This window comes from Peromyscus californicus, unplaced genomic scaffold (assembly GCF_007827085.1).
Source record: "Peromyscus californicus insignis strain IS unplaced genomic scaffold, ASM782708v3 Scaffold_4__1_contigs__length_199733344, whole genome shotgun sequence".
Taxonomy (NCBI): domain Eukaryota; kingdom Metazoa; phylum Chordata; class Mammalia; order Rodentia; family Cricetidae; genus Peromyscus; species Peromyscus californicus.
This window is the reverse complement of record NW_026294562.1, coordinates 178527273-178598148: the sequence shown is the minus strand read 5'-3', so window position 1 is coordinate 178598148 and position 70876 is coordinate 178527273. Positions and strand designations below refer to the sequence as shown.

Below are 70876 nucleotides of genomic sequence, written 5' to 3'. Positions count from 1 at the left end.
AGCCCCCAGCTGTCAGGACAGGAGACAAGGGTGCATTGCCCTGGCTCTGGCATGGCCTGGTCCAAGGGGAGGGGAGCCTGGCCTGCCGGGTATGGGGTGCTGCCTGGCCTCTGCATCCCATGACCCACTGTTCCCCATTTGGGCTGACCTTCCTTCCTGCCTCTCTTGTCTTGAGTCCCTGCTCTCCACCCCTCTGTCCTGTTGTGGGGCAGGAGGAAATGACCCTGCTGCCGGGACTGAGCCCCTCACCCAGGATCTGGGCTGGGCGTGGGTGGGGACAGAGCGGGAGGAAAGATGGAGGCAGAGAAGAGGGAACAAGCACAGAACCAGCTTTATTCAGGAAAGAACACAGGGCCTGGGCCCCAGCAAAGAGAGACCTGAAAATAGGAGATTGGAAGGAAGGGGTAGGGAACAAGCAGGCAGAGATAGAGAGGGAGAATCAGAGAGAGGCAGAGAGATGGAGAGAGCGAGAGAAAGGCAAAGACGAGAGAGACAAAGACAGACATGGAAAGAGAAATACAGAGAGAGGGAAAATCAGGTCAAGAGAGAGACAGACACATATGGGAACATCAGAGATAGAGGGAGTATTGGGTTGAGAGACGGAGAGAGGCAGAGATGAAGGGAGATAGAAAATCAGAGAGAGAGATAGAGATACACAGAAGCAGAGAGAGAGGGAGGGAGGGAGACAGGGAAAATCAGGCACAGCGATGGAGGGAGGGAGGGAGAGGGAGAGGAAGAGGGAGAGAGAGAGAGAGAGGGAGAGGGAGAGAGAGAGAGGAGAGGAGAGAAGAGAGGAGAGGGAAGCACAGACAGAGAGAGGTACAGAAGGATGAGGCTGGAGGCCTTGGAAGGTAGAAGGGGCTCAGTCAGGAGAGGCAAGCTGACAGGTGGAGAGACACCAGAGGCCTTGTGGGCCACCACGGCAGCAGGACCTCTCACCTGGCCTCGGTGTCTGCGTCCCCAACCCCAGCTCAAGCCCTCCAATTTAAGGGGCACCAAGGGGCGGGTCCTGTCCCTATCCACACCTTATCTGGCCAGACCCTGGCCTTGCAGCTAAATTGAGCCTCAGCTGTCAGCACAGCCAGCAACAGCTGCACAGTCAGCCATACCACCAACCCTCCCCCATGGCCTGTGCCTCAGGCCCCTGGAGGTCAGCACGGAGCCCCACACCCATGGGCGTCAGGGAACCCACCAGCTTCAGGACAGGCCTGGTCAGGCATGTTAGGGCCAAGGTGCTCTCCTCAGAAGTGAGGTGTCAGTGGGGCACCAAGTCAGCACTAAGGGCAAACAGAAGGCATTGAGTCGGTGCAGGCCTGCACCCTTCCCTCCACAGGTTCCTCATTTAGGACCTTATATGGTCACAGCTGAGGGTGCACCTGGGATGTCACAGGCCAAGAATAGAAACACTCAGGGAGTCCTGGCAGCTGTCCCCTACCCGGGACTGGACAGGCGACAGGTGGGGGAGGGGTGGGCAGGAAGCAGGGAGATGGAGGCATAGAGAAGGTAAGCAGCCCAGAGACCCAGAGGGACTTCAGAGCCATGGGAAGAGATGGGGTAGTGGGGTGTGGTGGCTTACACCTGTAATTCCAGCACTTGGGTACCTGAGGCAGGAAGATCATGGCAAGTTTGAGACCAATTTGGGCTATACAGCGAGACTGTGTCTCCAAAGGGGGAAGAAGGCACACACACACACACACACACACACACACACACACACACACACACACACACGCACACACAGGTGGGGGAATGGAAGAGTTAACTTGGACACATATGGAGAAGGACAGGCAGACAAAAGAGACCCAGGGAGGGGCTAGAAGGCCGGGAAAAGACAGAGGCCAGGAGGCAGCAAAGGTCCCAAGCTCCAGGGCTGAGTACTCTGGCAATCCAGTATGTGTCCTCCACATGCTGCCTTGGTTTTTACTTTGCAACTTGCCCTTTGACCTCAGAAGTCTTGAGAACCAGATGGCAGCAGCTTGAGCCCCTGCCTTTTACTAGCATGGTGCCAGGATGTGGCCTTCAACTCCAGAACAATTCACTACCAGTGTAGATCCTGGCCAAGGCTAGGTGTCATACCCCAATCTGGGCCCCTCCTCACCCATAGGCTCTCCTGGGTCCCTGTTGCCCAGGCCTGTCCCTTCAGCTGAGGACAATCTCTCCCTTGTTTCCTACAGGCACTAGGGCTCAGGGCCAGATCCTGGCCCCCTCCTTCCCCTCTTGGGGCTCATGCCATCACCTCCACTGTTTCTTCAGGGCTCCTCCTGGCTCCAGTCCTCCTTCCACTCTGTCCCAGATAGGTCTGTCTGTCAACACCTCCCCAAATAACTGTGGTGGTGACAGCAGGGCCACAGCACTCTGGGTACATCAGCAACTTCCAATTCTGGGGCCCCTCGAGTTTCACAGCCTCTTGAGGATGTCTGGCTGGCGACGGATGGAGGCACTTCTCTTTTGCTCCAGTCTGGTGCCCTAGGAAAATATTCCTTCAACAGCCCTTCAGTCTGTTCCTCACCTCCTGCAGGGCTGAGCCCAACTGCTCCTTCTCAGGTGGCCCAGCACACCTGAGAAAATGGCAGCAGCTGTGCCAGTTTCCTGCCCTCATCACAGCTTCAGATCTTGCACACTGGCTGTCCCTGTGGGGGTCAGAAATTCTAAATGGGCTCTCCTGGGCTGGCCTCCTGCTTTAAAGGACCCTGTGACTTCATCCAGCCACCCACCAAGTCCATTGTTTCTGACTGAGACTGGATATAACCAGTCCTATCTGCTGGCCAGCTACCCTGCACTTGGGAAGTCAAAGTCCATGGTCAGAGACTGCTGGACCCATGGCCATCTTTGGGGACTACTGTCCAGCCTGCTTCCTCACTGATGGTCTAAACCTTAGAGAGGAATGGTCCCTGCTTCATCTTATGTTACCCTACTGATTTGGGGAGACAGCATGTTGGTCTCTGGCTTCTGTCTCCCTCTGGGCACCAGTTTGTGACCAAGAGTCGTCCCCAGGAGCTCAGGTGCAGATAGCAAAAGAGCAGACTTATTGAGACAGCAGTGGTTAGGAGGAGTGGGGACCCTAGGGCAGGGCACAAGCCTCCTGGACCCTGTAACCTACAAACCCCACTCCACCCCACAAACCCCCCCATCCTCCAAGACTACAGCTGCTCCCTGAGACATAGACTCCAAGAGCCCCAAGTGGACCAAGAGCTCCCATTGGAATAAGAGCTCCGATTGGACCAAGAGCTCAAATTGGAGCAAGAGTGCCAACTGGACCAAGAGTGGCTCCCTGAGACACAGACACCATTTGTACTGATTGGAGAAAGAGATAGGTAGACACCAGTGCAAGATTACATTCAACAACATAAAGAGCAGTATGGCACCATCAGAAACTAGTAGTTCTAAATCAGCAACACCTGAACATCCCAACATAAAAGAAGCAGAAGAAAATGGCCTTAAAAATGACTTTAAGAAGATGATAAAGTACTTTAAAGAGGAAATGAAAAAAAATCCCTAAAAGAAATCAAGGAAAAGACAAAAAATTGGAAGAAATCAATATCCCTTTTTTAAAAAAGCCAAGAAAACCAAAAAAAGGAATCAAACATGTGAAGAAAACAGTTCAAGACTTAAAAACTGAAATAAAGGCAATAAAGGAGACACAAACCAAAGGAAAACTAGAAATGGAAAATCTGAGTAAACAAACAGGAACTACAAATGCAAGCATAGCCAACAGAACGCAAGAGATGGAAGAGAGAATCTCTGGCATTGAAGATACATAGAGGAAGTAGATTCGTCAGTCAAAGAAAACATTAAAGCCAACAAAGTCATAACACAAAATAATCAGGAAATCTGGGGCACCATGAAAAACCAATCTAAGAATAAAGCACCCCATGGAAATTTCTCTAAAATTGACCACATACTCAGTCATGAAGCAAATCTCAATATATACAAAAAAATTGGAATAACTTCCTGTATCTTATCGGATCACCATGCCTTAAAATTAGATTTCAACAACAACACAAATTGCAGAAAGCCTATAAACTCATGGAAACTGAATAATGCTCCACTTAATCACCACTGGGTCAAGGAGGAAATAAAGAAAAAATTAAAGACTTCCTAGAATTCAATGAAAAAGAGTTACAACATACCCAAGCTTATAGGACACTATGAAAGCAGTACTAAGAGGAAAATTCATAGCACTAAATGCCTACATAAGGAAGTTGGAGAAATCTCACACTAGAGACTTAACAGCACAACTGAAAGCTCTAGAACAAAAGAAGCAAACTCACCCAGAAGGAATAGATGCGAGGAAATAATCAAATTGAGCGCTGAAATCAATAAAATAGAAACAAAGAGAACAATACAAAGAATCAATGAAAGAGTTGGTTCTTTGAGAAAATCAAAAAGACAAACTGTTATCCAAACTAACCAAAAATCAGAGAGAGAATATTCAAATTAACAAAATCATAAATGAAAAGAATAGACAATGAGGAAATCTAGAGAATCACCAGGTCATACTTCAAAAACCTGTACTCCACAAAATTGAAAAATCTAAAAGAAATGGACAATTCCATATATTAAAATTAAGTCAAGACCAGATAAATAATTTAAATAGACCTATAACCCATAAGGAAACAGAAGCAGCTATTAAAAGTCTCCCAACCAAAAAAAAAAAAAAAAAAAAAAAGGCCAAGGGCCAGATAGTTTCAGCAAAGAATTCTACCAGAATTTCAAAGAAGAGCTAATTCCAATATTCTTCAAATTGTTCCACACAACAGAAACAGAAGGAACATTACTAAACTCTTTTAATGAGGCTACAGTCACCCTGATAACACAAACTCACAAAGATGCAACAAAGAAAGATACACCAATCTCCCTCATGAACATTGATGTAAAAATACTCAATAAAATACAGGCAAACCGAATCCAAGAAGACATCAAAAAATCATCCATCATGATCAAGTAGACTTCATCCCAGAGATGCAGGGATGGTTCAACATATGAAAATCTGTCAATGTAATACACCATATAAAAAAACTGAAGGGAAAAAAACACATGATTATCTCATTAGATGTTGAAAAAGCCTTTGACACAATCCAATATACCTTCATAATAAAGGTCTTGGAGAGATCAGGGATACAAGGAACATACCTAAACATAATAAAGGCAATTTACAGCAAGCCAACAGCCAACATCAAATTAAATGGAGAGAAACACAAAGCAATTCCACTAAAATCAGGAACAAGACAAGGCTGTCCCCTCTCCCCATATCTATTCAATATAGTACTCGAAGTTATAGCCAGAGCAATAAGACAACAAAAGGAGATCAAGGGGTACAGATTGGAAAGGAAGAAGTCAAACGTTTGTTATCTGCAGATAAAATGACAGTAAATATAAGGTAGTCCGAAGGGGGAGCTTGCTCAGAACTAAAGAACTGTGCTTTTCTGAGACCCTGGCGACATCTCTTTCAACTCTGCTTGAAAGTGACCCCAAAAATTCTACCAGGAAACTCCTACAACTGATAAGTATCTTCAGCAATGTGGCAGGATACAAGATTAACTCAAAAAAATCAGTAGCCCTCCTATATACAAATGATAAATGGGCTGAGGAAGAAATCAGAGAAACATCACCCTTTACAATAGCCACAAATAATATAAAATACCTTGGGGTAACTCTAACTAAGCAAGTGAAGGACCTGTATGATAAGAACTTTAAGTCTCTGAAGAAAGAAATTGAAGAAGATCTCAGAAAATGGAAAGATCTCCCATGCTCATGGATAGGTAGAATTAACATAGTAAAAATGGCAATCTTACCAAAAACAATCTACAGATTCAATGCAATCATCATCAAAATCCCAACACAATTCTTCATAGACCTGGAAAGAACAATACTCAACTTCATATGGAAAAACAAAAACCCCAGGATAGCTAAAAGAATCCTGTAAAATAAAGCAACCTCTGGAGGCATCACCATCCCTGACTTCAAGTTCTACTATAGAGAGCTACAGTAATAAAAACATCTTAGTATTGGCATAAAAAACCAATATGTGGACCAATGAAATCAAATTGAAGACCCTGACATTAATCCACACACCTATGAGCACCTGATTTTTGACAAAGAGCAAAAACTATACAATGAGAAAAAGAAAGCATCTTCAAAAAATGGTGCTGGCATAATTGGGTGTCAATATGTAGAAGATTGCAAATAGATCCATATCTGTCGCCATGCACAAAACTCAAGTCCAAGTGGATCAAAGACCTCAACATAAATCCAGCTACTGAACCTAATAGAAGAGAAAGTAGAAAGTAACCTTGAATGCATTGGCACAGGAGACCACTTCCTAAATATAACACCAGTAGCACATACACTGAGAGCAACCATTAATAAATGGGACCTCCTAAAACTGAGAAGCTTCTGCAAGGCAAAAGACACAGTAAATAAGACAAAACAACAGCCTACAGAATGGGAAAAGATTTTCACCAACCCCACATCTGATAGAGGGCTGATCTTCAAAATATATAAAGAATTCAAGAAACTAAACATCAAAATATTGAACAATCCAATTAAAAAATGGGCTACAGAGCTAAACAGAGAAATCTCAACAGAAGAATCTCAAATGGCTGAACATTTAAGGAATTGCTCAACATCCTTAGTCATCAGGGAAATACAAATCAAAACGACTCTGAGATACCATCTTATGCCTGTCAGAATGGTTAAGATCAAAAACAGTGAGGAAAGCTTATGTTGGAAAAGATGTGGTGCAAGGGAAACACTCTTCCCCTGTTGGTGGGAGTGCAAACTTATACAGCAACTTTTGAAACCAGCATGGTGGTTTCTTAGAAATTTGGGAATCAATCTTCCTCAAGATAAAGCTATAGCACTCTTGGGCATATACCCAAGGAATGCTCAATCATACCACAAAGACATATATATGCTCAACTATGTTCATAGCAGCATTATTCATAATAACCAGAACCTGGAAATAACCTAGATGCCCCTCAACTGAAGAATGGATAAAGAAAATGTGGTACACATACACAATGGAGTACTACTCAGCAGAGAAAAATAATGACATCATGAAATTTGCAGGCAAATGGATGGAACTAGAAAATATCATCCTGAGTGAGGTAACCCAGACTCAGAAGGACAAACATGGCATGTACTCACTCATAAGTGGATACTAGATGTAAAGCAAAGAATGACCAGGCAACAACCCAGAGCTCCAGAGAAGCTAGGTAACAAGGAGGACCCTAAGAGAAATGCATTGTTCGCCCTGAGAAGGGGAAATAGATGAGATCTCCATGAGTAAATTGGGGATGAGGGGGGCAATGGAGGGTAATGGATGGGGAATGAGAACATAACGGAATGGGATGGTTGATCTGGAACAGGGATGGAGTGGGAGAGCAATGAAAGAGATACCATAATAGAGAGAGAGATATCATAGGGATAGAGAGAAACCAGGTACAAGGGAAGTTCCCAGGAGTCCACAAAGATGACTCCAGCTTAGACTGCTAGCAATAGTGGAGAGGGTGCCTGAACTAGCCTACCCGAGTAATCAGATTGGTGAATACTTTAACTCTCATTATAAAGCCTTCATCCAGTAACTGATGGAAACAGATGCAAAGATCCAGAGCAAAGCACCACGCTGAACTCCAGGATTCCAGTGGAAGAGAGATAAGAGGGAGTTTATGAGCAAGTACATGAAGATCATGCTGGGGAAACCTACAGAGACAACCAAACCAAACTAGTGGGAACACATGAATGTGGACCAATAGCTGTGGAGCCTCCTTGGACTGGACTAGGCCTGTGCATAAGCCAGACAGTTGTGTAGCTCGATCTACTTAAGGGGCCCCTTAGCAGTAGGATCAGGATCCATCCCTGGTGCATGAGCTTGATACAGGGGGAACCACTACCTGGTACAGTCTTGATGAGGGGGGAGCTGGCTTGGACCTGCCACTACTGAATGTACCAGGTTCTGCTGACTCCCCATGGGAGGCCATACCATGTTGGAGGTGGGAATGGGGAGTGGGTTGGGGGCAGAAGGCGGGAGGGGTGGGAGGAGGGACATTGGTATATAAAATGAATAAAAATTCCTTAATAAAAAATAGATTTTTAAATTCATATTAAAACAAAGAGCTAGTTGGACAAGCCTAAGCTAAAGGCCAAGCTTTCATAATTAATAAGAAATCTTCCTGTCATTGTTTAGGGGCTGGCGATCCAAAGATAGTCCCACAAGAAAGCTTGCTACAGGAGGCTGTACAAGGGAAGCTGCACCTGCCACACAGCATCAAGAGGGAAAAGCTGATTGTAGCCTGCCAGCAGAAGATCCTTTAGGTTCACTGGCAGGCAGCCAGGACTGTTGTCAACCAAGTGGTGCCCTTAGTACATGCCCAATACTGCTGGACTCCATCTACACCAAGCCTCTGGAAAGCCAAGATGATTAAAACAAATTGGTGAGAGAGCATTTCAATGTTGCCACGTTACTTCCTGGTGGACAATAAGTATATCACATGAAGATGTGCATGCAGATGCTGCAGCCATTCCAAACGTGGAGTGGCAGACCAGAAGCTGGACCCTGCATGCCACAAGGTCCTGTGTGTGAATAGTACACCATTATTCTTCAAGCAATGGTTGGTATCAGCAACAACTTTTTGTTATAGTCAAAATGACAGCCATAGGAAGGCTACAGGACACAAACAAGAGCCACAAGAGTTGGTAAGCTAATGAGTCCCAGAAAAGGAAAAAAGAAAAAGCGCTTGCCAATCAGGAGGAGGGAGCCCAAAGACTACACATAGCCAGAGCCCTGCCAGCCCTGGGACACAGAGTCCAAAGCAGAGGACACTGCAGCTTGTGGTTCTGAAGGCTCTCATTCCAGGTCACATGGCCCCACTGCTTTGGTTTATGGCAGGTGTGCTGAGTGGCAGAGACAGAAAGCACTGCTCATCTCATAAGTCACAAAGTAAGGCAAGTCAGGAAGGGCCAGGGTCTTACACTTCTCTTTATAACCTAACTTCTCCCATGTCCCCACATCCTAATGGTTCCATTGCTTCCCCTTAGAGCCCTCCCGACAAGGAACAAGCCTTTAAGACATGGGCCTTAGAGGGACATTCAAGATCCAGACCATTGCACCTGAGTAATAGGCCTTCCCCATCTACTTCCTGACCAGCTGACAAAACATCCCACATCTGCCTTCAGGCCATAAGTGTTCATCATGAAGGTGACAGTTATGAAACCCTCTCTCAGACGACACACACGCACACACACACACACACACACACACACACACACACACACACACACATACCCATGGTTGGTCAGCAATCTGACTAAAACCCTGATGCTGCCTTTGATGTTGAACTATTTCTGCTATTTCTGACTTGCTAGACATGACACCTCAATTGTCACCTTTCAACTTAAAGTTTCCTCTCAATGATGACAAAATATATGGATTGGGAAAAAAAAGTTACACTGGGTGCAAAGAGGGGGTGGCTCCCATCTGGATCAGAAGGGACAGAGTCTCCTGCAAGCTCTTCACTGTCATTTTCTTGTCACTGGAACCCAGAGCACATAAATGGTCATACATGTGACATTGTGGGGCAGCTTTTAAACATTTATCTTCAGGACTCAGCTACCAGGGATGATTTCCCACTCCATTATCTGTTAACTAATGGGTAAAAGAAAATCTCCTGGGCACACTTTGAGTGTCTGTCTGTCCTAGATCTCATACTGTGATCCATCACACAGCTTTATCCCTTCTAATTAATGTCTAGTCCAGAACTCATGTACTGAAAATTAACATCATTGATTACCATCCAGGAATATGGTCAACAGGCATAATTTTTTATCAATGTTACTGATCAATTTTCTAATTAAAGAGAAGGAAGGACTTCTCTGGCCATCAGAGTGAATTTATGTGCAGATCTCATATCCCTTAGTGATGGCTCTCTGCTGAGGATTCAGCATTGACTGGGATTACTTTGCAAGAACAGTGAGAAATGCCTGTGTGCTCTGTGGCTCCGGAAGAGAGGCCATCTCCAGAGAAAGGGGTAGCACTTTAACAAGTACAGTGCTTGGGACAGACAGAACTCAGCTTAGAACAGACAGAACTTAGCAGGCCTGCTTCAGCCAGGCAAAGCAAAGAGGTCAGTTCAGGGAAGTGGCAAGCAAGAGTGAGCTTCTCACACTGTGTCCCCTCAAGTACGGCCTTCCTGAAACCCTTTATAGGGATCCTTGGTGGGTAGGGTCCAGGGGATAATGAAAGGAAACAAGCTACTTGTCCCTAGTTACATCCACCAGAGATAAGTAAGATCCCAGAGGCTCTGTCCTAGTCAGATGGAATCTTATTGTCGTTAGGAAGGAAAATGGAACCAGTGTATGTAGTCTGATGCTCAAACCAGTCTACCTCCAATTTTGACCTCTACCTGCTCCCTTGCTCCCCTTCAAATCATGACTCTTTCAGAGACACAGGCTACAGATGTACCTTTAGAGATGGCAGGGTTGACTTAGTACCCTTTCCAGGGGCATTTGCATTCCAGAATATGACCCTTAAGAAAGCTGGTACCTCTGCTGATGGAAGGACTCTCCTCTCTACTGTTGGGATCTGGTGCCCTGCAGTTCCCTGGGACAAGAGCTTGCTTGTTACTCCACATCCACTGACAGTGACAGGGAATATGGCATGTTACAGTGTTTCCTGGAATCACACCACTTAGGAAGCATGGACCAGCTGCTCAGTCATTGCTGCACTCCTTGACAAATGCTGTCTGCACCCCACATACACACCTCAGCACTGTGGGACCCTGCCATCCCACCTGCTTTAAGCCTCTCTCACAAGAACTTTTCTCCCGTGTTGATGAAGAGGGAAAATTGAAATCCCAATGAGATAGCACCAATAAATGTCATCATACACACGCTAAGTGCCAAAACAGATCAATAATCATAATTAGTAACAATTTCCCTAAGTGACTTCAGCTCCCTGTCTGATTTCTACCTGATACAGGAAAATGACACTGGCACCTTAAATTTGTGAGCTCGTGATCATATACAATGCAAAAGGGTTGACACATAAATGCTGTTCAATGCACACACACTCTGCAGATACGACCATCCTTCCAAAGCCATAACAAGGTCACTGGGCAGAAAATCCTTTTATGGAAAAAGCAGAAAGAGCACCTTCAAAAATAAATAAATAATAGACATAAAGTCCGAGTGACAAGTCAAACCCCTTGCATTCATCAGAGCAGCCCTGTATGGACTCACTAAAATCTACCTGTGCATCTTGTCCTCTGGGATGGCCGGCCTCCTGCCTTTCCACCCTCTTCAGCAGCCACCAATTCAGGAATGCCATCTGCAACCACACCTCTTCTTTCTCTCTCCCTTTAACCTCTGTATCATGGAAGCCCCCTGGCTCTGTTGAGATATTAAATCAAAATCCAGCTACAGTGTTTACAGAGAAATAACTCTAATCCTGAATGTCCCCAGCTCCTTCTTACAAGAACCAGCTGTGATCCCCAGAAGTAGTGGGTAATCCTGACTTTTAACAGGCATGGATGGAATCACTCCCTTACTCAGGAAGAAGGGGCCAGCCCTGTTTCATTACTGATCCTACACTGACATCTAGTGGGAATCTAAAGTATCATTCTGAAGACCCCCTGCAGCTTTGATGATCAGTTCTTCTCCAACCCCGCCTTCAAGGAAAGATCTCAGAGCTGGCAGAAGATGAGTGTTGCTAGGCCTAGTGGTGCAAACTTGTTATCCCACCTACTTGAGAGGCTGAGGCAGGGAGATCTCAATTTCAAGGCTAGCCTGGGCACCCTACCCTGGGCTCAAAATAAAATGCAAAAAGAAGGGTAGGGATTGGGCTCAGTGACAGAACACTTGCCTAGTACACATCAGCTGCTAAGGTCATCTCATATGTAATTTTTTACTAGACAACTAAGTAGGAAGTGTGTCTGGGACCTTGAGGTAGATTGATGTTCAGTAATTATCCGTGTGCTTACTTTATACATGAAGATGCCAGTGAGAACCATGAGCATGGTCTTTATGGCTCTTATTGCGATCATTTGGTCACTTACTGAGTCCTTTCCTCTAAACTGTTTGATGTGTCTGTCATAGTATCTTATGGGTCTTTTCTTCCAGTTCAGGCAGCTAGGACGTCCACAGCTCTGTCCTCTCCTGGTCTAGCCTGCAGTTTCCTGCTTCTGATAGCAATATCCACTCTTGGTCTAACCTGCAGTTTGCTGCATCTGCATATTTTTCTTGTACATTGCTTTTGCATATTCTTCTATACTGCTTTTTATAGTTTAAGCTACATGTTGCACATTAAAGAACAGAAGAGACATTAGAATCTAAAGGTATTTCCGCCTTTCACAAAGCATGTGCCTTTTAAACTGTGGCAAGCAGCTGTACTGAGGGGCTCTCTTCTTCACAGAACTAGGCTAACCTCACTCCAGGTCTGCTGTGGCCTGAAGGGGAGGTAGGTCTCTTCCTTCCAGCTAGGTGTTAGGACATAAGCAACACAGCCAAACTTCAATATTTGCTTGCACTCCTTTCTCTCTCTCACTTCCCAATATTAGGAATCACTGTGGAGGCATGCACAGGGGAAAATGAGGCCTGCAGACAGCATCTACTTCTCTGAGACTGAACATGTCAGAAAGGAGAGTACAATTAAGAACAGAGTGCGTGCCCTTGAAGCCTACAGTGAGGGTCCTTGAAACTCCTCCAGGGTCTCAGGAATAACTCCCAAATCCAAAGCCTCAACTTCATGTGAGCCCCTCATATAAACCAAACGGAGTTGTAATCGATGGAATCAGCTAACAGCAACTTAATCTACTGAAAACCTGATATAGTGGTTCACACCTTTAATCCCTATGGTAATATTTTATTTGTACTAAAATGTGATTTTATTTGTATGTTAATAAATAAAGTTGCCTGAGGGTCAGAGCTAATAGCAAGCCATAGCAGAGCTGGGCGTTCCTGGCACACGCCTTTAATCCCAGCACTTGGTAGGCAGAGCTAGGTAGATTTTTATGTGGTCAAGGATACAGCCAGCATTGGAGACACACACCTTTAATCTCAATACTAATCATAGAAGATCTGGAGGTCTGTACCAACAGCAGTGAAGAGGCAGTCATGTGGTTGGGTTTACAACCAATGAGAAGGCAGAACAGAAAGTCTATATGAAGACAAACACTCAGGAAGTAAGTCTCTCTCTTGGCTGAAGAGGATCGCTGAAGCAGGAAGGGTAAGGCTCTTAGCTCTAACCTCTTGGGCTTTTATCTTTACATTGGCTCTGTGTTTCTTATTTAATAAGACGGTTGGTTACATCTACAAATCCCAGCACTCAGGAGGTAGAGGCAGGTGGATCTCTTGAGTTCAAGACCAGCCTGATCTACACATAGTGAGTTCCAGGACAGCCAGAGCTACATGGAGAGACACTACCTCAGACAAGAAAATAGATGAAGCCCTATAGTACACAATATGGAGTCAAGAAAGCCTAAAAAGTGACTTTCACAGGTTGAGAGATTAGGGAATTGCATTTGAAAAACTGATATTGGGCTATACATGGTATGTGTCATAGTCTCTACTGTTGATACTAAATTTAAACCAAATTTTAAAATATGGTGCCATCTGTTGACTAGGGGAATGCATGTGATCAGGCCTGTGATTTCTATTGCCAATGTGTCAATTTATTCAATGCAGGAAATGATTTGCCCAGCAGAAATGCCCAATGCTGAGATGGGGTAGAGCTCAACAAGTACATCTGTTGCCTAGTAAGTGGGAAACCTGGGTTCCATCCACAACATTTTGGCGCATCACAAAACAAAGTGAGGGAAATAAAGTCTAATGGCAGTCTCTTTATTCTCCAGTGGCCTCTGATGATATTATTAAAGTAGAAGAACAGAGCCAGCAAAATGAGGCAGTAAGGAAGCTGGCTGCCAAGCCTGACAACCTGAGCTCAGTATCCTAAACTTACATGATAGAAGGAAAGAAGCAACTATTTTAAGTTGTCTTCTGAGCTACACATAAATGGCATGGTGAACACACACACACACACACACACACACACACACACACACACACACACACACTAAATATCCAACCAACCTGAAGAATGCTGGTGCCATTGGGTCCATGTTCTCCTCCATCCAACACCTGTAGTTCTGCTTGCCAGTCCTCTGTACTGACACCAGAGTTTGGATCAAGTGCAAAACAGGGTCAGGGAGTTCATAATCTGTGCCTTGTATTTTTGAGAGCATGGATAAAGCTGGGTATCTAATGTTAAGCAGTGCTGTCTTGCAGAGTAGTCCAAGCCAGCCTATGAAGCAATCACAGGAGAACCCACATTCAAGAAATGCAATGACCCAGAACCCAAAGTGTCCTGAAAAACCTTCAGATTTCAGATCAATTTACAGCTTTAAGTTTCAGATTAGGATTGTTCAATCAGCAAATCCATGCCAACATTCCCACAGTCCAGAAAACTCCAAAGTATGAGACACTGGTGGTCCCAAACATTTTGGATAAGATGAGAAATACTCACCCTCTGATGTTCTCATAGTATTTCACACAGGACTTTCTTGTGTGAAAAGCCCAAAAAGGCCTGTCTCTCTCACATACAAATAACCACTGAAAAGAACCAGAACTGGACCTGATGGTGGTCTCCTATACTCCTGTCACTTGGGCAGGCTGAGGCACATGTATGCATGTATGTATACATATTTCATACAACAAGTGAAATAAAAGAGTAATGAAACAGTTTCCAGCTCTCATGATTAATAAGGCCTCTGGTTCTAATTGCATGCTTGGAGGTAATTTCTTTCTAATCACTAATTTTTTAAGCAGTGACTAAAACTCCAGTAGAAATGTTTCTCCTTAATCCAAAAGTGAAGTGGGCTACAGAAAGTAATTCCCACTGTCACCAGAAGTCATTAGATAAATGGATCTCATTCACTAATGGAACACATGGTTTGAATCTGCAATGTCTCCCAGAGGCTCATGTTTTGGCCACTTGTTCCCAGCTGGCGACACTATCTGGGAAGGCGATGGAACCTTCCGGAAGCCCAGCTTCCTGGCAGAAGTAGATCATTAGGAGTGGCCTTTAAGGTTACAGCCCAGACATAGTTCTGGTCATACTGCTTGTCCTGGTCAGCCATGACATGAATAGCACTGCCACACACTTCTGCTGCCATGGACTGAGACACTGCACCATGCCCACCCTGCTGTGATAGACTGCAGATCACTGACCCTGAGCCAAAGCTAACCTTTCCTCCCGTGTTTCTGTATGTATAATGTCAACGGCAGCAAGAAGTAAACTAAGGGGCTGGCAAGATGGTTCTGTGGGTGTGCTGTCTAGTTTTGTGTCAACTTGACACAAGTTAAAGTCACCTGAGAGCAGGCGAAATGGAGGTTTCGACTGAGAAAATGCCTCCAGAAACTCAGGCTATAGGCAAACCTGCAAGGAACTTTCTTAATTAGGGATTGATGAGAGAGGGCCCAGCCCATTGTGGCTGGTGCCGCCTGGGCTGGTGGTCCCAGGTTCTGTAAGAAAACAGGTTGAACAAGCAATGATTGGTAAGTCAGTAAACATCACTCCTCCATGGCCTGTGCATCACCTCCTGCCTCCAGATTCCTTTCCAGTTTGGGTTCCTGCCTTGACTTCCCTCAGTGGACTGTGACTGGGGATATATAAGAGAAATAGACCCTTTCTTCCCCGAGTTGCTTTTGGTCATAGTGTTTCATGACAGCAATAGAAACCCTAACTAAGACAGTGGGTAAATGTGCTGGCTGCCAAGCCTGATGACAGGACTTCAATTTTAGGGACACACAGAGTGCAGGGTGAGAACTGACACCTTCAGCTCTCCTTAGACCATCACACGTGCTGTGGCACACACATGCCAACACACACAGACACTCATAATAACTGTAATAGAATAAGGGAGGGCTGGAGAGATGGCACAGTGGTTAAGAGCACTGGCTGTTCTTCCAGAGGTTCAATTCCCTGTACCCACATGGCAGCTCACGATTGTCTGTAACTCCAGTTCTAGGTACCTGACACACTCATATAGATATACAAGCAGGAAAAACACCAAAGCACAGAGATTTTTTAAAAAAATGGAATAAAAAGAAAAAAAGAAAGTAATCCAAGTTATGGCCTGATTTTCAAATACTCGTGTGTTTAATAACTGAAGTTATTCTTGAATCTCTGTATGAAAGTGTGCTTCTGTCTTTGATATGACAGCCTAAAGGTCTTAAGACAGCAAGCCAACATAATCTGCACAAATGTAGCAAGATATTAGCTATAGAAGCATACTGGTACTGACTGGAGTAAGTGTATGTGAGTGTGGTACACACGTGGCACAGCATGTGTGGGGAGGTAACAGGTCAACTCTCTGGAGTCAGTCCTTTTCTGTCCTGGTGGAATTTGGTGATGGAATTCAGGTGGTCAGATTTAGATGGCAAACACCTTTACCTGCTGGCCATCTCACCAATCCTACTTCAAGTTTTCCATAGTAAGTTGTTGGAAGTGGGTGGAGTCACCATCATGCCATTGAACCTCAAATTCTCACAGAATTTTCATAGATTCACTCGTGGGAAAATGCATGAATATCTATGATGCAAAGTTTACCATTCATTGCTACAAAGAGAAAAAATTAAGATGTCACTTTCATAAAATGAATTTTTTAAATAAGCAAAGGTGTTTCCTCGTCCATTTATAAAACCTTTCAATGTATTTGTATAATTTTTCTGTACAGATTTGGTTTTATTTACTAATATTTCTATAACCATCCTAAAAATTGTGGTTACCTAACCTGTAACAGGACCTATTACATACCTGAATATAAGAACATCTCACCTGAGAACATTCTTTAAAAATACAGATTCTAGGGACCAGGGAGATGGCTCAGGGGTTAAGAACAATTGCTGCTTTTCCAGATGTCCCAGAACCCACATTGGGTGGCTCCAATCCACATGTAACTCGAGATCCAATGGAGTTTTCTTCTAGCCTCTGTGGCTATTGACACATGCACATGCACCCACACACATTATACACACACACACAAACACATAAACACTTTTAAAATCTTTTTTCAAAACATAGGTGCTGGGTAATCATTTGCTAGGTAACTCTAAGAGATGCCTAGGAATCAGAAATTTTGAAACCTTTAATTTGTTTGCTTTCTCAGACAGGGTCTCACTGTGTATCCTAAGAGGACCTTAAACTCTATCCTCCTGGCCCAGCTTTCTGAGGGCTGGAGTTATAGGTGTGCACTCTATCACCCATGTGATAAATTTAATTTACCAAATAAATCAGCACATACTTCATTTGCTCAGTCCATAGCTGTCAAATATTATTCTGAGTACTTTGCTATCATAAATAATAATCACAAAAATTATTCTAATAGGTATCTCTCTTCATACACTGTTTTCTGAAGAGCATAAAGTGGGGGCACTCCCTTCTTAAAAAGCAATTATTTTAGTAAGCAGGCAACTATGGTCACTGTTGCTCTGGGGAACCCACCACCCTACTGTAATCTGAGAATCACAGGGAACACTGGCAGATATTCAAAGCTATGCTTGCTATTTAAAAATGATTCATTAAGAGATTCCTAATAACTGGGGAAGAAAGAGGGCTCAGCAGCTAAGAGCACCTACTATTCTTGCCGAGGATTGGGGTTCAATACACACTGAACACATGAAGGCTTACAACCATCTCTGTAAGTCCAGTTCCAGAGAATCTGGCACCCTCTTCTGGCCTCTGCAGGCATGAGCCACACACAATGCACATACCAGATACGTGCGTACGTACATGCAGTCAAAACACTATAACATAAAGCCGGGCATGGTAACACATGCCTTTAAAGCCAGTACTTGGGAGGTAGGCACGATGATCTCTGTGTGTTTGAGACCAGCCTGGTCTACAGAGGGAGTTCCAGGACAGCTAGGGCTGTTGCACAGAGAAACCTTGTCTTGAAAAACCAAAAAGAAAAACCACTCATAAAATAAAAATAATTCTTTTCAAAAGGAGAGACTCCTGTGCCTCTGTCACTATAACCACAGAATCCATGCTACTTTTGAGTCTACAACCCACAAAATGACTCCTATATTTTCAGTTGTCTAACCTCACCCCCACCATCTGCTACTGTGGTAATTAACTCAGAGTCTCAATGTACAAAGCAAGTGTTCTACCACTGAGCTACACCCCTAGTCCACTATTGTCTTGTGCTTATCTAAGTTCATAACTGTAAGGGAGGAATAGCTCAGTGATACACAGCATAAGTTAGGTCCTGGGTTGATCCTAACCACCAAAAATAAATAAGTAAATTCATTAATTAAATATCTTTTTAAAGAAAAGAAGACCAAAAGCTAATACATAATAATCTAATGTATGTCATAGCTACTATAGTAGCAGCATATACTTGAAAAAAATCACTAAAATTTTAAATGTCTCACCAAAAAAACAAGTACATGAGGTTATTTAGACTGATTTAGCCATTTCATAATATATAAATTTCAAAATGTTATTTTAAATGTATACCATTTTTGTCAAGTAATCTTTTACCATGTTTTAATTCCAGCACTCTTTTTTTTTTTTTTTTTTTTTTTGGTTTTTCGAGACAGGGTTTCTCTGTGTAGCTTTGCGCCTTTCCTGGAACTCGCTTTGGAGACCAGGCTGGCCTCGAACTAACAGAGATCCGCCTGGCTCTGCCTCCCAAGTGCTGGGATTAAAGGCGTGCGCCACCACCGCCCGGCTAATTCTAGCACTCTTAAGACAGAGGCAGGTGGATCTCTGTTAGTCTGTGGCCAATTTGATCTACATAGCCAGTTCCAGAACAGCCAGGCCTGCAAAGGGAGGCCTATCTCAAAAAAGAAATCAAGTATTCATTATTGAGTTCACATTTATGAGTCCCCAAGGGCACTTTTCACACACAGTCTCATACATGCTAAACTAGTGTCAGGTCTTTGCAAATGCAACACATTTGGAGTCCATCCTGTTGTTGTCAGGCTGGCCTCAAAGTCTAAAGCATATGGGCGTTACCATGGCCTGTACTGCTAAAGATCAAAATGGCACACAATTATCACCCAAAGACATATAAAGCCTGTGTTTCTTAAACAAGAATGTGGTGCTCTTTGCCAAGTTTCTCTAAGAATTCTTTTCCCTCTTTAAAAGGAGGTCGCATAGTACTCAATATTAAAAATCACCGACTGAAGAGACCACAGGGACTGTTTCTCTCACCCACCATCCAAGTTAGATCCAGCACTCATCAGAAATTAAGAGCGGTGTCTGGACAGAACCCGGGCAGGCTGAGAAGACTGGGCTGGGCCTTTGTGTCCCACATCTGCAACCACAAGATTCACTTTTTGTCTTTTATCATATTGACAGAAACTAATGCGCCAAGTCTCAAGAATGCTTTCTGGGTTGGATGCAGTAAGGGAGGCCTGTAAATCCCAATGCTCCAGAGGCTAAGGCAGGAATATTGATTATACTTAGGAGCTCAGCCTCGGCTACATAGAAAGCGTCTGGACTACACAGGGAGACTTTGTCTTCAGAAGGAAAAATAAATAAATTTTTAAAAGCAAGCATTCTGAGACTAAAGCCAGCGAAAGCTACTCTATTTTACTCATAGGAAAGAGACCCTTAAACGAGGTCATAAAATTACATAGTAGCTTAAATAGAAGAAAATCCCCAGCCACCATTACAAAAGATAACTAGTAATCCTGTGAGTGAATTCTAGGCCAGCCAGGGACACATGAGTCCCCTGGGGGGCAAAAAGAAAATCCAGATGATTGTGGCTCATGCCTTTAATCCCAGCACATAGGGGGCAAAGGCAGGCAAGTCTCTGAGTTTGAGGCCACCTGGTCTACAAGAGTGAGTTCCAGGATAGCCAGGGCTCTTACAAAGAGAAACCTTGTCTCGAAAAACTAAAAAGAAAAAGGAAAAGAAAAATCCTAAGACCTCAATACAGCCATTACGTCCACTACTTCAGGCCCATTTCTGCCCTCCGTAATCCCAATCTCCCTCGCATCCTCTCCATGACAGCTTGCCAAGCTATACTTCATTAATCCTGACCTGCAACCCGACTGTTCGGCCAGGACAGCCATAAACTGAAGAGGCCACAAATAACAGACTCCACCCGCCACAGAACGGGCGCTTAGCTAGCCCCTCCCTCGGCAGCAGAGCTAAACCCAAGGCACATGCACCGCCAGAGCCCGTCGCGCTTCCATAGCGTCACACAAAGCGCCATGTCCAAGATCTGGTCGCATCCATTGATGCCGCCTGGAGCAAGTCTGTTTGTGTGCTGTGCGCACTTTGTTTCTTGGGCACAACGGATTTTTCCAGCGGAAAGGTAAACAAGAAAGAGTCCTGGTGGCTGAAAGCTGCTGAACAAAGTGAAGAAAGGGAAAGAGTGAGTGAGACCTGAAGGAAACGTCATCAAAGCGCTCCGGAAGCGTCGGACAATGAAGGGTAAGCGGGATGAGAGACACGAAATTGGGCCGGGATGACAGTATAGAGGGTCTGGAACAGGAAGCTGAATCAGGGATACCTGTCGCAACAGAGTCCCAAGACAGTTTCCAGGGAAACTGTGTACTATTGACTCATAGTACACAAAAGAAATCGAGGCGCAGAGTGTGAACTGGTCGGACACAGTCTCTAAGCTAGGGATAGATGTCAAGATCGAGTGTGTGTTCTCCCCAGGGGAGCTAGGGCTGCTCAGGGGAACTAGAAGAGTTGGATCCAAGACCTTGGCAGGACTTAGCCACTACCTGCCCAGGTAACTGCTGACAGGACCTGCTCCCCTCTACCACCTGGCTTTTCACCCTTTGTCATGTAAAAACCTTCTTGGGCGCAGTATCACAAACCTAAGGCATTGGTATTTGAGCAGAAAAGAGATGTTCCAGGAAAGGAAGCAAGCACTGGAGCAGTATAAGAGGGGAGAGAGGATACTGTAAAGATTAAGCCTCTGATCTGTTGATTTACACTCCTGCCATGTCCTTTTATCAGAGATCAAGTGCCTTGGCATATCTCAACTTCAATATTATTTTGTACATAACTAGGAATAACTATGTTTAAAATTGCTTAGAAAGATTAATGAGATTAAAGTAAATGTATACACGCACCTACCAGTGTATATATGTGTTGTTTTAAATCAACTACTTGACAAGCAGTGAGTGTACCAGAGCTATTACATGTGTACTGCTGCAGAAAGATTTCCAACTCTGTTGCTAGGCATCTGGGGTAGGTAAAACAGAGTTATTCCTAGGGTCCCAGGCCCTGCACATTAATCTCAGTAAACAAACTGGAGTGTCAATCTGCAGTTCAACGGAGAATTAGATTCTGTATGTAAAACTGGTAACTACCTTGGTTTGTTTGCTTGGTCAAACATGTACTCAGGGAAGCACAGGAGAACAGAGGTGGGTTTTTGTTTCTTTGTTTGTTATTATTGTTGCTGTTGGGATAAAGTCTGCTATATAGTTCTGACTGAGCTGGAAACAGACTGTAAACGAGGCTGGCCTCTCCCTCTGAAGTGATGGGATCAACTGTGTGCGCTACCACACTCAGCTCAGGGACTAAATGTATAGAGTGTATTGTGAGCTATATTTTCTGGTCATTTGCCCTTTCTTACCACATTTACAACTGTACTCTGTCCCCCAATGCCACCGTGATGGTTTCCTCCAAACAAATAAGAAACAGAAGCATTGGAGATTTAGAGAGACTTTGACATCATGCTGGTCATATTTAGAATTTGCAGAAAGACTGTTGTATTTTGTCTGTCAGGATACATTCCAATTTTATAGATTCTAAACAGCGAAAAATATGTTTTAAATTTCTTGTAGTCATCAAAATACAGTGTTTCAACCAACCACCCCCTGTTAACATCACCTCAGTTTTAGTGTCTTCATTCCTTAGTGAGCAACTGCCCCAGCATAATTATACCTTGTATTTTAAATCAGAACTACTCTAAATGTGATCCAATGAGGAGTTTTTCTGGACATGCAGAGTCTGGAGTAGGAACTAAATCCCCATGTTTTAATAAGATCCCAGAGGTTCTTAAACACATTAAGCTTTGAGAGGTGCTCTTTTAAACCTCATCCTAAATATTTCTAGGACAAATCTGGCCAGAGGGAGGAGTTAAGAAGTATCTAAGATAGTTGTGGTGGTACATGTCTGTAATCCCAGGAACTAGCACTTAGGAGCCTGAGACAGAAGTATTGGAAGTTTAAGGCCATTGTGAGCTACATAGCAAATTCTAAGACAGCCAAGGATGCAAAGTGAGACTGTGTCTTTAAATAAATATGTAAATAAGCAGCATTCAGTAGGACCAGAGACATGGATCCATGGTGAAGCATTTGCCTGGCATGCATTAAACCCCACTGAGTTTAATCCCCCAGGACTGCAGAGTAAAACAGAAGTATCATCCAAGAAAGCTTTGCCTTTTCATACTAACCAAGTATTCTGTCTCTAAATAAGTGTAGTTTTGGTCATACTTAGTATAGCCTTGGATATTACACTCATTCCTAACAGGAAGTAATATTCTATTTTGTCTTTCATCCCCAAGCTGTGATTTACCATGTCTTTTCTCATAAAGAAGCCAAGGAGCAAGATGTACAGGTACAGTCTTTCAAAGGTGGGCTGGGAGTAGACTTGATAGCAAAGATGGTTCAATGTCTTCTAAGACTGGTGTAGCTGTCCTTTCCCATGGATTCCTCTTCACCTTTACAGTCAGCATATTAGGCCCCATCGAGGTCTTTTGTGATGTCTTCTTGTGCCAGGCTCCTTTCTTAGGGTACCAGAGTCAGCTCTGCGGGACTTGGACTCCTAGATTTCATGTCATCTCCCACTCCATGGGCAATGACAGCCTGTGCCTACCTGAACCCTGACTTGCTCTTGCTTCTGTGTTCAGTGTTCAGGCCATTTCATAAGTGAATGTTATAAATTCTGTCTGGATGTTTCAGCATGCTTTGTCAGTTGGGTAGAAGTGTCACCTGTTGAGTGTCCTGGCTCTGCCCGGACCCCATCTCTGGGCACCAGCCACTCGGGGAACACCTGCCCAACTTGGCCCCAGGTTCTGGCCACTGGGCAGGTTCCCATCTAGCCCCACCGGAAAGGATTCCCCCCATCCAAGACCCCTGGCAGACCCTGCAATCTCCACGCCCTGCCCCCATGCCCATCCGCCCAAGACCCCAGCCACTTCCTGAGACTTAGTGGCCAGCCCCCAGCTCCCATCCTGCCCCGGACTGTAGCTAGAGTTTTCCTGACTGGCCCACAGTCAGGACAAATCTCTGACACCCGCCAGTCCCACAGCCACTCAAACCCGACCAAGTAAACACAGAGACTTATATTGGTTACAAACTGTATGGCCGTGGCAGGCTTCTTGCTAACTGTTCTTACAGCTTAAATTAATCCATTTCCATTAATCTATACCTTGCCACATGGCTCATGGCTTACCGGCATCTTTACATGCTGTTTCTCATTATGGCGGCTGGCAGTGTCTCTCTGACTCAGCCTTTCACTTCCCAGCTCTATTCTCCTCCTTCTCCCGCCTATACTTCCTGCCTGGCCACGGGCCAATCAGTTATTTATTTATTGACCAATCACCAACACATTTGACATACAGACCATCCCACAGCACTTCCCCTTTTCTTTTCTTAAAAAGGAAGGTTTTAACCTTTACATATCTCTAAAGTCAGCTTGGTATATTTGGGAATTTGGGCGTAGCTTCTCTTACTACTTCCTGCTGGAGGGGGGCGCTGTATCTTATGGGGACACAAAGAACATTTTAGGATTATGAAGTAGTCCATGAGGGTGTATCGTCTGAGCCAGTTGCCTTGAAACGGTTCTGGATGTTGGATCATCTGGGCCATGGTTTCATCGGAGACCTTTCAGGTGGTCTTGACTGGTCAAACCTGATGTATCTTAATCTGGAACAAATCCATAGCCTCTGGCTTTCTGTGGAAACAAAAGCAGAGTCTCCTTTCCAAAGTAACATATCCTTATATCCAAATTTTGAAGTCAAGGTATATTTAAAATATGCATTTTGGCATAACTCAACAGCTTTTACAATCAAATGTTTTTCTGCAGTTAAAAGTCCCAAAGACAACACAATGCAGATTCTCTGTGTAATATCCATTTTTACATGGCTTATTTTTTATACTACCTTTACTGTCTCTTTAAAGACTTTATTTTTTAAAACTGTGTATTTGTTTCTATAACTCTATATATCATCTTTTTTGTCTGTTTTAAGCCTACGTATCTTTTACACACATTGTAAACTATTACATCTGAATCTGTCTTATTGTGAATTTATTGCTTTAAACTGCAGCAGCTGTGGCTGCTGTCTCCGCCCACCTCAGCTTCCCAACATGGCCTGGTACTTTACCGCCAGCCTTGGGAGCTATCCGGGGTCTATGCTTTTAGCCAAGCAGCGTGTAGCCCAGAAACCTCTTTTTTTGTTTTGTACTTGAAAAGGCTAAATACACCATGCAGTTTAATGTGCCACTTGTAGAGGCCTCATTCCCGCCATACTGCAGGTCGAGCTTGCACAATAAGATCCCACCAGTAGCTCAAACCGGCAGCTGCCACTCATTTGAGAGAGACAATTAGGAACTGTTTTTAGCTCCATTTTAGAATCTTTTTTCTCAGTTTTTAGATGGAAACTCTTGCCCCACGTTGGGCGCCATTTGTAGCTTAAGTTTTCCTGACTCGCCCACAGTCAGGACAAATCTCTGACACCCGCCAGTCCCACAGCCACTCAAACCCGACCAAGTAAACACAGAGACTTATATTGGTTACAAACTGTATGGCCGTGGCAGGCTTCTTGCTAACTGTTCTTACAGCTTAAATTAATCCATTTCCATTAATCTATACCTTGCCACATGGCTCATGGCTTACCAGCATCTTTACATGCTGTTTCTCATCATGGCGGCTGGCAGTGTCTCTCTGACTCAGCCTTTCACTTCCCAGCTCTATTCTCCTCCTTCTCCCGCCTATACTTCCTGCCTGGCCACGGGCCAATCAGTTATTTATTTATTGAACAATCACCAACACATTTGACATACAGACCATCCCACAGCACCGGACTTCCCTTCTGGAACTCCGAGAGAGAGAGAGAGAGAGAGAGAGAGAGAGAGAGAGAGAGAGAGAGAGAGAGACAGAGTAGAGCTCCCATCCTACCCTGGACTTTCCTTCTGGACAAGAGCACCCATCCTGCCCTGGACTTCCCTTCTGGACAAGAGCGCCCAATCTGCCCCGGACTTCCCCTCTGGACAAGAGCTCCCATCCTGCCCCGGAGTTCCCATTTGGACAAGAAAGCTCCCATCTGGACAAGAGACAGAGACTTCCTGAATCTGTCAGGAATTAATAACTTCATTACTACACTGAAAAAAAATATAATGGGCAAATGTTTAAAAATAAAAAGCACAGAAATGATGAGAAGTGAACAAAGAACACAGTTCTATCTATCTATTTATCTTTCTGTCTATCTATCTATCTATCTATCTATCTATCTATTTATCTATCTATCTATCATATCTATGTATCTCTCATTTTTGCTCCACAGTCAGACTTCTCAATAACACAGGCCCAGACTAACTTCGGTCTATTCTGCTACAAGAACACATGTTTTTCAGAATGGTCTACGACCAGAGGCCTGGATGAACCTTCCAACTTTCAGTCATTGCCACTTGGAATGTGTCACATTATCTGACAATTGGTCAGTCATGAAGGAAACTGTAAGGGTAAAACACAAAGGCAGCCTGCTGGCCTATAAAATCGACAGTCTTATTGTAGAGCTTTGCCAAGAACCACAAAACATGAAACAATCTGCATGGAGGAACAGTTCTACTGAGCTGGGTGTGTAGCTGCAAGCTACGGCACTAGCTCAGTGTAAAAGAGGTCCCAAGGGAAAATGCTGACAGCTCATGTGAATGCAGGAGGAGAGCTAAACAGGCTCCAGGGTCATTTTCAATGAGGACTGACAGACACTGTCATAGTAGTGCTTGTTGAGGAAGTTAGAGTAAGAAATGTCTATATATGCACACTACACCCATGCCATGAGACAGTCTATGAACCTACAAGTCAGTGACCAGAGAGAATGATAACAATCACAAACAAAATGAGAGAACACACAAGATTTACCCATATTTTAACAAAATATCATATTCCTGTCTAAGAAGATACACTGAGATGGGAAATGGGTTGTTCTTTTTTTTTTCAAATATAAAATAATATTGTAGGGCAATATTGAGCCAGCCAAAGAAACACACCCTAGCCCTGAAACCAGAGTGAAAACGGTAAAAAGGGCCTGTGAAAAAAACACACTTTGGCCCTGAAACCAGAGTCAGAGAAACACACTCTGCCCATGACCCACTCAGCACAAAAACTAAAAAATTCCTAAGCAGGAAAACCTACCCAACATAGTCGAACCAATCTCTGGGTATGTCCAAACTCAGGGACTGGAATCTGAGCAATTCTCACCCTGCGAAGCTTCACCCTGGAAAAACTCCCCCACTAAGAAGCCATACATAAGTCCTGTACCTGTTCAGTTGGTAACAGCCTTTTTTCTTTCTGGCAGAGGCAGTCACGCTCCTGGATTCTTCCCCGAAAATAATCTCTTGAATGAGGTTTGGGTGAGACCATCTTTTGTCAGAAGTAAGCAGAGCAGAGAGGGAACATTAGCCACAGTGGAGCCACCGTGGAGCAGAGCAGAGCAGAGCAGAGCAGAACCGGAACACTTTCCCTGGGGGAAACATTCCCCTAAAGAGAAGAGTTGTTACATTAGGGAAAGCTTTCCCTGGAGCAGGGATGTATCCTGCTATGCTTAAGTTCACTTTGTGCTGTTCCTTGGCTCTCAACAGCCAAGATCCCTTTCCATCCAGCTGCAACACTTACAAAAACACCTACATTGCTTTTTTCATGTAACCCACCACCACATACCAACAAACGCCCTCCTCCTCCAGGTGTTCCAGTCTCCTTTTAGCCCTTTCTCAGAAAAAAGCATGGCAGAGAATGCTAGAAGCCCAGGATTCTGCAGAGACTGTTGCCAGGAGGAAGAAGCTTCAGTAAATGTCACACTCACTATACTTGTGGATGAAGAGAGAAGACGGCCAGACTCAATGGCAAACAACCTCAAGACTGTAAGAACGGAGAAAGACACAAAGAAAGACCACATTTCTGAGACCAGAGTGAGAAACAGGATGAGCTACCAATCAACAGGGGTTACCCCTCAAGTGCTTGCTACTACCCCCAGCCCCAAATTACAAGCATCTTCACGATGAACAGAAGACCACTGCTTCTGGAAGTTCACCATGATATTTCCCACCACTCTAAGGATACAGGATCACCCTAGTCCAAGAATCAAACCCTACCAAAAAGGGATGAAAAGCAGAGAAGGGAGATGTGAGTCCTGCCTGGACCAACACAGATTAAGGAAGGCATCTAGGAGATGAAACCCAAAGAGAAGATTCTTGGAGTTCATCATCCAAGGTGATCTCATTAGACTCAGCCCTGTCCTTCAACACACTCACAATGGAGTCCTTTGATCTCTTCCTTGGGTCATGGACTGATGATGATGGCTCATAAACCAGATCAAATGATACAGTTTCTCACCCGAGTTCCCTCCTCCCATGTGGTCCTCTCCTTCCTGCCAAAGGCTACTGACTGTATGTCCAGTGTATGCTGAAAGCACACTCAGTCCTGGAAAGTGACACCTCATAGGAAGAATAGACACAGCTTCATCGATGATAGTTCTAAGAAGTTCTGCCAATACCCTGGACTAAACCTCATGAAAGGGGGACTTCCATGTCAGGATTGCCTACTTTCACTAGCACACACCTCAGCCTCCATGGCTACTGTTGGTCTCCTGGCATCCTCTCCGACCAATCCCATCTGTTAGCTCAGAATCCGACCTTCGCATTGGCTGCTGCCCCGTTTATGACATCATTCTCCCTCCAACCCAACCTACCAACCCTGGTAGGTTCTTGGGGTTGCCATGGCGATGCCTGTAAACAAATTTGGATCATCACAGGTCCCCTGTGACCAGTGACCAGTAAGTGCTGTCTGATACCGGACACACTTGCGACTCAGGTCAGCTGATCAGACAAGGACAACCAATTCTCTTGCTCCATTGTACTCTGGACTGCTGATACTCTCCCTCTGACCATGGCAGGTAAGGAAAGAAATTTTAAAATATTAAAAAAATAAGAGATCTCTTCTCCCTTATTTTTACTTAACTTTTAAATTTTTGTGTAATGGGTATATTATTGATGCTGATAGAGATATCTGGTATTGAATGTCACATTTAGATTTGGTTCTTACTGGGGTTAGAAAATATGGATATTAAAAAAGGACAAATTGCAGATATGACCCTGGAGGTACACAAAGGCAGTTAGGAACTGAATGTTACAGACAACCACAGATGAAATAAAAAGAAACAAGACATTGTCACATCCCAACCCATTATTATGCAGCCACACTGTTGAGATTAGTCTAGGTAATGGATTCCTATCACATGTAGAAAATAATATCCAGCTCTAGTCCCTGGCTCTTATACTCTATCCAGCCCATCTTCCACAGCATTCTCCACATCTTTCGGTTGTTTTGGATGTTAACAACATGGGCGGGGTACTCCACAGTCAGTTATTCCCTGGACAAGAACTGACACACCAGGGTGTGCAGGAATTTTCACAAGAATTCCCTACTAGGAGAGTTACAGGAAATTAACAATTACTGTGGAAGTGTTCATTGAAGAATCAATTGAACCAACTTTGAATTAAGAAGTGTTCATTGAAGAATCAATTGAACCAAATTTAATTAAGAAACAATCTTATTCAGAGATGAACCCTTTACTACATTAGAAATCCCAAAATGTCACTTGAAACATAGGGACTCAACAAGAAATGTTATCAGCAGGTTGTATTCATGCAGTCATATAGGATGTGTACTGAATTTATACAAAAATAAGAAGGAATGGCTTACATAAAAAGTAGTGGGGAGCTAGATGATGAAGGGATTCTTCGTTAAATACAGTTCTTATCTATGAAAATCCTGATACATCATTTCATTCAGAAAGCTCAGAGTAGAGCCAAGCCTGGTGGACATGGAAAGAACCTATAATGCCAGCACTTTGATGCAGAGGTAATCCAGTCTGTGTGATTTCAAGGCCAGACTGATCTAGGTACAGAGACGCTCTCTTCTCTCTCTCTCTCTCTCTCTCTCTCTCTCTCTCTCTCTCTCTCTCTCTCTCTCTCTCTCTCTGTATAGAGGAAGATCTGCACAGAACAGGACAAAGGCACAGGCATGAGAAGCTGTCTAAGGTTCTCCTACTTCAAACACTTCTGTTCTGAGACACAGGTGTGAGAACAAGACAAAGCAGGGCAAAGAAGGGTGTTGTCTAGTCAGAGCAAGGGTCAATGTGGATCAACTAGGAAGTGCATGCCCACACAGGAAGAACAGGCAGCTCATCAAATGAGTGTCATCCTATCCATTACCAGGAATCATTCTGAAATATTTGTTTGGGATATGTGAGGGAAAATAGGTCTCAGACTCTCCCAGACAGGACAAACTGCAGATAACTAAGCTCCTCATGGGAAGCTACACCGATTCCATCTCACTGTTCTTCCCACTTGCCTCTTCCTTCCTACAGAAAATTTCCAACGTGCACCTTTCTTTGGGACAGAATGTGCCTTGCAGCCTTCAGGATATGTGCTGAGGAATGCTCCACCCTTAGCAGGAAGTGTGTGCAACTTCTCCATGGTCTCCACCCCAGCTGTGAGTTCAGCATGGCTCCTGCCATCAGATTCCAACACTTGTTGCCAGCAGCTCATGGACAGTGCCTACCCCTACTTACCAGATGGCACAACCATGGTGACTACACTGACTGGCCATGGCCAGAGCTCTGCCTCAGCACTCTCCTATCCAGGTGTTCTCCAGTGGGATCCCACGGGAAGCACTGACAGGAGGGGAGCTACAATCCAGGACTTCAGTGTAACTGTCATTGACCAGAATACCACATTCTCCTCCTTGTCTATGACAGCCCAGTGTGATAATATTTTAGATCCCAATTCCTTAGTCCTCTCGTATCCAGTACTACCTGCCAGCCTTGTTCAGGCCACACCACCACAGGTGCCAAATCAAGGATACAGCCTGGCACCTTCCTACCAGGAGGGCAGCCAGGTCTATTACAATGACGGCAACAGCCTGGGTCCTCTGATGCCTGAAAAACTCAGGCAGTGCCTGCAGGCCTGTGACTCTGTGTTCTACTCTGGGGGTCAGGCCTCTGCCCTGCAACGAGGGATGGTGGTGATGCCAAAGGAGATTCAGCCAATGAATGTCCAAATACCCTTTACCACCTCTGCCATCTACTATCCCACACCTGCTCAAACATGCCAGACACCAGTCTTCAAGGTGAGTAAAGCCAGGAGGGGAGGAGTGAGATCAGCACTCAAAGCAGACACAGTTCAACCTTTCAGCAGTGGATGTCCTCAGGGAGAAAGGATGGGAGTCCTGAGAGCCTGGCTCACCATCCCCATCTTCAGTCTCTATAATGACTGACAATACAGGGCAATGAGTGGCACCCATCCTCCATTAAGACATGTCCAAGGACACCACCACAGACACACACATCACTGACCTAGCTTATCAATCCCATGCACCATTACACAGCAATCACCTCCTTCCTAATCTATTCCTTGGGGCTGTAGAGGACACCAAGGCCTTTCTGTTTGGGAATACTTTATTTTCTCTGGGTTCAATTCTGACTCTAGAGCAGTGCAACTCCAAATCTGTCCTAGAGGAAGTATTACTCACAGATTCCAAGTGCTGGCCCTGCCGTTCTCTTACAAGCATAAGTGCATTGAGAATCCAGTATACCCGGTGTACCAGTGTACAACTGCTAAGTTGGGCAAAGCTTCTCTCTCTCTCTCTCTCTCTCTCTCTCTCTCTCTCTCTCTCTCTCTCTCTACCTCTATCTCTCTCTCTCTCTCTCTCTCTCTCTCTCTCTCTCTCTCTCGTCTCTCTGTTTCTCTCTGTCTGCAGTGTACAATTGCTAAGTTAGGCAAAGATTTTCTCTCTCTTCTCCCTCTACCACTCACCATGCCCCTCCTTCTCTCTCTCACTCTCTCTCACTCTCTCTGTCTCTCTGTCTCTCTCTCCCTCTCCCTCTCTCTCCCCTTTTCTTTTGCTATGGCTATTCAGAGGTGATCCAAGGCTATGCATGATCACTAGGATATGTTCTAAACTACAAACATAACACAAGCTAAAGATTTCACCTTCTTAAACCAATTTTCACATCATTAATAACAAGACTGTGAAATGTGGAGCTGGAGAAATCCAGGGTTGTAGAAATTATTGCCTTGCAGGAGTGAGGAACTGGGTTTGGTTACCTGAACCCATTTAGAAAGTCAGGCAACTGGGGGCATTTGAGTAATGCCAAAAGTTGGAAGACTCTGGCAAGTTCTTGAAAATTATGGACAAGAAAAGCTGCCTGATAGCAAACTTCCACCAAAATGAGGGTCACTCATAGAGAGACATGGGAAAGGAAAGGGAGGACCACACCCCAAGGGAATTCTGTCACCTCCCCATGATCACTATGCATGCACATAACACACAATCACCGAGGAAAACACAAACATCTGAGAAAACATGGTATCACATGGTTACCAGAAATAAGACAGTGGTCACATGTCTCCCAACAGAGATGCTGCCTGTGCTACTCAAGCAGAGCTCATAGGAATGCCTTGCCCACTGCTGTAGGGGTCTGAGTATTGAGGTGTACTGAAAAGTGGGGAGCACCTCACTTACCAGGCACTGACTTCTTCCTTGACTCTTTTTCAGTGGTGAAAATGGAGACATCCCTGGGAATGACAGCTTCAGGCCAGATACTCTGTCTGCTGCAGAGTCCAGACCTCTGCAGTGCTTGCACCCAGGATGTCCAGAAGACACCACCTGTCCATGGGGACTGGTCATTAACTGCCCCCTTTGACAATTTTTTGGAATTCCTGCCCTTGCCTCCTGCTCCAAGCTTGGAACAAACAGAGAATAATGACTTAGATTTGATGACAGCTGATCTATCAACTCCTCTGGATCCCTATGAGGGCATAAAAGAAAACCAAGACCCATCATTTCTTCCTTTAACACATGCCAACATGCAGCACTGCCTGAATTACACTGATTCAGGGAGCCTAAAACAGAACCTTTCTCCTGACAATGGGACTTTGGGAAGCAGCAGCCTTGGTCAGGATGAGCCTGGGGAGCTGCATTGTGTGTGATGGGCTCCAGCATGGACTTTGCAGACTTGACTACACTGGTGGCAGATATTCACCTTCCTCTACTCTTCAACTCCCTCACTAAAATGAACCAATTCCAAGATCCCACAGCAACCCAATCCAAAGACATCAGGAGGGATCAGGACAAGGAAAGCATCATCAGTGTGCAATTGGACCACGTGAAAAAGAATGGCCAGAAAGTCTTGGAGATGCTTGATGGACCTTCTCAGGCCAGAATCCATTCAAGGACCTGGTGGAGAAGAAGAGGCTGTGGGCAGTGATGGGTCCAGTGAAGGGGCTATTGACAACATGCCCAAGCACCTGGAGGGCAACGCCCAAAAGCCACACCCAGGATGCCCAGCAGAGCTACGGCTGAGGGGCAAGACAAGACCATGGGTACTAGAGAAAACAACTCCATGAAAACAGAGGAGCTTAAACAGTCAAGGAAGAGAGTCAAGGCAGAAGAAAACACCACCAAGCCAAAGAACCAGAGGAAGAGGAATCCACCTGAGCTCTGCCATGACAGCTTTAAAAAGCCTCGAAATCACCTCGGCATTTGCATGCTAGAATCCGTGCAAGTCTTTCACCCACTGGGGAAGAAGAGTGAGAAGAAAACTGGCATCTCCTCCTCCGTGCTCGTCTAAACCTAAGCAGCAACAAAGATCCCAGGACAGGCCCACTCACCACATCCCTTCTGGATGTGCCAAGTGATGTCCTAGGCCCTGGTAAAACCTCGAGCAATGCTCAGAGACCAGAGAGCAGTGCTCACAGGGAGTGTCCATCTCCATCCCAGTATGAGCTGCCCCCACCTGGGAAGGTCAAGTTAGTACCTCTGCTTTTTCCAGCCCTGGAAAGGCCGCAAGCCAGACTGGTTTCTAGAAAGCCTCTCTTCCTGGCTTCATGCAGGGCCCCCTGCCTGCCGCAGTATACCCTGTGGGCCTCAGTCCCACTTGGCTCAGCCTACCACACTCAAGCCATCTAAACCAGCTCCTGCCAGCACTTCTATGTTTGGCTCTGACAAGCCTGTTCTGCCTATAGCTACCAGTGTCACACGAGCTAGCATAATCAACCCCATCCAGTCTTGCACTGGGCCTCAGAGATCTGTCTCTAGGCCTGGACCCTACAGGGCATCATCTCACACTTCATTATAGAGGGAGTTTGCCTCTGCTGAAAAGAACAAGGCCCCATCACCTCACAAACCTCAAATCCAAAATGTGCTGCAAGACTTCAGCCATCAACCAATTCCATGGAGGAAAGTCCACATTCCAGGGCCAGTCATCTCACAGCCCATCACAGAAGAGCAGAGGCCAGAGCGGGAGGCCATGAAGAGGCAGGCTCAATGGGAGAGAGAGAATGCTGCCAAGTACACCTCTCTGGGAAAACCACAGCTCTTCCTTCAGAGGCAGAAGGATATGGAAATTTCCAGATATTATGGCTATGTCATGTAAGGGCTGCCCTGGACTTTGGAACACAGTACTATTCAACATAGACAAGATTAGATACAGACACAGATATACAAGTATATATTGGATTTAAAGACTTGGATGTATGTGTACATATGTAGGTACATATGGAGTTAAGGAGATTAATATGTACATCCCAGGATTTATATATAAATGGTCAGACATAGTTTCTATACTTATACATATTTGAAGACACTAAAAGTGACTGGAGAAGCTAAAGTCAGTTATATTTCACCCATGAATAATTATATATAGAGTGATTTGATGGTTTCTTCATACCTTAGCTATTATTAATTTATGTTGCCAAATTGGAAATGTTTTCCATAAATACATCATATGCTATAAGTCAGTGATAGTGTTTATTTAAGGTAAAAGTATCTAGCCAAAATCTGTAGTGGAATTAAAATTATTATCCTTGACTTTTATTTTTCACTATACTGGTTTGGTATGTTTCCTATAGTGTATACTGTATAGTGAACATATACCTGCTCTTGCCAAACTTACTCCCATTTGGAAACACTCACTCCAGCCCTTTAATCACGATTGGTCTGGGATTGAGCACCTCCAAAAATTTCATGATGAGATACAGGATTCCATGTATACACTATCAAGCACCCAACTTAAAGAGAAAATATACTATGTAGACTATCTTCCTGAGATTGATTTCATTTGATTACTATTTTTATCTTAAGTTGTATCCATCTTTGAAATTATACATTTAATACTTTAATTCATTTTGTGTATGTGTGTGTGTGTGTTTGTGTTTGTGTGTTGTCCACCCGAATTCCTGTGGAACACATGTGTGGAGTGCCCACAGAGGCCAGAAGAGGGCATCAGACCTCTAAGGTCTGGAATTAAGGGAGATTGAAAGCCACCAGGAGGCAAGCCTGGGGACTCTGCAAGAAAAGCAAGTGTTCTTATCTACTGAGCCATTTCATGAGCCTCAGTTGAATCCACATACTGCAAACAACACAACTTCATTTTCTCTATGGCTGAAAAGACTTCACGTTCTACGAACATCCCATTTTCTTCACCCATGGCAATGCTGTTGGACACCATGCTTGGTTCCCCAATATTCTTGAAACGGTGCTGCAGTCAACACTGATGGGCAAGTACCTCTCTAATATATTGAGTTCTTTGGAAAGGCATATATGAACCATGGGGTGGGCCAGGTTTAGGATTTTGGAGGATCCTCCACACTGACATCCAATCAGGCTGGAAATCTTTCCATCCTCAGCATTGTATAGCATTCCTTTTTGTGAACTCTCTCAGTGGTGTCTGTCATTTCTTTTCTAGTTGGCCTTGGATGGCATCTAGGAGGGTAACTATGCATTTCCCTGATTCCTCCTCCATCTGAACCTTTGTATGTCCAAACTCTCCTTTTCATGAAATAGGGGAGGACTGTCTTTCTCTTTGCACTTTACTACATGGGTTGCCTTCCTCCTTATGATTTATGTATTTTATCTAATTCTAAATAATCTAAATATTAATCTTCTCACAGGGGTAGCAATAGCAAAGATGTCTTCCTGTTCTCTAGGACCCCCTCTCAAATAACTGTTTCTTTTTTTCTATCAACAAATGCTTTACTTCCCTGAGAGACCATCTGTCAACTACAGCCAGGATTTCTTGCGTGGCTGGTGTTGCTCCATCCTGGACTTTCTCTGATCATTCAACACTTTCGCATACTCTGTGCTCTGATATCATCAGGGTTACTCACACTATTGCCTCTGAGGCACTTGGAACTTCTTTGAGAGGGTGACACATAGTAAATATAACTCATTGATTTTTTAATTTGCTTTTAGTTTCTTGAGACAGGTTCTCTCTCCATAACTCTGCACGTTCAGGAACTAACTATGTTGATCAGACTAGCCTTGAACTAACAAACATCAGCCTGCTTCTACCATTGCCAATATCTCTGCTTCTGCTTATGACTCTGCCTCTGCCTCTCCAATTGCCTTGGCCATGACCCTGGCCCTGGCGCTGCCTCAAATGTGCTGAGACTAAAGGAATGCTAGCACAAACTAAATGGAATCAAGTCTCTTTCTGTCTATGTGAACTTCCAAGTTTGCCAGCATGATTGGATGAAGAGGCCATGTGTAAGTCAAGGTGCATTTTTGGCACCTACTCATAATCCCAAGAGACTTAACTGAATGTGTTTATAACTGGAATTCAACTCAGACTGATGTTTCTGAATATCTGCAGCTAAAGCAGAGATCCTAAGAATGTCATCCAGCTTTTGTAGAGGCCTAAGTGCAGAGGTGCACTGAGAGGAGGGGACATCCCACTTACCAGGGACTGACTTCTTCCTTGACTGTTTTTCAGTGGTGCAAAGGGAGACTTCCCTGGGAATCACACATCAAGCCAGATTCTCTGTCCGCTGCAGAGCAGAACTCTGTACTCCTGCAACTTGATTAGCAGATGAGGACACCATCTGTGGATGGTGGCAAGTCATTAACTGCCCCCATTCACAACCTTCAGAATTCCTGGCATTGCCACAAGATCCATGCCTGGAACAAACAGAGAATGTCAACCTGCATGAGATGGCAGCAAATCCTTCAATGACTCTGGATGCCTATGAGTGCATGAGAGAAAACCAAGATCCATCTCTCCTCCCTTTCGCACACCCCAACATGCAGCATCCCTTGCACTTCACTGATGCTGGGAGCCTAGGGCAGAAGCTTGCTTCTGATAACACCTCCTTTGGAAGCACATTCTTGGTCAGGATGAGTCTGGAACATGCACAGTGTGTTGGCCTCCAGCATAGACTTGCAGACATGACTACACTGATGGAAGAAGTTCACCTTCCCAACTGCTCAACTCTGTCTCTGAACTAAACTAATTCCAGGTTCCCACAGTCACCCAATGCAAAGACTCCAGGGTCTTCAGGAGCGATCAGGCCCAGTAAACATAAGGTGTCATCAGCAAACCCTTAAACCATGTGAGGAAGAATGAGGAGAAATGCTCTAATCTGTTACATGGAGCTTCTCTGGCTAGAATCTAGTGTCAAGATCATGTGGAAGGAGAGATTATGGGGCCTGAGAAGGGGATATTGACAACATGGCCAAGCAAATGGAGGGCAAAGCTCAAAAAGCCATACTCTGCAAGCCCAGCAGTCCTAGCGTTCATGGGCAAGACTAGGCCAAGAGAACTAGAGAAAACACCTCCAAGAAAGCTGAATGAACTGAAGCCATCAAGTCACAGAGTCAAGACAGAAGACATGCCCACTATTCTCAACACCAAGTGGAAGCAGGATCTATCTGAGCTCAGTCATGGTAGCTTTTAAAAGCCTCAAACCCACCTCAGCATGTACATGCTGGAGTCCAGGAAGGTCTGTTATTCACTGTGAAAGAAGGAAGAGAAGAAAAATGGTATCTCCTGAGCCTTCAACACTATAGAGCATCTGTGCTCTAATAGTATCAGAGATTGTCCCACTTTAGCCTCTTACGCATTTGGCATTTCTTTTTCCAGGGATACATATTGTAAACAGAATTCATTTACTTATTAATTCACTTTTAGATTCTTGAGACAGGGACTCTCTCCATAGCCCAGCATGTCCTGGAACTGGCTACATTGAACAGGCAATCACTGAGCTCAAAAAGTCCTGCCTGCCTCCCCCTCTGCCTCCACCTCCATCTCAGCCTCTGCTTCCACCTTTGTCTCCTCCTCCGCTGCCTCAAGAGTGCTGGGACTAAAGGATTGCTCCAAGAAGCCAAGTGCAATCAAGGCTCTTCTGTGTAGGTGAATAACATTTCAGTGTATGACTTCATGAGGTGGACTTGTGTACTCCAGGGTCCATTTTTTTGATCATACCTAAAATCCAAAGAGATGTGTTTACAGATGGAATGCCACGCCCACGACGGTGTCGCCCATGTGACAAATGCCTTGGATGAGGTGGTTACGTGGGAAAGGGTGGCTCGCGGCCCTCGGGTCTATGCCCCCGGCGACCTCTTATCAATCTGCCCGAATCATGGTGCCAGGCTACACGGAACCACACAAAATCTGCTTGCAGAGGCTGGCTGGCATTCTGCCTTTTTTCTTTTTGCAGCTGTGACTATTGCTGTTTCCTTCTGTATTGATTTCAGGGAGTTAGCTCTCAATGTTTCTGATGTGCCCCATAAAGAGAATATTGATTCCTCAAAAGTGGCCTCAATACCCCCACCTATAATTCAAGCTTTTAGGCAGTTAAAGAGGCTCCTAGAAATTTGAGGGAATTTATGAATGATTTAGAGCAAAAAGAACTTATGACTCAGAGGGACAAAGATTCTAGCGAGGAGAGAATGAAAGTAAAAGTCCAGGAACTCATAAGCAATCCACACGCGCAGCCAACAGCAGCTGCAAGGAAGCAGTTACAGGAACTAACCAGTCCTACAAGAATTATCCAGGGACAAATAGAGTTTCTCTTCAAGGGTCAGTGGTGGCAACCCCCTAAATTTAATCCTAGATATAATAATTATTTGGAGCCATTGCCCTTTACGGGAGCTTATGATAAACATGGGAACCAATGGGTGAATCATAATAGTATGAAAACAGAATGGCATAAGTTACAGTTCATGGAAAGAATAGCTAGGTCCCAACCCCCCTGGTGCCTTCTCACCTGCAAGCAAAGGTTAAATATTTTCACACAAATGAAACCATGGTTAAAACGATAGTGGGAAGGGTGTAATTTTGATACAAAACAAAGGTCTAATAATTACGTAGAAGGAAAACTTCAGCTAGGGCCGTAATGTTCTCTATCTGGATGAGGAACCACAAAAGAGGACATAACACCTGTACTCATGAGATCTGTTAGTCATTCTGAGAAAATTGTGTGACCACATTGTTAATTCTATATCTATCGCCCCACTGGCCGATTGCCATGTTTCCTCAAATGAATGTATAAAAAACACTGCTTGATCTGAGTAAAATTGCAGCAGTTTCACAGCATACTCTCGTGTCTGTGTCTGTCTGTCATTCGCCGAATCTCACTTATCCTGAGTACCTTCGACCTGTTCTCCCTCGGTCTGGTGTTCCTACTGAGACCCAGTCCGCGGCAATGGAACTTGACTTGGATTCATTTTTCCCTACAATCTGTCTTGTTTCATTTGTAGGTTGTACTTGCTACAATGCCTGTGAAGTTCTGACCTTATGTGATGTGTGCTAATCCTATCCTGGGTATTTTGATCTTTTTGGTAAAGCTATGTTTGCTTTTCTACTTCTAGGATGTGGGGCATTTGAATTTTACTGAGGAATTGTATTCACTCTCTCCATAGAGTTTCATGGTGCACCTTTCTTCATAATATCAAACCCCCAACTATTGTGTAGGCCCCAAATTGTTCATTCTAATAAGGGCTATGTCCAGACTGACCCAACTAGAAAATGTTAACAAACCCAGCATGAAAAGATCCTACTAACTGTATGCAATGATTCTCACAGGGACAAATTCCAGTAGAAGAGAATGATAGATAGCAATGTCTTTGGGAGGCATCAGGTTTTATCACTCTCTGTATGTGGTTATCATTATAGATTTAGGCACTGCCATGAGACTACTGTGCTTCACTTTACATCATAGGAGCAATAGAAAGACATTTGAATGTATATCTTCTAACCTTGATATTATTATTTTAATCTTTATGTTTTCAAACTAAGGGTCTTGTAGAATAATCCTTATTAAACAAAGCTCAGGAAACATTTTTCATAATAAAGCAATTCACACAATGCTGTACTTGTATTGAATCCTTCCCAATAACATTAGTTCTCATTGTACTATTCATGGAACATGTTCTTTTAAAACTGTATATTGTATAGTAAGCCAGTAACTTTGTGACCAAGGCCTACCCATTCCTTAACTGTCACCAAAAATCTTAGACATTGACATCGGCTTGACATTTCCTCCCAAGTCATGAATGGAACCATGGAGATATGTATAAACTAGGATCCATATATACAAACAGCATCAGGAGATATTTGTCTGGGACTGGATACATATGGTATTATATGATTATCACGAGTTATAAGAACTCTCCTGCAATCACCTTGACTAAATTCATCACTTCAGCTGAAATGGTTCTGTTGTGTGTAGACATCATATATTACTTGTCCATTGCTCTCTTATTGGACAGCAAGATCAGCTAACATAGAAATTCCTGAAAAATGCTGCAATCTATACTGATGTGCAAAGCAATAACATGTTCAATTCCTTGGAATAGTATAGATGGCAATGAGATAGACCAGGTGATGGTGTTTAGAGACAGTCCATACTGAAATACAGAGAAGGTAGAATACTTAACTGTATAGCCACCAACGTATTGGTATTTCCTGTGGAAGCAATACTTGGAAGTCCCCTACTTTCACTTAACACTCCACTTCTATTCCCTAGCATCAGAAAGAGCATTTTCCAATGGGCCTCGTGTTCAAATGACAAGTCAAGTTTTCATGAATCTCCATGGCTCCTTCTACTATGTACAGTAAAGCTTCACAGCCACAGACCTATCACTGCATCCATCTCTTCAATTACTTTCTAAAGTCTCCATCCATCAGAGATAATCACTGCTAATGTATCACAATGGGATGTTCCTTTGATTTTGGAGTAAATGGGCATGCTGCTCTATTCTACCTTACTGCTCTATTCTACCTTACTGCTCTAGCTCTCAATTCATTTGTACTCCTACTTGCAGGATAATCCCTGAGCTTTGGATGGACTGCATTGTACATGATCCATTTCTGAGTACCAGCCAGCCATCTCACCACAACAGCAGCCACTAAGTCTCAGCAGCTGAAACAATGACAACTCTCTCCAGCAGCAACAGAAACAAATGCCAAAGGATGGCCAGCAAGGAAGCATACTGTTACAGTTACATCTGCACCTGAAACTACACTAATCTCCTGCAAAATTGCAAAGGTTTAGAAGGGAAACGTAGAGATCCAACCATTCCAGTCAACAAAACGATAGCAGTTGTCTTTCCTCTGGGATATAGGAACTACTCAGTCACAGAACATTTTGTGGTGGATTGCAGTACAAGATAAGAATTCCCTTCTGTGCATGTGTACACATATCAAATTGGAGAGTTATTGCAAATATACTTAACAACTTTCCTTTCTCTGTACCAGTATATACATTTCTCTTGAAATTTTACTATGTGGGGGAGACATCCAAAAACCTAATAGCACAATTCCTGACCATTCTCACTCAAAATGATGGAAGAGCCTGCTTGGTCTATGAAAGCAGGTCAACTGGCTATCAGAAAGGGGGTTCCAACTCCAGGCAAGTCTGAACTTTTCCTATCCTGCAAATCATTCAGTTTGGCCCTTTTCTACTTCTTGCTCATAACTTACAACAGGATCACAATAACTTTCATATTTTAGGAGGTACTAAGGAACTTCATGGCCAACATCTCCGGAGGTTTAAGCCCTCCTCTGGCACTTATCAGTTAGCAGGCATCTGTCTTTAGGGAGTGCCATTTTTCGACCCATGCAGGATACCATCTTTCAAATTATTTAACTTACATTAGCTTTTCTTGGAGATGCTGTCCCAAGACAATATCTTATCATATGTTTTGTTATCTTTTGAAAGCTTTTTCTTTTGTAAAGAGGGACAGACGGTTAGTAGGTACTGAGAAGTGAGGACTCAGAAAAGAATTAGAAGGAGTACAGGGTGTGGAAACTAAGATCACTATAGGTTGTTAGAGGAAATAAGTTCATTATTACACTGAAATAAAAATAATATGCAAATGTTTAAAAATAAAACAACAGAAATGATAGAAATTAAACACAGAACACAGTTCTATCTACCTATCTCTATCTATCTATCTATCTATCTATCTATCTATCTATCTATCTATCTATCTATATCTATCTGTCTACCTATCTATCTCTACCTATCTATCTATATTCATCTATCTATCTATTCATCTATGTCTCCTTTTGCTCCACTCTCTGAATTCTCAAAAACACATGCCAAGTAACGTTCTACTCACTTGGGTCTAGGCTGCTAAAAGAGGGTGCTTCTTTCTGTATGGATCTACAATCAGGAGCCTGGATGAACCTTCCAACTTTCAGTCATTGGCACTTGGAATGTGTACATTATCTGACAAGTGGTCAGTCATGAAGGAAACTGCAAGGGTGAAAGACAAAGGCAGCCTGCTGGCCTACGAAAAAGGACAGTCTTATTGCAGTGTTTTCCCAAGCACTTCAAAACATGAAACAATCTGTATGCAGGAACAGTTCTACTGAGCTGGGCGTGTAGATGCAAACTACAGCACTAGCTCAGTGTAAAAGAGGTCCCAAGGGAAAGTGCTGACAGCTCATGTGAATGCAGGAGGAGAGCTAAACAGGCTCCAGGGTCATTTTCAATGAGGACTGACAGACACTGTCATAGTAGTGCTTGTTGAGGAAGTTAGAGTAAGAAATGTCTATAAATGCAACTCTACACCCATGCCATGAGACAGTCTATGAACCCACCAGTCAGTGACCAAAGAGAATGATAACAATCAAAACCAAAATGAGAGAACATACAAGATTTACCCATATTTTAACAAAATATCATATTCCTGTCTAAGAAGATACACTGAGGTGGGAAATGGGTTGTTGTTTATTTTTTTCAAATATAAAGTGAAATTGTAGGATAAAAGAGCCAGCCAAAGAAACACACAGTGACCCTGAAAACATGGCTCTAAAAGTAGAGTCAAAGGTTTAAAAAGGGCCAGTTGGAAAAAAAAACACACTTTGGCCCTGAAATGAGAGTCAAAGAAACACACTATGCCCCAACACACTAATCAAAAAACAAAAAATCCCTGAACAAAAATTCTAACCAATTTCTAAGTTATTCTAAACTGAGGGAATGGAATTTGAGCAATTCTCACCCTGAAAAACTTCACCCTGGAAAAACTGCTCTACTAAGAAGCCCTCCATAAGCCCTGTACCTATTGAGTTGGGAACTGCCTTTTTCCACACAGGCAAAGGCAGCCACACTCCTGGATTCTACCCTACCAATAAATCGATTGAATGAGGTTTGGGTGAGACCTTCTTTTGCCAGAACAGAGCAGATCAGAGAAGTAATATTAGCTAGAGTGGAGCAGAGCAGAGCAGAAGTGTTAACACTTTCCCTGGGGAAACCTTCCCCTAACAAAGCAGAGTTGTTACATTGGGGAAAGCTTTCCCTGGAGCAGGGATGTAACCTGCTATGCCAAAGCAGAGTTGTTACATTGGGGAAAGCTTTCCCTGGAGCAGGGATGTAACCTGCTATGCTTAAGTTCACCTTGTGCTATTCCTTGGCTATCAACTGCCAGGATCACTTTCCAACAAGCTGCAACACTTACAAAAGCAACTACATTGCATTTTCATGTAGCCCACCACCACATACCAACAAATGCCTTCCTCCTCAAGGTGTTCTATCTCTATTTAGCCTTTTCTCAGGAAAAAGCATGGCAGAGAATGCTAGAAGTCCAGGATTCTGCAGAGACTGTTGCCAGGAGGAAGAAGCTTCAGTAACTGTCACACTCATTATACTTGTGGATGAACAGAGAAGGCGGCCAGACTCAATGACTAACAACCTCAATAGTATAAGAGGGGAGGCAAGATACAAAGAATGCCCATGTGTCAGAGACCAGAGTGAGATACAAGATGAGCACCCAAACAACAGGGGTTACCCCTCAAGTGCTTGCTACAACCAGCAGCATCAAATTACACGCATCTTCACGATGGACAGAAGACCACTGCTTAGGAAGTTCAACATGATACTTTCCACCACTTTCACCACTAGGATACAGGTTCACCCTAGTCCAAGAATCAAACCCTACCAAAAAGGGATGAAAAGCAGAGAAGGGAGATGTGAGTCCTGCCTGGGGCAACACAGATTAAGGAAGGCATCTAGGAGAAGAGAAGATTCTTTGAGTTCATCATCCAAGTTGCTTTTAATACACTCAGCCCTGTCCTTCAACACAGTCACAAAGGAACCCTTTCATCTCTTCCTTGGTTCACGGACAGACAACAACAACTCATAAATCAGATCAACTAAAAAGGTTTCTCACACCAGTTCCGTCCACCCAGATGTTACTCTCCTTCCTGCACAAGACTACTGACTGTATGTACAGTGTATGATGATGGGAGACTTTCTCGTGGATGGTGACAGCTCATAGGAACCATACACACATTTTCATCAAGGAACCTTTAAGAAGCTCTGCCAATACACTGGAATAAACATCAGGCAATGGGGGACTTCCATGGCAGGATTGCCTCCTTTCACTAGCACATACCTCAAACTCCATGGCTATTGTTGGTCTCCTGGCATCCTATCCAACTAATTCCATCTGTTACCTCAGAATTGGACCTTCCCATTGGCTGCTGTCCCAATTATGACATCATTCTCAGTCCAAGACTACCACCTCCTGCTTCTTGGAGTTTCAAGTGCGATGCCTGTAAACAAATTTGGATCATCACAGGTCACCTGTGACCAGTGACCAGTAAGTGCTGTCTGATACTGGACACACTTGCCACTCAGGTCAGCTGATCAGACAAGGACAACCAATTCTCTTGCTCAATTGTACTGTGAATTGCTGATACTATCCCTCCAACCATTGCAGGTAAGGAAAGAAACTTTTAAACATTTCTTTAGATCACTTCTCCCCTTATTTTTACTATACTTTTAAATCTTTGTTTAGTGGGGATAACATTGATGCTGATAAAGGTATCTGGAATTGAATGTCACCTTTAGATTTGGTTCTTACTGGGGTTAGAATACATGGAAATAAAGAAGATACACTGCAGAGATGACCCTGATGTACACAAAGGCAGTTGCGAACTGAATGTTACAGATAACCAGATTAAATAAAAAGACACAAGACATTGTCACATTGCAACCCATTATTATGCAGCCACACTGTTGAGATTAGTCTAGGTAAAGGTTTCCTGTCACATATAGAAAACAATATCCAGCTCTAGACCCTGGCTCTTACACTCTATCCAGCCCATCTTCCACATCATCCTCCACATCTTTTGGTTATGTTGGATGTTATCAACATGGGCTGGGTACTCCACAATCAGTTGTTCTATGGACAAGAACTGACACACCAGTGTGTGCAAGGAATTCTCACAAGGATTCCCACCTAGGAGAGTTACAAGAAATTAACAATTACTGTGGAAGTGTTCATTGAAGAATCAATTTAACCAACTATTAAATTAAGAAATAATCTTATTCAGAGATGAACTCCACAATACATTTGTAGTCCCAAGACATCATATGAAACACAGGCAATCAACATGAAATGTTATCAGCAGGTTGTATTCATGTAGTCATATAAGTATATAAGCTGAATGGTTATTTAAAAGTAAGAGGTAATGACTTACACAAAAAGTAGTGGGGAACAGAAGGAGCTAGATGACCAAGGGATTCTTAGCTAAATACAGTTCTTATCTATGAAATTCCTGATACATCATTTCATTAAGAAAGCTCAGAGTAGAGCCAATCCTGGTGGACATGGAAAGAACCTACAATGCCAGCACTCCAATGCAGAGGCTGGCCAGTCTGTGTGATTTCAAGGTCAGACTGATCTAGGTACAGAGACTCTCTCTATCTGCATAGAGGAAGATCTGCACTGAACAGGACCAAGGCACAGGAATGAGAAGCTGTCTAAGGTTCTCCTACTTTAAACACTTCTGTTCTGAGACACAGGTGTGAGAACAAGACAAAGCAGGGCAAAGAAGGGTGTTGTCTAGTCAGAGGAAGGGTCAACATGGATCAACTAGGAAATGCATGCCAACACAGAACAGGCAGCTCATCAAATGAGTGTCATCCTATCCATTACCAAGAATCATTCTGAAACATTTGTTTGGGATATGTGAGGAAAAATAGGTCTCAGACTCTCCCAAATAGTACAAACTGCAGATAACAAAGCTCCTCACGGGAAACCACACAGATTCCCTCTCACCATTCTTCCCATTTTCCTCTTGCTTCCTACAGAAAATTTCCAAAGTGCACCTTTCTTTGGGACAGAATGTGCTCTGCAGCCCCCTGTGCCTGTGCTGAGGAATGCCATGCCCATAGTAGGAAGTGTGTGCAACTTCTCCAGGGTCTCCACCCCAGCTCTGAGTTCAGCATGGCTCCTGCCATCAGACTCCAGCACTTGTTCCCAGCAGCTCATGGACAGTGCCTACCCCTACTTACCAGATGGCACAACCATGGTGACTACACTGACTGGCCATGGCCAGAGCTCTGCCTCAGCACTCTCCTATCCAGGTGTTCTCCAGTGGGATCCCACGGGAAGCACTGACAGAAGGGGAGCTGCACTCTAGGACTTCACTGTACCTGTCATTGTCCAGAATACCACATTCTCCTCCTTGTCTATGACAGCCCAGGGTGATAATATTTTAAATCCCAATGCCGTAGTCCCCTCCTATCTAACACTATATGCCAGGCTTGTTCAGGCCACACCACCACAGGTGCCAAATCAAGGATACAGCCTGGCACCTTCCTACCAGGAGGGCAGCCAGGTCTATTAAAAGACACCAACAGCTTGGGCCCTCTGAATGCTGGAGAACTCAGCCAGTGCCTGCAGGCCTGTGGCTCTGTGTTCTACTCAGGGGGTCAGACCTCTGCTCTACAACCGGGAATGGTGATGATGCCAAAGGAAATTCAGCCAACGAATGTCCAAATACCCTTCTCCACCTCTGCCATCTACTATCCCACACCTGCTCAAGACATGCCAGACACCAGTCTTCAAGGTGGGTAAAGTCAGGAGAGAAGGACTGAGATCAGGACTCAAAGCAGACACAGCTCAAACTTTCAGGAGTGAATGTCCTCAGGGTCAAAAATGGGAGTCCTGAGTGCTCAGCCTTGGCCTGGCTCACCATCCCCATCTTCAGTCTCTATAATGACTGACAATACAGGGCAATGAGTGACACCCATCCTCCATTAAGACATGTCCAAGGACACCACCACAGACACACACATCACTGACCTAGCTTATCAGTCCCATGCACCATTACACAGCAATCACCTCCTTTCTTATCTATTCCTCGGGGCTGTAGAGGACACCAAGGCCTTTCTGTTTGGGAATACTTTATTTTCTCTGGGTTCAATTCTGACTCTAGAGCAGTGCAACTCCAAATCTGTCCTAGAAGAACTATTACTCGCAGATTCCAAGGGCTGGACCTGATGTTCTCTTACATGCATCAGTGTATTGAGAGTCCAGGATACCCGGTGTACCAGTGTACAACTGCTAAGTTGGGCAAAGCTTCTCTCTCTCTCTCTCTCTCTCTCTCTCTCTCTCTCTCTCTCTCTCTGTTTCCAGTGTATAATTGCTAATTTGGGCAAAGATTTTTCTCTCTCTTCTCCCTCTACCATTCACCATGCCCCTCCTTCTCTCTCTCACTCTCTCTCACTCACACTGTCTCTGTCTCTCTCTCTCTTCCTCTCCCTCTTCCTCCCCTTTTCTTTTGCTATGGTTATTCAGAAGTGATCCAAGGCTATGCATGATCACTAGGATATGTTCTAAACTACAAACATAACACAAGCTAAAGATTTCACATTATGAAACCAATTTTCACATCATTAATAACAAGACTGTGAAATGTGGAGCTGGAGAAATCCAGGGTTGTAGAAATTATTGCTTTGCAGGAGTGAGGAACTGGGTTTGGTTACCTGAACCCATTTAGAAAGTCAGGCAAGTGGGGGCATTTCACAATTGCCAAGAGTTGGAAGACAAGGGTAAGTTCTTGAAAATTATGGACCAGACAAGCTGCCTGATAGCAAACTTCCACCGAAATGAGGGTCACTCTTACAGAAACATAGGAAAGGCAAGGGAGGATCACACCCCAAGGGAATTCTGTCACCTCCCCATGATCACTATGCATGCACACAACACACAAACACCGAGGGAAACACAAACATCTGAGAAAACATGATATCACATGGTTACCAGAAATAAGATAGTGGTCACAAGTCTCCCAACAGAGATGCTGCCTGTGCTACTCAAGCAGAGCTCATAGGAATGCCTTCCCCACTGCTGTAGGAGTCTGAGTACTGAGGTGCACTGAAAAGTGAGGAGCATCTCACTTACCAGGCACTGACTTCTTCCTTGACTCTTTTTCAGTGGTGAAAATGGAGACATCCCTGGGAATGACAGCTTCAGGCCAGATACTCTGTCTGCTGCAGAGTCCAGACCTCTGCAGTGCTTGCACCCAGGATGTCCAGAAGACACCACCTGTCCATGGGGACTGGTCATTAAATTCTCCCATGGACAGTTTTTTGGAATTCCTGCCCTTGCCTCCTCCTCCAAGCTTGGAACAAACAGAGAATAACCACTTGGATTTAATGACAGCCTTTCTATCAACTCCTCTGGATGTTGCCTCTGCTGGCAAGAACAAGAACCTATTACCTCCCAAACCTCAAATCCAATAAGACTTCAGCTGCCAACCAATTCCAAGGAGGAAAGTCCACATTCCAGGGCCAGTCATCTCACAGCCCATCACAGAAGAGCAGAGACCAGAGCGGGAGGCCATGAAGAGGCAGGCTCAACGGGAGAGAGAGAATGCTGCCAAGTACACCTCTCTGGGAAAACCACAGCTCTTCATTCAGAGGCAGAAGGATATGGAAATTTCTAGATATTATGGCTATGTCATGTAAGTGCTGGCCTGGACTTTGGAACACAGTACTATTCAACATCGACAAGGTGAGCCACTGACCCAGATATACATGTATTCGTTGGACTTAAAGACTTGGGTGAATGTGTACATATATAGGTACATATGGAGTTAAGGAGGTTAATGTGTAGATCCAAGAATATTTATATAAATCGTCAAACATAGTTTCTATACTTGTAAATATTTGAAGACACTAAAAGTGATTGGAGATGTTAAAGTTGGATATTTCATCCATGAGCAAGTATATAGAAGACTTTGATGGTTTCTTTGTACCTTTGCTGTTATTCATTTATGTTGCCAAAATAGTAATATGTGATATATTAATACATCATATGCTATAAATCACTGGTAGTGTTTTTACTTAAGGTAAAATTAATTAGCTAAAACTTGGACTGGTTATAAAATTATTTTGACTTTTATTTTCATTATACTGGTTTTTGAACTTGGTATGTTTCCTAGAGTGTATACTGTTATAGTAAACACACTCCTGTTCTCATCACACTTCCTCCCATTTTGAATCACTCACTTCAGTCCTTTAACCATTACTAGTCTGGGGCAGAGCTCCTCCTGAAATTTCATAATATGAAATACAGGATTCCGTGTATGCACCATCAAGCACATACTTTAAAGAGAAAATATACAAGGTTGACCAATTTCCTGAGAAGGGATTCATTTGTTTACTCTTTGTCTCAAGTTGTACCCATCTTTGAAATCACCCATTAATACTTTATTTTGTGTTTGTGTGTTTGTTTGTTTGTCTACCCGAATTCCTGTGGAACACATGTGTGGAGTGCCCACAGAGGCCAGAAGAGGCCATCGGATCTCTGAAGTCTGTAATTAAGAGATTGAAAGTCGGCCCCCAGCTCCCATCTTGCTCCGGACTTCCCTTTTGGAAAACTGGTGAGTGCCCTTCCTTGCCCCGGACCCCATCCCTGGGCACCAGCCACTCCAGGGAAGACCTGCCCAACTTGGCCCCAGGTTCTAGCCACCCGGCAAGTTCCCTGCTAGCCCCACTGGGAAGGATCCCCTTCTCCAAGACCCCTGGCAGGCCCTGCAGTCTCCACGCCCTGCCCCCACTCCCATCCGCCTGAGCCCCAAGCCTCTTCCTGAGACTTAGAGGCCGGCCGCCAGCTCCCATCTTGCTCCGGACTTCCCTTTTGGAATACTGGTCTGGCTGAACCAAGTGTGCGGATAAGGCCAGTAACGAAGCACAAGGAGATGGGCAGACGTCAAGGCAGAAACATATACAACAAAATGAATAGCAATACAGCATCACCAGGCCCTAGCCCTCCTCCAACACCTAGACCTGAACATCAGAAATTGGAAGAAGCAGAAGAAAACAGCCTTATGAATGACATCATGAAGAAGCTAGAGGCTTGTGTAGAGGAAAAGACAAAAAAATGTGAAGAACGCTGTAAACAACTAGAGGAAAGGGCAAACAAATTAGAAGAAATCAATAAAGTCCTGGAAGAAAACAATAAAATACTGAGAGAAAATCAAGAAAAATCAATGAAACAAATGAAGGAAACAGTCCAAGACCTGAAAAGGGAAATAGAAAAAATGAAGAAGACACAAACAGAGGGAATGCTGGAAATAGAAAATCTGAGAAAACGATTGGGAACTTCAGATGCAAGTATAATCAACAGAATGCAAGAGATGGAAGAGAGGATCTCTAGCGTTGAAGATACAGTAGAAGAAATACATTCATCAGTCAAAGAAAACACTAAAGCCAACAAAGTCATGAACCAAAATGTCCAAGAAATTTGGGACACCATGAAAAGACCAAACCTAAGAATAATAGGGGTCGAAGAAGGAGAAGAATACCAACTCAAGGGCACAGAAAATATATTCAACAAGATCATAGAAGAAAACTTTCCCAACTTAAAGAAGGAAATGCCTATGAAGATACAAGAAGCTTATAGAACACCAAACAGACTAGACCCCCAAAAAAAGTCCCCTCGCCACATAATAGTTAAACAACTAAACGTACAGAATAAAGAAAGAATATTAAGAGCAGCAAAGGAAAAAGGCCAAGTGACATATAAAGGCAAACCCATCAGAATAACACCCGATTTCTCAATGGAGACTTTGAAAGCCAGAAGAACCTGGACAGATGTAATGCAGACACTAAGAGACCATGGATGTCAGCCTAGACTAATATACCCAGCAAAACTTTCAATCACCATAGATGGAGTGAACAAGACATTCCATGACAAAGCCAGATTTAAACAATACTTATCCACAAACCCAGCCCTACAGAAAGCACTAGAAGGAAAATTCCAACCTAAGGAAGTCAGATACACCCTCGAAAACACAGGCAACAGATAAAGCCACAGCAGTAAACCCCAACGTATAGAAGTACCCACACATCACCACCAAAAAATAACAGGAATGAACAATCACTGGTCATTAATTTCCCTCAATATCAATGGACTTAATTCACCTATAAAAAGACATAGGCTTACAGAATGGATACGAAAGCAGGACCCATCTTTCTGCTGCATACAAGAAACACATCTCAAATTCGAAGATAGACACTACCTAAAAATAAAAGGCTGGGAAAAGACTTTCCAATCAAACGGTCTTAAGAAACAAGCGGGTGTAGCCATCCTGATATCCAGCAAAATAGACTTCAAACTAAAATCAATCAAAAGAGATCAAGAAGGGCATTACATACTCATCACAGGAAAGATCCACCAAGATGAAGTCTCAATTCTGAATATTTATGCCCCAAACACAAGGGCACCCACATATGTAAAAGAAACATTACTAAAGCTTAAATCACATATAAAACCCCACACATTAATAGCGGGAGACCTCAACACCCCACTTTCACCACTGGACAGATCTCCCAAATTGAAACTTAACAGAGAAATAAAGGACTTAACTGATGTCATGACTCAAATGGACTTAATCGATATCTACAGAACATTCCATCCTAACAAAAAAGAATATACCTTCTTCTCAGCACCCCATGGAACCTTCTCTAAAATTGACCACATACTTGGCCACAAAACAAATCTAAACAGATACAAAACAATTGGAATAACCTCCTGTGTTCTATCAGACCACCATGGTCTAAAGTTGGATTTCAACAACAACAAAAAGTACAGAAAACCTGCAATCTCATGGAAACTGAATAATACCCAACTGAATCACCAATGGGTTAAGGAAGAAATAAAGAAAGAAATTAAAGACTTCCTAGAGATCAATGAAAATGAAGACACCACATATCCAAATTTATGGGACACTATGAAAGCAGTACTAAGAGGGAAATTCATAGCACTAAATGCCCACATAAATAAGTTGGAGAAATCTCACACTAGAGACTTAACAGCATACCTGAAAGCTCTAGAACAAGAAGAAGCACAGTCTCCCAGGAAAAATAGACGCCAGGAAATTATCAAAGTGAGAGCTGAAATCAATAAAATAGAAACAAAGAGAACAATACAAAAAATTAATGAAACAAAGAGTTGGTTCTTTGAGAAAATCAACAAGATAGACAAGCCCTTATCCAAACTAACCAAAAGACAGAGAGAGAGCATCCAAATCAACAAAATCAGAAATGAAAAGGGGGACATAACAACAGACATTGAGGAAATCCAGAGAATCATCAGGTCATACTTCAAAAACCTCTATTCGACAAAACTGGAAAACCTAAAAGAAATGGATAACTTTCTGGATAGGTACCACATACCTAAGTTAAATCAAGACCAGATAAACTATTTAAATAGTCCAATAACCCCTAACGAAATAGAAACAGTCATTAAAAGTCTCCCAACCAAAAAAAGCCCAGGACCAGATGGTTTCAGCGCAGAATTCTACCAGATCTTCAAAGAAGAGTTAATACCAATACTCTCTAAATTGTTCCACACAATAGAAACAGAAGGAACATTACCAAACTCCTTCTACGAGGCTACAATTACCCTAATTCCTAAACCAAACAAGGATACAACAAAGAAAGAGAACTACAGACCGATCTCCCTCATGAACATTGATGCAAAAATACTCAATAAAATACTGGCAAACAGACTCCAAGAACACATCAAAACAATTATCCACCATGATCAAGTAGGATTCATTCCAGGGATGCAAGGGTGGTTCAACATACGAAAGTCCGTCAATATAATACACCATATAAACAAACTCAAAGAAAAAAACCATATGATCATCTCACTGGATGCAGAAAAGGCATTTGACAAAATCCAACACCCCTTCATGATAAAGGTATTAGAGCGATCAGGAATACAGGGAACATACCTAAACATAATAAAGGCAATTTACAGCAAGCCAACAGCCAACATCAAATTAAATGGAGAGAAACTCAAAGCGATTCCACTAAAATCAGGAACGAGGCAAGGCTGTCCACTCTCCCCATACTTATTCAATATAGTACTTGAAGTTCTAGCCAGAGCAATAAGACAACATAAGGAGATTAAGGGGATACAAATTGGAAAGGAAGAAGTCAAGCTTTCCCTATTTGCAGATGACATGATAGTATACTTGAGCGACCCCAAAGATTCCACCAAGGAACTGATACAGCTTATAAACACCTTCAGCAACATAGCAGGATACAAGATCAACTCAAAAAAATCAGTAGCCCTCCTATATACAATGGACAAAGAAGTGGAGAAGGAAATCAGAGATACATCACCCTTTACTATAGCCACAAATGACATAAAATACCTTGGGGTAACACTAACCAAGCAAGTGAAGGACCTATATGACAAGAACTTTAAGTCCCTGAAAAAAGAAATTGAAGAAGATGTCAGAAAATGGAAAGATCTCCCATGCTCATGGATAGGCAGGACTAACATAGTAAAAATGGCAATCTTACCAAAAGCAATCTACAGATTCAATGCAATCCCCATCAAAATACCAACACAATTCTTCACAGACCTGGAAAGAATAATACTCAAATTCATATGGAAAAACAAAAAACCCAGGATAGCCAAAGGAATCCTGTACAATAACACAACTTCTGGAGGCATCACGATCCCTGACTTCAAGCTCTACTATAGAGCTACAGTAATAAAAACAGCTTGGTACTGGCATAGAAACCGACATGTGGACCAATGGAATCGAATTGAAGACCCTGACATTAATCCGCACACCTATGAACATATAATTTTTGACAAAGAAGCCAAAAGTGCACAATGGAAAAAAGAAAGCATCTTCAACAAATGGTGCTGGCAAAACTGGATATCAACATGTAGAAGGCTGCAAATAGATCCATATCTATCACCGTGCACAAAACTTAAGTCCAAGTGGATCAAGGACCTCAACATAAATCCAGCTACTCTGAACCTGCTAGAAGAGAAAGTAGGAAGTAGTCTTGAACGCATTGGCATTGGAGACTACTTCCTAAATAGAACACCAGTAGCACAGACTCTGAGAGAAACAATCAATCAATGGGACCTTTTGAAACTGAGAAGCTTTTGTAGAGCAAAGGATACGGTCAACAAGGCAAAGCGACAGCCTACAGAATGGGAAAAGATCTTCACCAACCCCACATCTGACAGAGGACTGATATCCAGAATATATAAGGAACTCAAGAAATTAGACATCAAAATGCCCAACAGTCCAATTAAGAAATGGGCTATAGAACTAAACAGAGAATTCTCAACAGAGGAAACTCAAATGGCCGAAAGACATTTAAGGAATTGCTCATCATCCCTAATCATCAGGGAAATGCAAATCAAAACAACTCTGAGATACCACCTTACGCCTGTCAGAATGGCTAAGATCAAAAACACTGAAGACACCTTATGCTGGAGAGGATGTGGAGCTAGGGGAACTCTCCTCCACTGCTGGTGGGAATGCAAGCTTGTACAACCACTTTGGAAATCAATATGGCGCTTTCTTAGAAAATTGGGAATCAATCTCCCCCAAGATCCAGCTATACCACTCTTGGGCATATACCCAAGAAATGCTCAACCACACCATAAGAGCACTTGTTCAGCTATGTTCATATCAGCATTGTTTGTAATAGCCAGAACATGGAAACAACCCAGATGCCCTTCAACTGAAGAATGGATAAACAAAATGTGGTACATATACACAATGGAATACTACTCAGCAGAAAAAAACAATGGCATCATGAGGTTTGCAGACAAATGGATGGATCTAGAAAAAATCATCCTGAGTGAGGTAACCCAGACTCAGAAAGACAAACATGGTATGTACTCACTCATAGCAGGATACTAGACATGAAACAAGGATGAATTGTCTGCTACTCACATCACCAGGGAGGCTACCCGGAAAACAGGACCCCAAGAAAGACACAGGGATCGCCCAATGACAGAGAAATGGAATGAGATCTACATGAACAGCCTGGACATGAGTGGGGGTAATGAAAGGCGAGGGTCGAGGGAAAGAGAGCTTGGGGGAGCGGGAGATCCCAGCTGGATCAACAACAGAGAGGGAGAACAAGGAATAGGAGACCATGGTAAATGAAGACCACATGAGAACAGGAAGAAGCAAAGTGCTAGAGAGGCCCACAGAAATCCACAAAGATACCCACACAACAGACTGCTGGCAATGGTCGAGAGACAGCCCGAACTGACCTACTCTGGTGATGGGATGGCCAAACACCCTAATTGTTGTGCTAGAAACCTCATCCAACTACTGAGGGATCTGGATGCAGAGATCCATGACTAGGCCCTGGGTGGATCTCTGGGAGTCCAATCAACGAGAATGAGGAGGGTTTATATGAGCGAGAATTGTTGAGACCAAGGTTGGATAAAGCACAGGGACAAATAGCCAAATGAATGGAAACACATGAACTATGAACCAATGGCTGAGGGGTCCACACTGGATCAGGCCCTCCGAATGGGTGAGACAGTTGATTGGCTTGATCTGTTTGGGAGGCATCCAGGCAGTGGGACCAGATCTTGTGCTCATTGCATGAGTTGGCTGTTTGAAACCTGGGGCCTATGCAGGATTGTTTGGCTTGGCCTGGGAGGAGGGTACTAGACCTACCTGGACTGAGTCTACCAGGTTGACCTCAGTCTGTGGGGAAGGCTTTACCCTGGAGGAGATGGGAATGGGGGGGGGGGCGTTGGGGGGAAGGTGAGGGGGACGGGAGGGGGGAGAACAAGGGAATCCGTGACTGATATGTAGAACTGAATTGTATTGCAAAATAAATTAAAATAAATTAAAAAAAAAAAAAAAAAAAAAAAAAAAAAAAAAAAACCCTACTCCATTGCTACTCGGGGTCTCTCCTGCTCTGCTGCTGCGTCAAATGGACGGTGAGTCTCGAGTTAACTCGTAATAAACAAGACTCTGTGCTTTTGCATTGGAAAAAAAAAAAAAAAAAAAAAAAAAAAAAAAAAAAAAAAAAGAGATTGAAAGTCACCAGGAGGTGTTCTGGAGTAAGCCTGGGAATACTGCAAGAAAAGCAAGTGTTCTTATCTACTGAGTCATCTCATGAGCCTCAGTTGAATCCACATACTGCAAACAACATAACTTCATTTTCTCTATGGCTGAAAAGACCACGTTCTACGAACATCCCATTTTCTTCACCCATGGCAATGCTGTTGGACACCATGCTTGGTTCCCTAATATTCTTGAAACGGTGCTGCAGTCAACACTGATGGGCAAGTACCTCTCTAATATATTGAGTTCTTTGGAAAGGCATATATGATCCATGGGGTGGGCCAGGTTTAGTCTTTTGGAAGATCCTTCACACTGACATCCAGTCAGGCTGGAAATCTTTCCATTCTCTCCAGCATTTATATATCATTCCTTTCTGTGAACTCTCTCAGTGGTGGCTGTCATTTCTTTTCTAGTTGGCCTTGGATAGCATCTAGGAGGGTCCCTATGCATTTCCCTGATTCTTCCTCCATCTGAACCTTTGTATGTCCAAACTCTCCTTTTTATGAAATAGGGGAGGACTGTCTTTCTCCTTGCATTTTACTACCTGGGTTGCCTTCTATCTTAAGATTTATATATTTTATCTAATTCTAAATAATCTAAATATTAATCTTCTCACAGGGGTAGCAATAGCAAAGATGTCCTCCTGTTCTCTAGGACCCCCTCTCAAATAACTGTTTCTTTTTTTCTGGCAACAAATGCTTTACTTCCCCAAGAGACCATTTGTCAAATACATCCCAGATTTCTGATGTGTGATTTCCTCCATCCTGGGCTGTCTCTAAACATCCAATACTTTGGCATACTCTGTGCTCTAATACTGTCAGTGTTACTCAGACTATGGCCTCAGAGGCATTTGGCATTTCTTTTGACAGGGTGACACATAGGAAACATAATGCATTGATTTGCTAATTTGCTTTTAGATTCTTGAGACAGGTTCTCTCTCCATAACCCTGCATGTTCAGGAACTAACTAAGTTGATCTGGCTAGCCTTGAACTCACAATCATCATCCTGCCTCTACCTATGCCACTCCCTTTGCCTCTGTCTATGACTCTGCCTCTGCCTCTGCAATATCCCAGGCACTGACCCTGCCTCAAGTGTGCTGAGACTAAAGGAATGCTCCAAAGAGCCAAATGGAATCAAGTTTCTTTCTGTCTATGTGGATATCCAGGTTTCCCAGCATGATTGGATGAAAAGGATATGTGTAAGCTAAGGTGCATTTTTGTACCTACCCAAAACCTGAAGAGATTTAACTGAATGTGTTTACAATTGAAACTCAACTCAGACTGTTGTTTCTAAATATCTGCAGCTGTGGCAGAGTTCCTAAGAATATCATCCAGCTGTTGTAGGGGCCTAAGTGCAGAGGTGCACTGAGAGGAGGGGACATCCCACTTACCTGGTACTGACTTCTTCCTTGACTCTTTTTCAGTGGTACAAAGGGAGACTTCCTTGGGAATCACACATCAAGCCAGACACTCCCTCAGCTGAAGAACAGATCTCTGCTACTCCTGTACCCTGGATTAACAGATGAGGACACCACCTGTTGATGGTGGCAAGTCATTAACTGCCCCCGTCCTCAACCTTCAGAATTCCTGGCATTGCCACAAGCTCCATGCCTAGAACAAACAGAGAATGACAACCTGCATGAGATGGCAGCAAATCTGTCAATGCCTCTGGGATATCTATGAGTGCATGAAAGAAAACCAAGATCCATCTTTCCTCCTTTTAGCACACCCCAACGTGCAGCATCCATTGCACTTCACTGATGCTGAGAGCCTAGGACAGAAGCTTGCTTCTGACAATGCCACATTGGGAAACAGTAATCTTGGTCAGGATGAGCCTGGGACATGCACAGTGTGTTGGCCTCCAGCATAGGCTTGCAGACATGACTACAGTGATGGCAGAAGTTCACCTCCCCAAATGATCAACTCCCTCTCTGAACTAAACCAATTCCAGGTTCCCACAGCCACCCAATGCAAAGGCTCCATAGTCATCAGGAGGAATCAGGCCCAGTAAAGATAAGGTGTCCTCAACACACCCTTAAACCAGTTGAGGATGAAGGAAGAGAAAGGTTCTCAGATGCTTTATGGAGCTACTTGGGGCAGAATCCAATGTCAGGATCTGGTGGAGGGAGAGATGCTGGGACCAGTGTTGTGGCCAGACAAGGGGCTATTGACAACATGGTCAAGCAAATATTGGGCAAAGCTCAGAAAGCCACACTCTGTAGGCCCAGCAGACCTAGGGTTCATGGGCAAGACCAGACCAAGAGAACTAGAGAAAACAACTCCAAGAAAGCTGCGGGTGCTGAAGCCATCAAGTCACAGAGTCAAGGCAGAAGACAAGCCCACTGTCCTCAACAACAAGAGGAAGCAGGATCTACCTGAGCTCAGCCATGATACCTTTAAAAAGCCTCAAAACAATCTCAGCATGCACATGCTGGAGTCTGTGATGGTCTGTCACTCATTATGGAAGAAGGGAGAGAAGAAAACTGGCATCTCCTGAACCTTCAACTCTTTGTGCTACTCTGTGCTCTAATAGTATCAGAGTTTGTTACACTTTGGCCTCTGAGGCATTTGGCATTATCTTTTTCCAGGGTTACATATAGTAAACAGAATTCATTTATTTGTTAACTCACTTTCAGATTCTTAAGACAGGGACCTTCTCCATAGCCCAGCATATCCTGGAACTGGCTGCACCGACCAAGTAATCATTGAACTCACAAAGATCTTGCCTTGCCTCTGCCTCTGTCTCTGCCTCTGCCTCCTCTGCCTCTGCCTCTGCCTCTGCCTCTGCCTCTGCCTCTCTGCCTCTGCCTCTCTGCCTCTCTGCCTCTCTGCCTCTCTGCCTCTCTGCCTCTCTGCCTCTGCCTCTCTGCCTCTGCCTCTCTGCCTCTGCCTCTCTGCCTCTGCCTCTGCCTCTGCCTCTCTGCCTCTGCCTCTCTGCCTCTCTGCCTCTCCTCTGCCTATCTGCCTCTCTGCCTCTCCTCTCTGCCTCTCTGCCTCTCCTCTGCCTCTCTGCCTCTCCTCTGCCTCTCTGCCTCTCCTCTGCCTCTCCTCTGCCTCTCTGCCTCTCCTCTGCCTCTCTGCCTCTCCTCTGCCTCTCCTCTGCCTCTCTGCCTCTCCTCTGCCTCTCTGCCTCTCCTCTGCCTCTCTGCCTCTCCTCTCTGCCTCTCTGCCTCTCTGCCTCTGCCTCTGCCTCTGCTTCTGCCTCTGCCTGCCTCTGCCTCTGCCTCTGCCTCTGCCTCTGCCTCTGCCTCTGCCTCTGCCTCTGCCTCTGCCTCTGCCTCCGCCTCCGCCTCCGCCTCCTCCTCAGCCAATGCCTCAAGAGTACTGGGACTAAAGGAATGCTCCAACAAGCCAAGTGGAATCAAGGTTCTTTCTGTACATGTGGATAACCATGTTTTCCAGCAAGTCTCGATGAAGAGACCATTTGTAGTCCATGGTGCATTTTTGGTACATACCTAAAATCCAAAGAGACTTAACTGCAAGTGTTTACAATTGGAACTTAACTTGGATTCATTTTTTCTGACAATCTGTTTTGTTTCAGTTGTAGGCTGTACTTGCTACAATGCTGTGAAGCACTGACCTCTAATGAGGTAGGCTTATGCTATGTTGGGGACTTTTTGCTTTTGTGTTAAAGTTTTTATTGCTTTTCTACTTCTAAGAAGTAAGGCATCACAATTTTGCTGAGCGATTGTATTCAAGCTGTCCATAGAGTTTCATCATGTATCTATCTTAAAAATATTAAACCCCAACTACTGTTTAGGCCCCAAATTGTCCATTCTAATAAAGGTTATGTCCAGAGTCACCCAATTAGAAAATGCTAACAAAGACAGCATGAAAAGTTCCCACCTTCTGTATGCAATGATCCTCACAGGGACAATTTTCGAATAACAGAATGATGAATAGCAATGGCTTAAGGAGGCCTCTGGTTTTATCCCTCTCTGTGTGTGGCTTTAACTACAGATTTGGACACTGCCATGAGACTACTGTGCTTCACTTCACACCTTAGGAACAATAGAAAGGCATTTGGACAGATATCTTCCAATCTTGATATTATTATTTTAATCTTTATGTTTTCAAATTAAGTATCTCATAGAACAACCCATATTAAATAAATATGAGGAATCATTTTTCTTATTAAAGCAATTAATACAATGCTCTTCTTTTATGGAATTCTTCTCAGTGACTATTAATTCTCATTGTACTATTCATTGAAAACGTTTTTCTTAAAACATTACATTGGATATTGAGCCCAGAAACTCGGTTACTTACACCTACTCATTCCTTAACTCTCAACACAAATCTTAGCAATTGTTCTGCTCCACAGCATTGCCTCCAATGTCATGAATGGAAACATGTAGGTAAGTGTAAACTAGGATTGATATATAGAGACAGCATCAGGAGATATTTGTCTGGGGCTGGATACACTTGGTACAATATGATTTTCTCAAGTTAAAAGAATTCTCCTGCAATCACCTTGACTGCATTCATCACTTTAGCTGAAATGAGTTCCATGGTGTGTAGACATCACATACTCCCTATCCATTGCTGTTACTGAAGCAAGATCAGACCCTAACATAGAGATTCCTGAAAAATGCTGCTATCTACACTGATGTGCAAAGCAATAACATGATCAATTTCTTGTAATAGTAAGGATGAGATATGTGGAAGACCAGGTTTTAAAGGTTTAAAGGCTCTCTACACTGAAATTCATAGAAGGTAGAATACTTCACATTATACCCACCAACTTATTGGTGTTTCCTGTGGAAGCAATACATGGAAGTCCCTTACTTTCAGTTAACTCTCCACTTCTTCTATTCTCTAGCTTCCAAAAAGACCATTTTCCACCAGGGCCTGGTGTTCAAATGCAAGTAACATTTAGAATGACAAGTCAAGTTATCATGACTCTCCATGGCTCATTCTACTATGTACAGTTAAGCTTCACAGCCACAGACCTGTCTATCACTGCATTAATCTGTTCAATTACTTTCTAAGGTCTCCATTCATCTGAGGTATAATCACTGCTAAGACATCACAATGGGATGTTCACTTGATTTTGGAATAGAAAGTCATGCTACTCTATTCTGCCCCACTGCTCTAGCTCTAAATTCGATTGGGCTCCTACTTGCAGGACAATCCCTGAGCTTTGGATGGACTGCTTTGTGCATGATCCATTTCTGAGTACCAGCCTGCCATCTCACCACAGCAGGAGCCACTGAGACTTAGCAGCCTAAACGATGACAACTCTCTCCATCAACAACAGAAACAGATGCCAAAGGAAGAACAGCAAGGAGGCAGACTATAACAATTACATCTGCAGCTGAAACTACATTAATCTCCTGCAAAAGCAAGGCTCAGAAGGGATATATAGATACCCAGACACTCCATTGAACAAAACATTAGCAATTGTCTTCCAACAGGGACCTAGAACCTCCTCACTCACAGGAGATTTTATAGTGGATCATACTACAAGATACGAATTCCCTTCTGGGGCATCACATATACATCACAGGAAAGATCCACCAAGATGAAGTTTCAATTCTGAACATTTATGCCAAAAACACAAGGGCAACCACATATGTAAAAGAAACATTACTTAAGCTTAAACCACATATAAAACCCCACACATTAATAGTGGGAGACCTCAACATCCCACTTTCACCACTGGACAGATCTCCCAAATCGAAACTTAACACAGAAATAAAGGACTTAACTGATGTCATGACTCAAATGGACTTAATCGATATCTACAGAACATTCCATCCTAACAAAAAAGAATATACCTTCTTCTCAGCACTCCATGGAACCGTCTCTAAAATGACCACATACTTGGCCACAAAACAAATCTCCACGGATACAAAACAATTGGAATAACCTCCTGTGTTCTATCAGACCACCATGGTCTAAGTTAGATTTCAACAATAACAAAAAATACAGAACACCTACAATCTCATGGAAACTGAGTAATACTCCAGTGAATAACCAATGGGTTAAGGAAGAAATAAAGAAAGAAATTAAAGACTTCCTAGAGATCAACGAAAATGAAGACACCACATACCCAAACCTATGGGACACTATGAAAGAAGTGCTAAGAGGGAAATGCATAGCACTAAATGCCTACATAAATAAGTTGGAGAAATCTCACACTAGTGACTTAACAGCACACCTGAAAGCTCTAGAACAAGAAGAAGCAAAGTCTCTCAGGAAAAATAGATGCCAGGAAATTATCAAAGTGAGAGCTGAAATCAATAAAATAGAAACAAAGAAAACAATACAAAAATTAATGAAACAAGAGTTGGTTCTTTGAGAAAATCAACAAGATACACAAGCCCTTATCCAAACTAACCAATAGACAGAGAGAGAGCATACAAATCAACAAAATCAGAAATGAAAAGGGGGCCATAACAACAGACAATGAGGAAATCCAGAGAATCATCAGGTCATACTTCAAAAACCTCTACTCCACAAAACTGGAAAACCTAAAAGAAATGAATAACTTCCTGGATAGGTACCACATACCTAAGTTAAATCAAGACCAGATAAACTATTAAAATAGTCCAATAACCCCTAAGGAAATAGAATCTGTCACTATAAGTCTCCCAACCAAAAAAAAGCACAGGACCAGATGGTTTCAGTGCAGAATTCAACGAGATCTTCAAAGAAGAGTTAATACCAATACTCTCTAAATTGTTCCACACAATAGAAACAGAAGGAACATTACCAAACTCCTTCTATGAGGCTACAATTACCCTGATTCCTAAACCAAACAAGGATACAACAAAGAAAGAGAAATACAGACCAATCTCCCTCATGAACATTGATGCAAAAATACTCAATAAAATACTGGCAAACAGACTCCAAGAACACATCAAAACAATTATCCACCATGAACAAGTAGGCTTCATTCCAGGGATGCAAGGGTGGTTCAACATATGAAAGTCCATCCATGTAATACACCATATAAACAAACTCAAAGAAAAGAACCACATGATCATCTTACTAGATGCAGAAAATGCATTTGACAAAATCCAACACCCCTTCATGATAAAGGTCTTGGAGCGATCAGGAATACAGGGAACATACCTAAACATAATAAAGGCAATTTACAGCAAGCCAACAGCCAACATCAAATTAAATGGAGAGAAACTGAAAGCAATTCCACTAAAATCAGGAACGAGGCAAGGCTGTCCGCTCTCTCCATACTTATTCAATATAGTACTTGAAGTTCTAGCCAGAGCAATAAGACAACATAAGGAGATTAAGGGGATACAAATTGGAAAGGAAGAAGTCAAGCTTTCCCTATTTGCAGATGACATGATAGTATACTTGAGTGACACCAAAGATACCACCAGGGAACTAATACAGCTTATAAACACCTTCAGCAACATAGCAGGATACAAGAACAACTCAAAAAAATTAGTAGCCCTCTTATATACAGTGGACAAAGAAGCTGAGAAAGAAATCAGAGATACATCACCCCTTTACAATAGCCACAAATGACATAAAATACTTTGGGGTAACACTAACCAAGCAAGTGAAGGACCTATATGACAAGAACTTTAAGTCCCTGAAAAAAGAAACTGAAGAAGATGTCAGAAAATGGAAAGATCTCCCATGCTCATGGATAGGTAGGACTAACATAGTAAAAATGGCAATCTTACCAAAAGCAATCTACAGATTCAATTCAATCTCCATCAAAATACCAACACAATTCTTCACAGACCTGGAAAGAATAATACTCAACTTCATATGGAAAAAAAACCCAGGATAGCCAAAAGAATCCTGTATAGTAACACAACCTCTGGAAGCATCACGATCCCTGACTTCAAGCTCTAATATCGAGCTACAGTAATAAAAACAGCTTGGTACAGGCATAAAAACCAACATGTGGACCAATGGAATCGAATTGAAGACCCTGACATTAATCTGCACACCTATGAACATATAATTTTTGACAAAGAAGCCAAAACTGCACAATGGAAAATAGAAAGCATCTTCAACAAATTGTGCTGGCATAACTGTATATCAACATGTAGAAGGCTGCAAATAGATCCATATCTATCACCATGCACAAAACTTAAGTCCAAGTGGATCAAGGACCTCAACATAAATCCAGCTACTCTGAACCTGCTAGAAGAGAAAGTAGGAAGTAGTCTTGAATGCATTGGCATAGGAGATCACTTCCTAAATAGAACACCAGTAGCACAGAGAATGAGAGAAACAATCAATCAATGGGACCTCTTGAAACTGAGAAGCTTTTGTAGAACAAAGGATACATTCAACAAGGCAAAGCAACAGCCTAGAGAATGGGAAAAGATCTTCACCAACAACACATCTGACAGAGGACTGATATCCAGAATATATAAGGAACTCAAGAAATTAGACATCAAAATGCCCAACAGTCCAATTAAGTAATGGGCTATAGAACTAAACAGAGAATTCTCAACAGAGGAAAGTCAAATGGCTGAAAGACATTTAAGGAATTGCTCAACATCCCTAATCATCAGGGAAATGCAAATCAAAACAACTCTGAGATACAACCTTATGCCGGTCAAAATGGCTAAGATCAAAAACACTGAAGACACCTTATGCTGGAGAGGATGTGGAGCTAGGGGAACTCTCCTCCACTGCTGGTGTGAATGCAAGCTTGTACAACCACTTTGGAAGTCAATATGGTGCTTTCTTATAAAATTGGGAATCCATCTCCCCCAAGATCCAGCTATACCACTCTTGGGCATATACCCAAGGAATGCTCAATCATACCACAAGAGAACTTGTTCAGCTATGTTCATATCAGCATTGTTTGTAATAGCCAGAACATGGAAACAACCTAGATGCCCTTCAACTGAAGAATGGATAAACAAAATGTGGTACATATACACAATGGAATATAACTCAGCAGAGAATAACAATGACATCATGAGGTTTTTCACGCAAATGGATGGATCTAGAAAAAATCATCCTGAGTAAGGTAACCCAGACTCAGAAAGACAAACATGGTATGTACTCACTCATAGGAGGATACTAGATGTGGAACAAGGATGACTGGACTGCTACTCACATCACCAGGGAGGCTACCTGGAAAACAGGACCCCAAGAAAGACATGGGATCCCCCAATGATGGAGAAATGGAAGAGATCTACATGAACAGCCTGGACATGAATGGGGTTAATGAAGGGCAAGGGTCGAGGGAAAGAGAGCTTGGGGGAGCGGGAGATCCCAGCTGGATCAACAACAGAGAGGGAGAACAAGGAATAGGAGACCATGGTAAATGAAGACCACATGAGAATAGGAAGAAGCAAAGTGCTAGAGAGGCCCAAAGAAATCCATAAAGATACCCCCACAACAGACTGCTGGCAATTGTCCAGAGACAGCCCGAACTGACCTACTCTGGTGATGGGATGGCCAAACACCCTAATTGTCATGCTAGAAACCCCATCCAACTACTGAGGGATCTGGATGCAGAGATCCATGACTAGCCCCCAGGTGGATCACTGGGAGTCCAATTAGCGAGAAACAGGAGCGTTTATATGAGCGAGAATTGTTGAGACCAAATTTGGATAAAGAACAGGGACAAATAGCCAAAGAATGGAAACACATGAACTATGAACCAATGGCTGAGGGGTCCCCAACTCGATCAGGCCCTCTGAATGGGTGAGACATTGATTGACTTGATCTGTTTGGGAGGCATCTAGGCTGTGGGACCGGGTCCTGTGCTCATTGCATGAGTTGGCTGTTTGAAACCTGGGGCCTATGCAGGGTTGCTTGGCTCGGCCTGGGAGGAGGGGACTGGACCTGCCTGGACTGAGTCTACCAGGTTGAGCTCAGTCCTCCTCGGGGAAGGCTTTGCCCTGGAAGAGGTGGGAATGGGGACTGGGCAGGGGGGAAGGTGAGGGGGGCCGGAGCGGGGAGAACAAGGGAATCCGTGGCTGATAAGTAGAACTGAATTGTATTGCAAAATAAAAATAAAAATTAAAAAAAAGAAGAGTTTGCTTTGAGTTGTAAGATTGGAAGAATTGTGACTATGTATAGCAATATTTATGTTAACCTATTACTGGTAATGATGAAATAAGGGATTCTTTAAGTTTGCAATTGCATATTAAGAGCTTTTGGTTTAGAAAGGGCTTGATGCAGCTAAAGACTGCTGTAGTCACCTTGGACCTAATCCAAAAGAGAAATGCCATCTTTATATTCCTCTACTCCCATACTGAGAGGTGTAACAGCTATGGAGATTGCTGTAAGCCATTAATAACAAGTTATTTTTATATATTAAGAAAGGGGGACCTGTGGGAGCCCATTGTCAGGTTCCTCATGGCTTTACCCAGCAGGTCCTCATAGAGAGGATGATTAGGACAAGGGGCCTGAGTGCAGGTGTCTGAGATGGTCTGCACTTGGCTGTGCTGGGGGGAGGTCGTTTGCTCCACCCTCTGGGCCTCTCTATAAATACCCTGGGGCAGAGACAGTCAGGGCCCATTGGAAAAGGTTCCAGGCCCTCTCAAGGCTATCTTTTATTTTCTATCTGTTTATCTCCACAATCTGAATCCTTCTATTTAATATTTCCTGCTGCTCACACTCAAGAAAACTCTGGGGAGCTGTGGGGTTGGTGGGTAAATGCCCCACAGAACTGAAGATGACCTATGCACTGAGGAGAGAGAACAAAACCCCTATGAAGTCAGGGGACGAAATAAACTGCACTACAAGAGTAAAGAAGCAAATGAATGTTTGGGCATTGACAAACTGCAATATCATGGGAAGCAACGGCCACCCATTAATCTGAACTCTGAATGAAATGGGGCTAAATATCTATGAAAGTCTCAAGGCCATGCCTAATGGAAACCCATGTAGGCTGCCTGCAAACCTTCTCTTCTCTCTCTAATGCCCAGATCCAATCCCACAAACTCAGCCTGAGTTCTGTAACAGAACACACTTACAAACCTGGCCTTTTGACACATGCTACTCTATAAGGTGAATCCCACAGATATATCCCTTGGGCAACAAGTAGGAAGAAAGGAGAACAACAACACTCAGACATCCCATCCTTCCAGTCTCATCCCTGCTCCATCGCCTAGGATAACAACCCACACACAAACTGAGCATGAACATTTTAACCTGGTGCCTACATGGAGCCTTAACTCCTACAATCAAGGGTTGTTGGTGTGAGAAGGTATTCTGCAGGTTGATGAATGAGAAATTGGAAAACCAACAGAGCCACAAATCCTTTGGCCTAATCTGTCTTGCCTGAAGACAGATTACAGTGGGGCAATGGTGACACAGAACATGGTGGAGGAGCCAATCAATTTCTGATTTAATTTAAGGCACACCCCACAAGAGGGAAACCATACCCAACACCACTTTTTTTTGTCTAACAAAGAACCCGAAACGAGGTAGCCCAGAGTCTTAGGCTAAGGGCAGACACTACTCATCTAAATATAAAGTCAAAAAATTACCAATCAGTGTATGTATTATAGCCATTAGCTTAGAATTTCATGGTACTCTGAACTCAGAGAACAAATGGGTCTTTGACTCATGTGCCAGCACTCACAACCCTTTCCTCCCACTGGGTAGCCATGTTCAATTTGGTAAAAATAAGTTTACATTCATCTTATTTTACTTTATTTCATCATATTTGGTTGTTATCTCTTGAAAACCTTTTCTAAAGAGGGACAGAAAAGGAGTAGGTACTGAGAAGTGGGGACTCGGAAAAGAATTAGAAGGAGTGGAGGGTGGGGAAACTAAAATCACTATAGGTTGTTAGATGAAATAAGTTCATTGTTACACTGAAGGAAAAATAATATGCAAATATTTAAAAATAAAAAAAAGAAATGATGGGAATTATAAACAGAACATAGTTCTATCTATCTATCTATCTATCTATCTATCTATCTATCTATCTATCTCTATCTACCTATCTATCTCTCATTTTCTCTCCACTTTCAGATTTCTCAATAACACAGGCCCAGTGATGTTCTTCTCATTAGGGTCTACACTGCTACAAGAGGACACTTTTTTCCTGAAAGGTCTACAACCTGGAACCTGGATGAACCTTCTGACTTTTAGTCATTGACACTTGGAATGTGTCACATTATCTGACAAGTGGTCAGTCATGAAGGAAATTGCAAGGGTGAAAGACAGAGGCAGCCTGCTGGCCTATGAAAAAGGACAGTCTTATTGCAGAGTTTTGCCAAGAACTACAAAACATGAAACAATATGTATAGAGGAACAGTTCTACTCAGCTGGGCATGTAGCTGCATGCTACAGTAATAGCTCAGTGTAAAGGAGGTCCTGAGTGAAAGTTCTGACAGCTCATGTGAATGGAGGAGGAGATCTAAACAGGCTCCAGGGTCAATTTCAGTAAGGACTGACAGACCTTGTCATATTAGTACTTTTTCAGGCAGTTAAAATAAGAAATGTATATAAATGTGTACTATAAACATGCCATAATACAGGCTAAAAACCCACCAGTCAATGACGGAAAAGAACGAAAACAATCGAAACCAAAATGAGGAAACACAAGGTTTCCCCATATTTCAACAAAAGATCACATTCCTGTCTGAAAAAATACACTGAGATGGGAAACTGGTTGTTCTTTTCCATACATACAGAAGAAAAATAAATACTATGTTTTTTCATGTCACCCAGCACCCAGTACCAAAAGATGTCTTCTTTCTCCAGGTGTTCTATTCCCTTTGTCCTGATCTCAGACTCACACTTGGCAGAGAATGCTAGAAGCCCAGGATTCTGCAGAGACTGTTGGAAGGAGTCCTGCAGAGACAGGAGGAAGAAGCTTCAGTAACTGTCACACTCACTATACATGTGGATGAAGAGAGAATGCGGCCAGACTCAATGACTAACAACCTCAATACTATAAGTAGGGAGGCAAGATAAAAAGAATGCCCACATGTCTGAATCCAGGGTGAGACACACAGTGAGTTTCAGAATAACAGGGGCTACAGAGACTTGCCTATCTCAGGAAAACAAAAGACAAGAAGGAGAGAAAACATCCAGAGTCTGGGCAGCAAAAGAGCAACAAGTTCGAAAAAGATAACATGTTTAGTAAGGTTCACCATCAGGCCCTAAAGCGTTTGCTTCTATGAACAGCATCCAATTAAAAGCATCTTCACGGTGAACAGAAGACCACTGCTTCTGGAAGTTCACCATGATACTGCCCACCACTGTAAGGATACAGGTTCACACTGGTCCAAGAATCAAACCCTACCAAAAAGGGGTGAAAAGCAGAGAAGAGAGATGTGAGTCCTGCCTGGGGCAACACAGACTAAGGAAGGCCTCTAGGAGAAGACACTCAAAGAGAAAAGTCTTGGAGTTCATCATCCAAGGTGCATTCAATGCACTCAGTCCTGTCCTTCAAAAAAGTCACAAAGGAGCCCTTTGATCTCTTCCTTGGCTCATGGACAGATGCTGACAGCCCATAAATCAGATCAACTGAAACGGTTTCTCACCTGATTTCCCTCCACCTAGGTGTTCACCTCCTTCCTGCCCAAGACTACTGACTGTATGTACAGTGAATGCTGATAGGACACTGTCTGCTAGAAGTTGATACCTCAAAGAAACAGTAGACACAGCTTAAACATGGAACCTTATAAGAAGCTCTGCCAATACTCTGGAGTAAACCTCATGGGAAGGGGGACTTCCATGCCAGGATTGCCTCCTTTCACTAGCCCACACCTCAGCCTCCATGGCTACTATTGGTCTCCTGACATCCTATCCAACCAATACCATCTTTTAGCTCAGAATCCAACCTTCCCATTGGCTGCTGCCCCGTTTATGACATCATTGTCCCTCCAAACCTACCAGCACCTGGTAGGTTCTTGGGGTTTCCATGGAGATGCCTGTAAACATATTTGGACCATCACAGGTCACCTGTGACCAGTGACCAGTAAATGCTGTCTGATACCAGACACAATTGTAATTTCGGCCAGCTGATCAGACAAGGACAACCAAATCTATTCCTACATTGTAGGGTGGATTGCTGATACTCTCCCTCCGACCATGGCAGGTAAGGAAAGAAACTTTAAAACGTTTTTGATCACATCTCCCCTTATTTTTACTATTCTTTTAAATCTTTGTTTTGGGGATACCATTTATGCTGATAGTGATATCTTGAATTGAATGTCACATTTAGGTTTGTTTCTGACTAGGTATATGAGCTTGGACAGACAGTTTAATCTCAAGTGTTTTCCATCAACCTCAGGGAGATGAGAGTGTCACTAATTTTGGGCTCTGTACTGTCAAGTCTCAAGAGGCAAGTGAACAGGGAATATAATCAGACCCTTCTTGACGATGCCAAATTCAAGAGACACAGGAACATGAACAAGATGTGCAGAAATCTAGCACTCCTTAACAAGAATGGGACAGACTCCCTCGCAAACTATTTCCCTTTTATTGCTTCAAGTTCAGGGCTGCTCTAAAAGTAATGTTCACACCAGGAACGGTGACACACACTTGTAATCACAGCATGTAGAGCTTGAAGGGATTAAGTTCAGTTCAAGTGTAACTTGGTCTACAATGGCCTGTCTCCACATTCACTAAAATAAATATTAAAAATAGACAAAGAGAATGGCTGCCATATTTTGGAGTTACTTGGACTTCCCTAGCTTAAAAAAGAAAATTGACTTAGAGGGCATGGATTCTGAGAAGGCAGTTAATGTAGTGGAAGTTATGTTGAGGGAGTTACATGTAAGACAGACACACAGGAAATTGGGGAAGAAGAAAATAAAGTACGAGGAGTGAGAAAATATAGACATACAAGAAGGCACACTGCAGAGTGTCCCTGGAGGCACACTAAGGTAGTTTGGAACAGAACGTTGCAGACAACCACAGATATTAAATCAAAATAGCACAAGGCATTGTATACATTGTACATATATATATATATTTTATAATTCCCAAGCCATGTACAAACAACCACACTGTTAAGATCAGTCTGAAAAAAGGTTCCATGTCACATACACAAAACAGTATCCTGCTCTGTTTCCAGGCATCCAGTTAAATTCTTCAACGTTCCTATTGTCATATGGGCACTGGTGGTGTTGGATATTGACAACTGGGGTTGGGCACTCTGACAGACAGTTGTATACTGCACTATGACAACTGGCATGCCATTGTGTGGGAGCAATGTTCACAAAGGTTCCTCACTAGAAGAGTTATAAGCAATTAACAGTTACTGAGGA

General features: G+C 43.4%; 1 protein-coding gene and 1 pseudogene across 1 annotated transcript in view; both read left to right on the top strand.

The window, feature by feature from the left end:
• Positions 1 to 28135: 28135 nt before the first annotated feature.
• LOC128124130 (uncharacterized protein C2orf78 homolog) lies at positions 28136 to 33686 on the top strand (annotated as a pseudogene).
• Positions 33687 to 69695: 36009 nt separating this feature from the next.
• Positions 69696 to 70876, top strand: part of LOC128124129 (uncharacterized protein C2orf78 homolog) — a 5851-nt gene continuing 4670 nt past the window's right edge. The window contains exon 1 of the mRNA XM_052760338.1: positions 69696 to 69702. Within this exon, the coding sequence (XP_052616298.1) occupies positions 69696 to 69702 (7 nt within the window). The remainder of the gene's footprint in view (positions 69703 to 70876) is intronic.